The following is a 62,170-nucleotide window of genomic DNA, read 5'->3' on the forward strand; positions in this document are numbered from 1 at the left end:
TATAAATGAAATTATAAGAAATAAACAGAGCCACACTGAAATGCAGAACTAGCCTCAGTAATTCTGGAAAATACTATTTTCACTAGAAACTCTTAAGTCTAAGGACAAAAAAGAGCTGTATGCAAATACTGAGTCTAGTAACGAATCTGGTTCTCCAAGATTAGCAATTTTGAAACTATGTTATTGGTAAACTAGGACTGAATAAATAAGTACACACACTGTGAATAGAGAGAGCCAGGTGTCTCTCTGTTGAAGAGACAAGTTACAAGTCAGGGAGGGAGGAGGCTGGTGGCGGGGCACCCGGTGGCTCAGTTGGCTGGGCATCAAAGTCCTGATTTTGGCTCAGGTCAGGATCTCAGGGTCATGAGATCGAGCCCCACATCGGACTCTGTGTTGGGTGTGGAGTGTGCTTGAGATTCTGTCTCCCTCTGCTCCTCCTCCTCCTAAATAAATCCTTAAAAAAAGAAAGAAAGGAAAGGAAAGGAAAGAACAAGAACCCAGCGATGCTGGATCTGGACTGAAGTTGGCATGAATGCAGTTCTCAGTACGTATCCAGACAGCGGCAGAGGAACACAGCTGTGTGGATGTGCATGTGATATGAAGCACAGGTACGAGTACTTACACACCAGCACACGCACCCACACCAATACGTACATTTTCTAGCTGTGTCCGCTGTGACTGGTGGCATCCGACTGGTAGCAAGACTATACCTAGCACGTAGACACTGCTTTCTAACTAGCATCTCCTGTTAAAGGAATCTAGGCTCCATGGAGAGGGGTTGAATCGGGTCTCAAACAGGCAAAGCATGAGATGAGCCTGAGACCCTTTGGGTCACCCCAAATAAGTTTTTTGAAAAAGCATGAGACCACATCAAAAAGATGAAGGCACAGCACCCTGAAGGAGTTCCCAACAGCCAAAGCCGGAACCACTTAGGTAGTGAAATAAGTAACGAGAGCACTGGACCATAATCTAGAGAATAAAACAAATACCCGTGAGTCTAACCATGACATCAACAAACGGATACATCACTGGGGGAAGAGATCCTGTTCTCCTTTCCAGCGGAATTCTAATTAACAAGTGGAAAGGAATGAGGAAAACACAAAACCACCATTAAGTAAATGCCACAGTGAATGTTATTTCAAATGAGATTTACCAGGAGATGCTAAAATTCACTGGGCAAAAGTTGAAGGAGAGACAGGATATTGGCACACCTCAAAGCATCTCCTCCAAGGTTTTCATTAATTACAAAGAGAAAGATGGGGACTTCACAGTGGTTGAAATCACCTTCGTGGAGGGACAAGGTCATCGTCAGCAGTAAGGACAGGCACCGCGAATCCCTGATGTGACGTACCGAGAAGGCGGAGCGTCACCGCTGCGGTCCTCATGCCAAACGTGTGGCCTTCATTGATCACAGAAAACGTGAGACAACCCAGACCGCGTGACGCTCTACAAAAGAACTGACCGCCGTCCATTAAAGTGTCAAGGTCATGAGCACTGGTTAGTGCCACAGATTGGAGGAGACTGAGCAGCACAAGAACCACAGAACCACATGCAGCACGGAACCTGGATTCCATCTGGTCAGAGAAGGGCTGTGACGGGAAAACAGGGGAGACAGGAGAGGGTCTAGCATCGTTGCAGCCCCTCACCGGGGCTGGTCTCACAGCGCGCTCACTGCACTAGCATTAAGTAGGTCGTTTCGCTGACAGTATACCTGAATTGTCTCCATCATATTCGGGGGGACCCTTTCTGTAAATCTGTAAATACTCCGAAATAAAGTTTTTTTAAATGAAGGGAGAAAAAAATCTCTCATAGCCCTGGTGGTATGTATACCACACTTGCAGAAATACTGATTTAAGCCAAACTGCTTTCCCATGATCTCAACCCACTGATTCCAATTCTTCCCTCTTGAGCAACATAAAATAAATAGTCGCTCAAGCAGGAGATAAACATCCTTCCAGATGTTTGCAGATCCCGCTCAGGTACGGTGAGGTTTCCTCTCTCCAACCAACCATTCCGCGGCCTTCGCCATCCCACACCTGAGACGTTTTCCAGACGTGTCCTATCCGAGACAGCCCGCTCTAGAGTTTCTAAACTGTCAATACTTCTCTTAAAATAAACCATAAAAGACACTTGCAAAGCCAAGTGGCCCCCACCGCGGAGAGCAGAATGACCACCCTCCATGGCTCCACCAGTGTGTGTGCGAGGAAGAAACCCACCTACTGGGACAAGCACAGTGGCCACGTGGCGTGGCTTGTCCCAGAGAGGTGGGCATCCTCCACTGCCCCCGCGTCTTCTCCGCGTGAAGCAGCTGCCCTAGCCCTGGCAGCCCTGAGCGTTCTTTACATGGAAGGCCTCCCTAATTTGACATCTGTGTGGTCTTCTGGTCTATCGGAGTACGTCCAGTCCTTCTAGCAGTCCCAGTAATCCTACTAACCACCCCCAAGATGTCTGCAAAGAACGCAGCCCCCCGCACCCTGCCCGAGGCAGACGAGAACCCCCGGGAGACCGAGGACGGGGGGTCTCCGGTTACTCAGGACATAACCCTGACACCGTCGGCACAAGTACAGTGGGTGAAACTGGTCTACTCCCGCAAGCTGGGCTGACAGGGAAAGTGGAAATATAAAATACGCCCACATCACTGTATACACAGGCTTCACGCTCTCCGTCCGCAACACCGCAGCGGGCTGACAGCAGTGTCAGCTTCTCCGAGTGTTACTTCTCCGAGTAACACCACACTGGCCAGAAAGGAAAGCAAAGAGGCACGGGTGGGCGACTCGGAGCTAGAACCCATACTTTCTGGATGACCCCTCAAACGCTGGAAGTGCATTCGGAACCCTTCTGGGCTGCGTCAGGTGACACCGGGCACGTTAAGTCAGCAGACCTGTGCTCATCCGTGGCGACAAGCTGACCTTCTTTAAGTGGGTCAGGCGGTTGGGGAATTGGGTCCCCATACCCAGCGGCGGGTGAAAGGTGGAGTCACGCTGGTACGTAGGTGGTGGGTGAGAGCTGGGATCCTCTGGGGGATGTGGGGGTTACCTGCTTGGGGGCCCTGACCAGCTGAGTGCATTAAATTATTCATGTTTTCTGCTATTTACAGCAGATTACTGAGAGCTGACCGCATGCGCTATTGACCTGGACACTTATTGGCAAATTGTCCAGTTACTACGGATCGGCCTGGACCAAAGGAAAAGGAGGTTTGTGGAGACATTTAACTCTAGGATTGTGTTGCATGGTTCATTTTACTCCCTCCTGGAGAGGCTATGTCAGCCTTCATAAAGGCAAACAAAGATTTACCACCCAACTATGAAGACACTTGCACTGTATAAACAAAATTAAAATCCCGAGTATACACAAAGACCCCATTACTTAACAATAATGGACTATCCATCGAGTGGCAACCTCACCAGAGAACGCTGGAAACAGAAACACGGTTGGCTATGAGAAGACACTTGATAAGACACATAAATTAAAATATAAAATATGTCTCGTGCTGCCTCACTGACAGAACAAAAACCCTGGCAGGTGTCGGCAAAAACGAGGTGCCCCCCAGTGAGGAGGCATGAGCCCACCTTGGTTGCCACGGACTCTCTCCTTTGTCAGAAGTGCCGAGGCCCAGCTGGACGAGCAGGGCACAGGGAAGGGAGGAGGGTCACGGCTCCACGATTCGACAGAAGGGGAGAAACCAGACTGGGGACGTCTTCACAACGCACCTGGCACACACTGCTGAGCCAGAAGAGGGGGCACAAGCCCATGGAGCGCAGCCCTGGGCCACCTCTGGAAACCTGTTCCTCCGCCCTATGCTCCAGAGGGATGTGGAGGAAAAAAAGATGCCAACTTCTTGAAACGTCAACAAAAAAGCACCCTGTATTCTCCCCAATCTGCACAGCCAGAAAATGGATTAATTCTTAAAAAATTAAACACCTTGAATTAAGCATCTTTAATGCATGCGCTAGTACACAAGCTAAGCATACAAAGAATACAGACGTAAATCACTAGAACTCAGAATGCAGCTAAGGGTGAGTCTCTGCGCACACACACATCTGAACTTTCATTCTGTACAAACTGTGGGCATCTTTATGACTAATGGCCTTTTTTTTTCTTTTCAGCATAGCAGAATTCATGGTTTATGCACCACACCCAGTGCTCCATGCAATCCGTGCCCTCCATAATACCCACCACTTGGCTCCCCCAACACCCCAGCTCCCGCCGCTTCAAAACCCTCAGATTGTTTTTCAGAGTCCATAGTCTGTTTTTTCTTTCTAAAGACCATTTGCACTAGCAATGTAACGCTGGTTAATTAAGTCCTAGTTACCAGAAACAGTGGCAGCGTGAGGCTGCGGAGTTCAGTAGAGAAATTCGCTTTTGCTGGAGGAGCAGGTGTGAGCGTCCACCAGCCCCGAATACAAAACCATTAATGCCGGAACAGCAAGATTAATAAGGCCTGCAGACCATCAGAGAGGAAACAGCTCCACCAGGCCCAGAGTCTCCTTCAGTAACACTGTGGTGTGGTGTGGTATGGTGTGGTGTGCCCTCTTGGGAGGCCCGCTTTCTTGGGAGGTTGAGGACGGTGACACCTGACACAGAGTCCACTACAGAGACCAGAAGTTAGGGTTCCTCCTCTCCACTCCACACTCTCAGGGCACGCTGAAACTTTAACCACATGGATCTTACATCTTTTTTTTTTTTAAAGATTTTATTTATTTATTTGACAAAGAGAAATCACAAGTAGATGGAGAGGCAGGCAGAGAGAGAGAGAGGGAGGGAAGCAGGCTCCCTGCTGAGCAGAGAGCCCGATGCGGGACTCGATCCCAGGACCCTGAGATCATGACCTGAGCCGAAGGCAGCGGCTCAACCCAATGAGCCACCCAGGCGCCCCTGGATCTTACATCTTGGTGCTGTGCTTTATTTGGCTGTGACCACTTTTGGAAGACGTGTCAGCCTACCGTACGTGGGCTTCCCAGCCCATACCCCTACCCCGTCTGGCTGGGACATGGGGAGGTTTAGGGAAGAGAAGCAGTCTAAGACCATAGTCAAAAGCAAGAGGGACAACTTAATTCCCAGTGGGCTAGGGACCTGGAGGAAGACAACAGAGGCGGGGGGCAGGGAGCCATGCTCATACTTCCAATTAAAGTAAAAAACGTGAATGAACTTACTAGACCTACGGAGGATCAAGTGCAGGCTCGCGAGATTTACGAAGTCCACCATAAACCGCAGTCACCCTCCTGATTAAAGTGAAGGATCTTACGAAACCGGGTATACGAATTTACCCACCACAGCTGGGACTCATAAAGGTCGCGCACAGTTATAAGAACTGCAGCTTAGGGACGTTTCCACGTTGGGTACTTCATTGGATTCTCTTAACAACCTCATGACATAGGAAGGGTAAGAAACTTTATTTCTGTTTTGTAGATGAGAAAAATGAAATCCAAAAACCTGAACTAACTTGTGTGGAGTCTGGTGACCTGAAAGGGCGGAGCTTCAGCCTAACCGGGGAGATAAGACTGAAAAATAAAACCAAAGAACAGTAAAAACCAAACCATGGATGAAAAAGATTTGAAAAGTTAATATAGACTTAAACAGATCTACAATAATCAAGACAGTGTGTTACTGGCATAGGAATAAACATACAGATCAACAGGGCAGCACAGAGAACCCAGAAGAAAACAGTACATTTACGGTGCTCTGACCTTTGACAAAAGTGCCAAGACAACAGTCTTCATCAGAAACGGTATGGGCACCATTCGAGCTCCGTGTGCAGAAGGAGAAACTTAGGGCCCTACGTACACACCCACACAAACACTCACACAAAGGGATCAGAGAGCTAAACGTAACTGCGAAAAGCATAAACATTTTAGAGGGGACCACAGGACGAGATCTCGGTGAGCTTAGGTAAGGAATCCTAAGATCTGACGAGAAAAACATGACCTAGAAAGAGCCAAGTTAACAGACAGGACTTCATCAACATCCAAGACTTTGTGGGCGCTGAAAGGCGGCATTACGAAAGTAAAAAGACAAGCCACATTCTTGGAGAAAACGTTCAGACATCACCTGTACGTTAAGACATGCATCCGGAATATAAAGAGAAGTCTTCCAATTCAACAAGATGACATGATTTTTAACTGAGTAAAGGACTTGACGGTGATTTCCCCAACAAAGATATACAAAAGGCCCGAAAGTATGTGAAAACACATTTGACATCATTTGTCACTAGAAAAGTGCCGACCAAAAACGCAACGGGAGAGCAGAGCCCCAGCACGGCTACCGTCAGGCCAGGGTGTGGAGGGACCAGAAGCCTCGTCCATGCTGCTGGGAACTCAACGGTGCAGACGCTCTGGGAAACCCTTGGGACATTCCTCAAATGTGAAGCCCCTGGTGACCGTACGACCCAGCAATTCCACAGCTCAGTCACAGCCCACGAGCAACGCACACACGCGTGCACGCAAACACTCGCGTGTGGATGCCCACAGCAGCGTTCCGTCAGGTCTCAAAGCGCCAGCGACTCGCACGTCCCCTATGTGAGGCACCGAGAAACGGGGAAGAGCCGCACTGGGCAGTATGATTCACCAAGGGAAAGGGAGGAGACACGGGTACATGTGTCCACGGGGTGCACCTCAAACACGCGGTCCCACCAAGTGAAGGGAGCCAGTCGGGACAGAGCGACACTGTGATTCAGGGTCCCACCGGCCTGGCCCAGACAGACGGACAGAGACGGAAGGTCCGTCGTAGCTGCTGAGGGCTAGGGAGGGTGGAAGAGGGGCCGGCCCTGGCACCCAGTTTCTCTCTGGTCATGAGGTGTCCTTTACTTGGGTCGTGCAGATGTTCCCAGAGCTCTGCAAGCACATCAATGCCACCGACCCGCGCACGTTAAAACAGTGAACTTTGTGGTAGGTGAATTACAAACAAGGCTGCTTTTACACATGCGCACAAGCTCTGAATGATTCACGGAGAAAGTGACCACGGTGAGAAGCCCATGAAACACTGTCCACGGGCAGGTCACCGGGAAGCGCAGCTCACACTGAGACGCCGGCCGCACCGCCCGGAGGGACCACAGGCCGCCGGGGACGCGGACTCACCGGCGCCCTCTGCAGGCCGCCGTGAGGGCGCTGGCGGGACGCGGCGAATGCGGACTCACCGGCGCCCTCTGCAGGCCGCCGTGAGGGCGCTGGCGGGACGCGGCGAACGCGGACTCACCGGCGCCCTCTGCAGGCTGCCGGCGGGACGCGGCGGCTCGGGCAGCGCAGGCCAGCGACCCCGGCTCCGCGGCTGGGGACCGCCCGCGCCTGCTCCGAACGCGGCAGTGCGCCCGGCAGCCCCAACGCAACTGCCGGGAGGTCCGGGGAGGGACACGCGGGGAGAGGACGGGGCGGGTTGGCGCAGGGGAGGGGCCGCGTTCAGCAGGGACCCCACGCGGGCCGGACGGGTCGCGGCCTCCCCGTGGCTCCGGTGACCGCCGCGGGAGAAACGCGGGCTGAGCCGCAGCCGGGCCGGCGACGGCGACCACGGGGCGCGCTGTGGGCACCCGCCCGCCGGGACCCTCCCCCGCCCCTCCCGAGCGCGGCCCGGTCGCTGAGAGCAGCCGGGGCGCCGCGGCGGACAGTCCCTTCGCTCCCCGGGACACGCGCCCGCGGGACGCCCCCGCCCCCCGACGGGGCCGCCGCCTCCGACCGACGCTCCGGGCGGCAGCAGGACCCCGGCCGCGGCCACGGCAGGCGCAGCGCGAGCGCGGGCGGCGGCGCTGGACACGCTCCGGGCAGAGCAGAGAGCACGCGGGACACCCTCCGCCCTCGACGGGAGACGCAACTATTCGCCATGCCGAGAACGGCTCTAAACGGTAGACTGGAACTTTATGATTCATTCATATCCAGATCTGCCCAGTTCATCAATCATGTTCCGTAAAGCCTCGGGATGCAAAATACACAGAAATCTGCTGCGCTTCTGTCCGGCCATGAGGAAGGAGCCGGAAGAGAGATTAGCCCATTTATAACTGCACCAAAAGTAAGAAAACACCTAGGAATGAACGGAACCAAAGAGGTCAAAGCCCTGTACTCTGAAACCTGAAAAACTGATGAAAGAAATTAAAGACACAAACAAGGGGCGCCTGGGCGGCTCAGTGGGTTAAGCTGCTGCCTTTGGCTCGAGCCAACATCTCAGGGTCCTGGGATCGAGTCCCCGCTGAGCAAGCCTGCTTTCCCTCTGCCTCCTGCTTCCCCGTCCGTGCTCTCTCTCTCTCTGACAAATAGGTAAGTAAAATCTTGTATTAAAAGTACATTTAAAAAAAGAAGGAGGGGCACCTGGGTGGCTCAGTGGACTAAAGTCTCTGCCTTTGGCTTAGGTCATGATCCCAAGGTCCTGAGCTCAAGCCCTGCACTGGGCTCTCAGCTCAGTGGGGAGCCTGCTTCCTCCTCTCTCTCTGCCTACTTGTGATCTATCTGTCAAATAAATAAATATTTTTTTTTTTTTAAAGAAGGAAAGAAAGAAAGAAATTAAAGACACAAACCAATGGAAAGATATTCTATGCTCATGAACTGGAAGAACCAATACTGTTAAAATGTCCATACTACCCAAAAAGATCTACAAATTTAATGCAATCCTTACCAAAATACTAAGAACATTTTTTTACAGAACTAAAACAATTAATATTAAAATTCGTAGGAAACCAAAAAAGACCCAAATAGCCAAAGCAATCTCAAGAAAGAAAAACAAAGCTGAAGCTACCACAACCCCAGATTTTAAGATATCCTACAAAGCTGTAGGAATCAAAACAGCATGAAAACTGGCACAAAAACAGACACAGACATCAATGGAACAGCCTAGAGAACCCAAAAATACAACCACAATTACATGGTCCATTAATCTACGACAAAAGAGGCAAGCATATGCAATGGGACAAAGAGAGCCTCTTCAACAAACCGTGCTGGGGAAACTGGACAGCTACATGCAAAACCATGAAACTGGACCACTTTCTGACATCATATACAAAAAATAAATTCAGAATGGATTATAGACCTGAGCATGAAACCTGAAACCATAAAAAACCTAGAAGAAAACACAGGCAGCAATCTTCTGGACATCTAGTAAGAAGCTGCTGTCTCCTGAGGCAAGGGTCGCAAAAGCAAAAATAACCTTTTGGGTCTACATCAAAATAAAAAGCTTTTGCACAGTAAAGGAAATAACCAATAAAACAAAAGGTAACCTAGTGAATGTGAGAAAATATTTGCAAATGATATATATGATAAAGGGTTAATTTCCAAAATATATAAAGAACTCATACAACGCAACATCAAAAAACCCAAATAATCCAATTAAATGGGCAGGACATGAATAGACATTTTTTGAAAGAAGACATACAAATGGCCAACAGACACATGGAAAGATGCTCAACATCACTAATCACCACAGAAATGCAAATCACAACTACAAAGAGCTACCACCTTACACCTGTCAGGATGGTTAAAATAAAAAACACAAGAATAACAAGTGCTGGTGAGGATATGGGAAAAAAGGGACCGTCGTCCACCACGGGTGGGAATGCAAACTGATGCAGCCACTGTGGACAGCCGTGTGGAGGGTCCTCAAAAAATTAAAAACAGAATCAGCATATGATCCAGTAATCCCATGACTGGGTATTTACCCCAAGAAAATGAAAACGCTAATGCAAAAAGATACATGCACCCCTATGTTTACAGCAGCAGCATCAACAAAAACCCAGGTATGAAAGCAGCCCAAGTGTCCATCCATAGATGAATGGATAAAGAAGATGGAGTATATACACACAACGGAACATCACCTGGCCGCAAAAAAGAACAAAGTCTTGCCATCTGCAACACGGACTGACCTAGAAGATACAATGCTAAGTGAAATAAGCCAGCCAGCAAAAGACAAATACCATATGCTTTTGCATATATGGAATTCAAGAAACAGAACAAAGAACAAAGAAAAAGAGACCAAAAAACCCTTCTTAAATAAAGAGAACAAACGTGGTTGTCACAGAGGCGGCAGGTGGGAGGTCCGGTAAAGGGGATTAAGCGTGCGCCCACTGTGATGAGCGCGGAGTAGTGTACAGAACCGCTGAATAATTATACTGTGTATCTGAAACTAATACATCACTGTACGCACATTACACATTACATACCAAAAAAAAATACTAAGGTAAAAATGTTTTTCAAAAGAAAAAACAAGTGATAAAAAAACCTGTCAATAGCCAATTAATTAACGCACCCTATACGTTATTTCCACAGGATACTGACAAAGAATCAAAGGAAATTACAAGAGAGAAGTGCCCACTTCTCCCTAGGAATCAAAAGCTGGAAAATGGATCTTCGATCAACCCAAAGGAAACCGGAAAAGATACCAATTCAATTGTGAGCTGAGACATTCTGGGTGCTTCTCTGCCAGAGAACTGGCTTTTTATAGAGGTCATGTGGAAGGAGTGTCTTCACGGATGGTACGGGCTGAGCATTCACAGCTCGAGATGTTCTGGGCATGTGCTTTCCTTCTGGAACAGGTAGTGTGGTGACTGTGCCGTGGGCAGGGGCCTGAACGAGCCACGCACCTGATGTCCCCAGGTCTCAGGGTCAATCTAACCAAGGATTTCCCTTTTCTTTCTGCAGAGCCTAGAATACTGCTTGCTACACACCAGGTGCTCAAAATGTGTCTACCTAACAGAAACGATAAGCCCTACTGATACCTAACTGCTCCACATGTGACCTCATAAGGCACCCTTCCCGCAGTCAGGACGCTGGAGGGATGAGCGGAGGGGGCTCCCTCTGGCTCCGACAACTGCTTGTGAAGCTACTACAGAGATGGGTCTGGCAGCTGCGGTTCCTAAAACTCCACTGGTGGTCATAATGCACAGGGTGTAGAGCCACTAATCTGCGAACAGAAGTAGGAAATGCACTTTGCACAGAACCAAATTCTGGAAGGGGGCGTGTGTGTTGTGTGTGAGAGAGACAGAACAGAAAACGCAGAGCAAGGACTTGGGTTACTTTATTGAACTCCATCTGGATTTTTAGATCAAAGACCAAGGCACAGGACAATATAAACAAGCACTTCATCGCATTAAGAGGCCATACACACCCTGGCAGTTAGACATGAGCTCACTACTCCTGGGCAATGGCCGGGGCCTACTGCAGCCTCAGGCTGGGCACTTTGTTTCAGCACCGCAATCTGAAAGGCCATTCAAGGTTTTGCCTCTAAGCCTTTCTTCCTTTCCAATCAATAAGGACTTTGTTGCGAAGCCCCACACGGGAGGCTACAGAGCCCCGTAGCTGAGAGGACAGGCTCTGGAGGCAGACAGTGGGGTCTAAGCCCTACTTCCCTTCAAGCTGTGCATCCCCGGGCTGATTAACCTCCCTGCACCTCAGCTTCCTCCCTTGTAATCTGGGACCAGCAACAGGGTACTGCGAACTTCAGAGAACCCCCTGGTACCCACTCAATGAGCAGAAGTACCTGTAACCTCTGTTAAATGTCCCAAAGACGGAAAATGCAGCCTGTCCCAAGCGCAGCTCCTTTTGTGCTGCAGATCCACACCAATCCTCTCTCAGTAACAGCACCACTGCCCACCCAGGTGCTGTCACAGCCCCGGGAGCCCGCCCATTCACTGTCTCACTGTCATCTCCGTCCAAGCCTGTCACCTCTCCGCGTCCAGACAGTCCCTGCCTCCACTCTGACCACCAGCCCCTTCATTCTCCCCAGAGCTCCCACAATAAGCTCTTAAAATGTCAGTATGATCATATCACTTTCCTATTTACTTCCAGCGTATGGAACGTGAGCAGGGTCGTGATGACCCAGCACTGACCTCACCTAAGAGGACAACACTGGGGAGTGCAGGAACCAGGAGGAACCTGGTCCCTGGGTGTCTCCGATCTGGGCAGCACCAGTCCCGGCCCTGCATTTACGGTCCCCAACCCACCCAACCCTCCGCCTTGTTGGAGCGAACGTGGTTTGAAGCCTCCCTTGCAGAAGCTGAACCCGTGCCCCGGTAACATGGACCCTGGAAGTGCGGGGCTTCTGTGACAGGGCGTAGGTGACACTGGCCTGGTGTCAGGCAGTGGGGGTGGGGAGCCTGCGCAGGAAGGAGACTCGCCAGTCCTGCACGCCGAGCAGAACATCGGAGCAAACAGCGCTGCCTTACTCGGGCGCCCGACCCCAGGCTGATGGAGCCCGCAGGCGCAGAGGGCACAGAATTCAGGTGCGGGGCGGCCGGCGGCTCCCGGGGGCTCTCCGCCAGGACCCCCGAGTCGAGGCGGTGCGGGGAGCGCCAACCCGCAAGCGGCCGTGGAAGTCAGAGCCCGGCTGCGGCCCCACCGGCCCTCCTCCAGCTCCCGAAAAGGCTGAGGCATTCCTGGGTCCCAGCCCGCTCCCCTTCCAGCCTCCCGCCGGCCGGTCACGCGGGTCCAGCTCCCGCCGGACCCTGATCGGGGCGCCCGCCGCCAGCCACCTCGCCTCACCCCGTTCCCTCCGCCCGAAGCTCTCCACCCGGGCGCGCCCTCCACCCCGCAGCCCTACCCGCCCCGCCCGGCGCCTGCACGCGGGGGCGCGACTCAGGAGCAGCAGCGCGCACACCCGGACCCGGCGCGGGTCAGGACACTGCGAAGGACACTGGGACACTGGAACTAGCCGCCCGCGGGCCCGCATCTCCGCGCAGGCGCGGCCGGGGGGCCCGGAGGCGGGACAGCGCCGCGGCCCCGCCCCTAACCCCGCCCCTGACCCCGCCCCTGGTCCCTGGCCTCACCCAGCCCGCCGGAGGGCGCGGCCAGGCCGCCTCCGGGAAGGCCCCGGGGGAGCCGCAGGGCCCAGAGGAGCAGGCCCAGGGACTCCGCCCTCCTGGCCCTCACGCCCAGGCCCGGGGCTCACCGCGTCCCCCGGAACCTGAAGCTCCTCCGCCCTCCGCCGTCGCCACCGGCCCAGCACCAGCGTGTCCATGCGGCCCCACGCCCGGGTCCGCGGGCCCCTCCTGCCCCGGCGGCCGCCGGCCCACGCCGCTGTGTCCACGCCTCCCCCACCCACGTGTCCCGGGGGAGCCAATGAGCGATGGGGGCGAGGCGAAACCCGGCGGGGCCGGCCCCGCGGAGACCAGCGTCTTCTGGGCAAAAGGGCGCTTCTGTCCCAGGTCCCCATTTCTCGAGGGCCGGCCTGTCACCTCTCGACCACCCCGAAGAACCCAGTCCTTCAGCGTCCCGCCACGCCTGGTCTACAGGCGGCCGATCGGCCGGGGGAGCGCCCGCCTCCTCGCTCTCGTGATTGGTCGCTGAGCGCCGTCGCAGCCGTCTTCCCGCGGCGGGTGGCTGATGGACGGCGCAGCGAGCCAATCCGCTTGCGCGAGGGAGCGGGTCTCTGGGAGCTGTAGTCCCGGGGATCTGGGCTCACTTCCGGGCGGCAGCGGCCGTGGGGCGGTCCCGGGCCTCCGGCGGGTGCGGAGCGCGGGGCTTTCCCGGCCGGCTGCGGGGCTGGCGGAGGGGCCGGGGAGGCCTCGCCGCCCGCCGCTGCGCTCGCGTCCTCCGGGAGCCGGGCCGGGAGCAGGCAGCGCCGCCGGACCCTCCGGTTAACCGACGCCCGCGCCGGCGGCGGGAAAGGGGCGGCCCCGGCGGCCGGTCGCTCGCCGCTTCGAACCCTCCCGCGGCCAGGCGCCTCCCAGGCCGCGGACCTCGGCGGTGCTTCTGCCGCTGGAGGCCCCGAGCGAACCGCCCTGCCGCCGGCCAAGGCTCGGCCCGGCCCCGGGACCCGAGCGAGCCCCGCCCGGGCTCCCCGCGGCCGGTCCCGGGCGAGCGCGCGGGCTCGGCTGCCTCCGTTCGCTCCCTGCGGGCGGGAGGTGAAGCGGGGCGTCCTGAGGGCGAGGGGCGCTCCGCCGCCGCGGTCCGGAGTCGAAACGCGGGCTCTCCCCGCGCGAGGCCGGCCCCGGAGACCGGACGGAGCGCGGCGACCGCGGCCCGCACACGCGTCCGTTAGCCGTGAGGAGTCGGTGTGCGGCGTTCTGGCCCGAGAAGAGATGGAGCGCGCGAGGCGCCCCGGCATGACCGACCCCATGACGTCATCTTGCAGCCCCATGACGTCATCTTGCAGCAGGAATGCGCGGGTCATCGCGGCTCTGCAGTGCTCCGTGCCGGCGCGGCGCGGTCAGCGTGGGAGGAGGGACTGCGGGCAGATGTGTTCTTGGAATCCCGGATCTCCGGGGTTTAAGGGCAGTAACACGCATGGTGCGAAACCCCTGCAGCAGGGCCTGGGGTGACGCCCTACAATCGAGCACGGCATCTCTGGGGCAAAACGCGTGAATGTTCACAAATATTCACCCTAACGGGGACCTAAAGCAGCTTTAGTCTCGTATCAGCTTACCTGAGTTTGCTCAAAATGTAGGAAGAACTCACTTGTAGGACTTGTTCGCATTGCAGAATGGAAAATAAGGCGCTATCGTGATCCTGTAGGACTCCCCCTACCTTAAAAGCTTTTTTTTCTTGGGGTTGCAGTTTAGGTGAAGTGATCTGCTGTGCCGACTGGTTTCAGTATCTCTGGTACTTGGGGCTGCTCTTCCGGATGCCGAGTCAACCGTTGGGTCCTGAGGGTCATGTAGCTTAGCCTACAACTTAGTGACAGACCCTCTCCTTGACCAGACTGCCCTCCTGCTCCCCTGAACTCTCTTCTCAACAAGTCCCCAACTTTTGGGCTACCACATCAGTCTCTGCATCGTCCAATTTAAGCAAGAATCTTGCTAAGTCAGTTTGCCAGAATCCCCGATCCTTGATACCTGATGAGCCTCAGCATCTGATGGGGCTCCTCATTCCCCACATGCCCCCAGGTGATGTCTGACTGCCCCGCCTGCCTTCAGCAAGAATCCCATTAGGTTGATTTAGAAAGAATTGCCCCTCATCCCAGATGCTTCCTCCTAGTAACTTTTCACCCACCAACTTTCCCCTGCCCGGATCACACCCCTTGGCTATAAAGTCTCCCTCTTCTTTGTATTGGGAATTGACCGTACTCTTCTCCCCTGCTGCAAAACTCCGGTGTAGTAATTCCTACAACTGTCATAATACATTAACTGTTAGAAAAAAATTGCCACAATGATCCCCTTGAATAAAGTCTGCCTTACCTTCATGTCAAGTGTCATGAATAATTTTTTCTTTAACACTGTGTACAGAAATAGATACATATTTAATAGATCACAATTTAGTGTAATACACTATTTACCAAACACCAATCATTTGGACGTCAATTACAATATGTATACAAAACTCTGCTATTACTTAGTATATTGGTTTAAATTAATATCGTAAATTTTTTAAGCAAAAAGTATTATAAAACATTTGTTATGTTTATAGTACTCACTACTTTAATATTTTAAATCAAATACATTAACTATTAGAAAAAATCTGGAAAATCCTCATGACATCGGATTCTTGCATATGACTCCAAAACCAGAGTCAACAACAAAAATACATAAACTGGATGATATCAAAATTAGACACTTCTGTGCATCAAAGGACACTATTAACAGTGATAAGGCAGCCCACGAAATAGATTAAATATTGGCCAATCATGTCTCTGATAAGGAGTTAATATCTAGAATACATAAAGAACACCTACAATTCCACAACAGAGAAACAACCTGACTAAAGAGCAGGCAAAGGGCTTGCATAGACATCTCTTCAAAAATGATACACGATGGCCAATACCCGCTTGCAGAGATGCACAACATCAACTGGTCATCGGGAATGGAAATCCAAAGCACAATGAGGTACCACCTCATACCCATTGGGAGGCCCATCATAAAAACACAAGTGTTGGCTAGGATGTGGAGAAATTAAAGCCTTGGGTGTTGCTGGTGAGAATGTCAAACACTATTAAAAGAATGGTGAAGTCCGTCAGAGAAAGACAAATAGCACATGATTTCGCTGATACGCGGAATATGAGATACAAGAGATGTGTTCATCTCTTCTGAGGGAGGGGAAAAACCCAGAGGGAAACAAACGTAAGAGACTCTTAGCCCTAGAGAACAGACTGACCTTGACAGAGGGAGGTGAGGGGGGATGGGCTAGATGGGGGATGGGCATTAAGGAGGGCGCTTGTTATGATGAGCAGTGGGTGTTGTGTGTAAGTGATGAATCACACAATTCTAGTCCTGAAACCAATATTCCACTGTATGTTAACTAGCTAGAATTTAAATAAAAACTTAAAACATAAAAAAAAAAAAAATCCTGTATAACATTTCCTCAAAAAATGAAAAATAAAATTACTATCCTGCTCCACTTCTGGGTTTATAACACAAGATAACTGAAAGCCAGGGCTCTAGCTCCCATGTTCATAGCAGCACTAGACACAGTAGCAAAAGGTGGAAAGAACCCAAGTGTCCAGAGACAGATGAATGGATAAATAAAATGTGGTCCACCCATGCAATGGAATACTGTTTAGCCTTAAAGAAGGACATTCTCTTTTTTTTTTCTTTTTTAATTTTATTTATTTACTTGACAGACAGAGATCACAAGTAGGCAGAGAGAGAGAAGAGGAAACAGGCTCCCTGCTGAGCAGAGAGCCCCATGCGGGGCTTGATCCCAGGACCCCAAGATCATGACCTGAACCGAAGGTTGAGGCTTTAACCCTCTGAGCCTCCCAGGCACCCGAGGAAGGACATTCTGACACCAGCTATGACATGGAATCCCAAGGGCGTTATGCTCAATGAAATGAGCCCATCACAAAAGACAAAGGATAACCCTACTTCCACGAAGTGCTGGGATAATCAGTCTCGCAGAGACAGGCAGATGGTGGTTTCCAGGGGCTGGGGGGGGGGGGGACTGGGGTGTTAGTAGTTCATGGGTGCAGACCTTCCCTTTAGAAAGATGGGAACGGTTCCAGACACGGATGGATGGTGTTGATGGTCGCTTAACGCCACTGAACTGTATAGTTAAAAATATTTAAAATGGTGAATTTTATGTTATGTACATTTCACCACAATATAAAAGTAAATATACTAAATAATAAAAGAAAAGTGTCTTTCTGTGCACTGCTTGCCATCACTTGCACACCGCCTTCCAGGGAAATGGCTCTCAGGAGGAAGGTGACCTGAGTTCCGCTTCTACCCTGCTCATCTCCAGCTCCCAGGCAGAGTGCTCTAACCTCCCACTCCCCGTCCCTCTCAGGGTATAAAATTGGGATGCTAAGAGAGGTGCCTACCTCATTGGGGTGCTGTGAATTTTCGGTGAGATACTGTCTGTCGAGTGGCGGGCATGACGCCCGCCAATGTGGCGTACATGGTCAGCTCACAGCTCACTGTAGCTGCCCGGCCACTTCGGGTCTGTCCCCATCTGAGCACTGGACGTTGCTGGCGGTTTGGTTTGCTGAAGGCTGCAGAACCTAACGAGTGGTGTGCATCGGGGCAACTGTTCATTTCTGAGCCCCAGTTTCTCCATCTGCACAGTAGGAATAAAATAGCTTCCTCCTGTCACCTGCCTTCTTGGAAAGAGGGAGCTTCAAGGAATGGCTGCAGATTGTTCGGAAAACATGCTCGCGGGGGAGCCTGGGTGGCTCAGCTGGTTCCGTGTCTGACTCTGATTTCAGCTCAGGTCATGATCTCAGGGTCATGAGATCGAGCCCCACGTCTGGCTTCGCAATGGACATGTCTGCTCGGGATTCTCTCTCCCTCTGTCCTTCCCCCGACTCACACGCTGTCCCTCTAGAAGTAAATAAATAAAATACATGAAAAAAAAAATAAAAGAAAGAAAGAAAAACATGCTCAGGTTAGCATGGCCACGGGAGGTGTGTGTGTGTGTGTGTGTGTGTGTACGCGCGCGCTAGTGTGTTGTAGGGAAGGGGGTTGAGTAACTGTTTTGCTGCAAAGCTATGTCTGATTTTCCAATGACTTAAACATCCCCCCTTTCAAGGTCCCTCCAATGACCTCCTAAAAATTGTTACCTCTGCTCATCCTGCTGGGATGTGAAGAGGCACTGCATGTTAAAGCTCTAGCACAGAGACCGGCACATAGTAGCTACTTAATAAACAACAAAGGTCCCTTCTTGTCCTTCTCGCCCTCTTATTAAAAGAAATTCCCAGCACTTCCTTGGGCACTTGTATAGGCTTATAATTTTTCTTTGAAAACCACAGCTTTAGATATTATTATAGCAATAACGATCACCCTCTTTGCCTGGAAACATTTCCCCCTAAGCTGCAAGGGCTTGTTTCTTGTTGCTCAGATGTGGACTGATCTGTCCCTCCTCCAAGGGGCCGGGCCGATGCCCTGCCCTGAAGCAGCCGCAGGGCTCGCTGCTCACCCACAGCCTGGCTCCCCACCTCCACGGCACTCGGCCCGAGGCGTTCTTTTTCTCTTCTTCCGTTGGGGTCCCGTACCCACCCCCTGCCACCAGCGTGCTCGTGCTCCACCGGCCAGGGACAGTCCCGCAGCTGGACGCAGGCGCTGGAGGCTAGAGCAGTCTGTTTGGGACCCCGGACGTCAGGGAGCCCCACAGCAGTGCTGCAGGGCCGTCTTCGTGCTCAGATAAAGAACCAGGCTCAGATGCTTCGCCCGCGGTGCCCAGGGCTGCAGAAGGCCCGGGGGGCAGCCCTGACTTCTGACACAACCCTGCCTGGATCGCCGACTGTTTCCGCCTTTCATTCCTGTGGAGAGCCTCCTTACTGAGTGGCGGGTCGCAAGCCACACACCCCACTCCTACCCAAGAGCTCTAGTCTGCCATTCGCCGCACGGGCCTTGGTTCCTCAGCCCCGTTTCTAGGCCCCTGCGGTCAAGTGCAGCCCTCCAGGGACGGCCTTTGCAAGGGGCAACTCTGTTGTACACCTTTACTCTGCGCTCCGCCTCTGTGCCAAAGTGGCTCGTGCACGGGAGTGGGTGTTCAGGGGCCTTCTCGTCCCTGAGAACCTGGCAGGTCTCTGCCTCGCTGTGTGCCGCCTCCCCAAGCAGCCTGGGGCCGCCAGGTCCCTTCCCTGACCCGGGGCCCTGTGCACGCCTGGCCTCTCTCCTCCTCATTGCTCGCAGTGCAGCTGCCATCCGTCTCTCCCCCGGGAACCCCCTCCACGTGTGGGGACTGGCCTGGTCCTCCACGGAAGCCGCCCCCTTTCTGTCATGCTGTCCTTACGTTCGCGACTGCATCCCTCTGGACTTGGACGCTTTCTGCATAGAGCGGGCATATAACAAACCTTCTTTCTTGGGGACTTAACAGGGAGTACGTGCTGCCTAGGGAAGTCCTCTCACTCATGACGAGAAGCCACCTTACCAGAGAGACCATCTGCGGACACATCACAAAGTCAGAACTGCAAGGGCAAAGGCTCAGTACTGATGGGCGACTGAGGCTCGCACGCACCTGTTCACTCACTTGGAAACATTCTATTGCCTGCAAAGTGGAAGGTTCTCTGAGTAGGTGCAGGTCTGTTATCTGTGAACTCAGAGGCTGACCCTCTGTTCGCCGGAAGCTCTAAGAGTGTCTTTATCTCCGTGTCTCGAGCGCCCAGCACAGGCAGGGCCCAGGGTGGGGATTCAGGGCCAAGACAGTGAATGAGTGAGTGCACAAGGTTATCAGAGTTGTGTCTGCTCCAGCTGAGGCCAGAGGTCTTAAGAGAAGTGCCCTGGCCTCTCACCTCTCTGGGCCTGCTATCAGCAAATGGCATTTATTTGTCGCTGGACCGTTAAGTGGAATAACAAACTTTCCTGTCTCTTGGCCCTCATTGTTAGGCTTGGTCTTCAGCTCTACGGTGAGCCAGCAACTTGTAAGGGCCGCTCACTGGGGACAGCTTTATTCCTGGCGGATCCACGTCAAATGAGATGCACTTCTGTCCAGAAGATCAGCACACATTTGTTTTTCTGGGGGTCATGGTTTAGTGTCAATGCCATTTTAGCTCGGGCTCTATTTTCCTTTATGGCAAGACTTGGTGTAAGATTTCACTAAATGCCATCTCTATAATGATCCAGGAATACTTCACTGAAGCAAAAAAGAAAGAAAGAAAGAAAGAAAGAAAGAAAGAAAGAAAGAAAGAAAGAAAGAACCCACCACATTTCAACTTCCAAAATAATATCTCTGTGTGGAGACTTCTGAGATCTAAGCCAGTTCCCCAAATCATTTCCTGCTTCTGTAAATGTGCTCTTCAGGGATGAGCAGCAGTGGATACTTATTTAATATCGAAAGACTTTATGACCAGTTCAAATGAGACCTGTATATGCTGCTGTGCAAGGTACGTGCCCCAGCCCCTCCCGGAATGTGAGTGTAAACACTTGGCACGTACAGGAGGCAAGCATTTCACGGTCTGCCGTTTTGCATTTTCTTGCCAGGTGCTGTAAATAAATAAGAATATTAATAACCCACAATTGTGCCTTCTAAAATCAATAATAGCTTTCTGTTTGAACGGAAGTATTAATTGTATCTCATCTTAACTTATCTCTGCTCCTAATCACTTGGTAATATTTGTCAAGCGCCAGACGTCAGCATCCTTTCTGTGCTATGCTATGTCTCAACAACAGATTGAAATTTTAGCACGATGTTTTATATTTCACCCTAAATTTCTTTTATATGCAAGTGTACGAAGTCACACTGGTTATGTTCGATAATCCATTTTTGGCATGTATTTTCATATAAATTATAGGGTGTTTTGGCCTCTTGGCTCTCACGACATAGCAAGGAGATCCCTGGCAGCGTGTGGAAATACGACTGTGTGTGGGTTGGAAGTAATAAGGGTTATAAATGACTCACTAGGTACAGAAAATCAAGGAGAAGACTTATCAGGGAGAAGTAAAGAAGCTTGCTCTCTTTATGTGCCACGAAAGAAGGCACCAGAAAGATATATTGCCGCCCCCTTCTTGTTATTTCTAAGGGGGGTTTTATTAACCCTTTATATCAGTCAAAATAAATTGATTGCCAGTGAATGCAATATTTCCTGACTATATACAATTTGAAATTATAAGACAAAAGCAAAGGCATGGAAGCTCATATGCTACATCTCCCAGTATATAAGAGACAGAGCCCCTCCGAAGAGATTGCTAAATAGTGTTGAAGGTTTGTACGACCGTCCCTTAGAACATTCTCTTTAAGGACATGGCTAGGCCTTGGGATCCTTTGGAGTTTGGCTTCATCCTGCCATGTTAGTGACCAGGTGTTCTAGAACACTGTTGATTCATATTTACGTCCCAACGTAAAAGGACATATTTCTGTGGCGTAAATATGGTTATGGCCAATAATAACTCAGTCCTCTGTAGGAATGATGATTCAAGGGGAGAGAACACTGGGTGGCCGGAAACTCACTGTGCCTCCTGAAGAGGGGTCCGTCTCTGCTTGATGTGATTCAGGGACAAAAAGTGTATGCAAAACTAGAAAACTGGGATTTCATCCAAATGGCAGATAGCATCCTTCCTGGTCTGGACTAGTCCTGAGAGAAGACTGGAGAGTCAGGGACAACAGGAATAAAACATCGCAGGATAGAAGGTGGGACTGGTAGCCACCCCCTCAACGGAGGGACCAAGGATGCCAGATAGCATTGTCCTCTTCCACCTCAGCCCCTAGGGCGGCTGCAGCTGGACCTCTGCCAGGCTCGGGACCTGGCCGAGCTGCCCTTAGGGTCTGCAGAACCTGCCAGATGGGGCTTAGCGCCTCTGTCTCCCTCAGACGGGGGGCATCAAGGGCTTTTCTTTCCGGGGCCCTACACCCCTTCCTCTTTTTTTTTTAATTTTAAAAGATTTTATTTATTTATCTGACAGACAGAGATCACAAGTAGGCAGAGAGGCAGGCAGAGAGAGAGAGAGAGGAGGAAGCAGGCTCCCTGTTGAGCAGAGAGCCCCATGTGGGGCTTGATCCCAGGACCCTGGGATCACGACCTGAGCGGAAGGCAGAGGCTTTAACCCACTGAGCCATCCGGGCGCCCCACACCCCTTCCTTTTATCAAAGGAAGGACACTCTCCCCTCTACCTCCTGTTATTCATTTTGTGGGTCAACACAATCAGACTGAGAAAAGAATGTGTGTCTTGCTTTGAAAGTCTAAAGTGGGTGCTGGCACTGAAATGATTAAGTGAGCTATTTATTCTGAGTAAATGATGAATTAAATATTATATAAGTAGTAAATAACATTAAATAAATATTATATAAATAATAAAGCATATTTCAAAAAAGGAGTGAGTGATTGCTGCTCACTGAAGGTAGGCTACCGACGGAGTGACTACCAAGGTTTGCTGTCCTCGGATGGAAGGACACATGCTTGGAGGTGTAAACTCAGCTACTTCATCACGAGAACGTGAAGTGCTGCCTCATTTATGTTACATACACATCAGGGCAATGGGGCCCGTGCATCGTATAAAGATCAGTGGTTTGCTTTTTCTCCTTTCTTTTTTGCTTGTTTGGTTCTGAGGAAGGAATTCAAAGCCAGCAGTGATCTGGCAGGAAAACTGTCACAGCCATCAAAATCCAACCCGGGCAGGCCAGCTTGGAGACCATTGAACTGGGAATCCTTTCTGGATTCGAAGCGAATCCAGGTTGGTCCCCAGCACCCAGAGTTACATCATTCTTTTGCCGCCCCCGAAAGCGCCCCTGAACTTCCTGGACAAGAGCTGCTGACAGGAGCCGGGCTCCCGAGCCCCTAAGGGCAGGTGCACTGAACTCCGAACATTTCGCCCCGAACGGCCCACTGGACTCCAGCGAGGGCCGTCGTGCTGGGCCACGTTCACACAGCAGCCCGGGAAGAGCCCAAGAGTACACGCTTCCGATGACCGAGAGCGGAAGCCTCTCACCCCGTCGTCCTGTGCCCGGGAAACGTCACTGCTCTCTTTCACAGAATAGAAAGTGCAGGAAGCGTGTGTGGCCGGATTTCGAGGCATTGAGGCAAGGGTGAGACTGCGGTGCTCATGGATTTAACTGAAGTTCTGGTCAGCTTCTCGGGCTGGGATGGCATCTGCCGTGTGTTGAGAACCAGCGAAGGACGGTGAGCTGTGCACTGCGGAGATCTGTCTTCAAGGGACGTGCGTGTGTGTCCCTGGTGTGCCCCAGACCTCTGTACCCTGAATTCCTTCCACGGGTAGGAAGGGCCGCTTCCACGCATGGGGCCCACTGGACGCTCCAGACGGCCATTCCACACGCACATCTCCGTGCCAGAGCAGACCGTGAGAGAAGCCAAGGTCGGCGTGCCCGAGGCCACGCGTTCACATGAGATGACACGGGTGCCGGGCCGGTGTCTGGAAGGGCCCTTGTGGGACCTCAGTGCGGAAGCCGTACAGCCCGAAGGAGCTCGCCTGGTTACAACTCAGCTCCCTTAAGAATTACTTCTGATTGATAAGCGATGCTATTTGTGACACCAAATCGAGTTCATCTGTGTCCTTAGTTTCTCAAAACTGAAGCAAGAATTATAAATGGGAGCAGGGAATTAACACCAGAGGGACTTAGAGAACACCTACACAGACACACATGGGCACACGCAGTACTGTTCCATGTGGAAAGTTGACCCAAGACAACAGGCAGCTGCCTATAGACATGCGCAGAGATTACGAACACTCATGGTCAACAGAGTGTCTCGGTATCCCCACCTGCCCCGTCACACCCGCAAACAAACACGCATGTGCGCGTGCAAGTGACGCCCTGGTCCCCGCCAGCACCCTCCCTCTCCCCCAGCCCTGCACGGGCACGCCTTCCCAGCGCGGCATGGACTCAGGAGCTGTCACAGGATGTCCGGTATGTCAGCCACTGAACTGAGAAGGGCCCGGGAAGGTGCTCGAAGTTGGCAGGTCAGGGAAAAGCACGTGCTTAGTGGATCAGCAGAGTGCCGACAGATACAATATCAGTTTGTGTAAATCCTGAACGGTGGCCTCTCCATGTTGCATAAAGAAGCCACCCAACAAAGGATGCTCCTTGCCCAGCCTGAGGAGGCAGCTGATGCCACCTACAGCCTGCAGACAGTCCGCAGCCGATCCCGCTGCCCGTTCTGGCCCTGCGTGGAAGAGTTAGAATTTACACTGGGGATGGAAAAACGGGCTGTCAATTCTCAGGATGACTTTTTTTCCTGATAAATTATAAATAATTAAATGTGAATCTAAAAATTATCGACTAAAGTGTTTTTGGAGATCAGAGTAATTGGATTAAGATTTGTGAATACATTTCTTATAAATATATTTCCTCTAGAGAGCACCTTAGGAGATATGCGTGTGTGTGTGTATATGTGTGTGTGCACGTGTGTGTGTGTGTGTGTGTGTGTGTAGCAAGCCCAGAACATTCATCCCAATTCCAGTTCAGGTGAGCAGGTGGGTACATGCTTACCCATGTAGTCACATCTTAGGAGAACCTGGAGGGCTGTGGAACCATCAGATAACACACACATCTGAAAAGAAATGGAATGTATTTTTATTGGCACAACCAAGATGAAGTATGTCTTGAAATCTGTTTTACAAATAAACTTGCACATAAATTGTCCATTCACTGCTTCGAAATCTTTTTTCACATTTGAGGAGCTGTCAGGGGTCCCTAATAAACATGAGTCTTATTTAGTTTACTGGATATATAATTCTTCTTTTCTTTGAAAATAATTATTTTTCAAGCAAGTGCAGCAAAAATACAACCAATAAAAATCTAGCTATGACAGCATAAACAACGTTTATAGCCAGCATATACATAGAGTTCTTCCAATAAAAGCAGTTTCTAGTAGGCAAAGGAACACAGAAAATTGGCCGACTGGTGCCGAGATCCAAGACTGGGCTCCTAAGGGTTGACAGACAAAGCCTCACCGCCTGTTGCCACTTCCCCGTCAGGATAGTCCCTGACTGTCGGGACCTGCTGGAACATCCCGCCTGCCGGCACGTTTCAACATGGTTTGTGAGACGCCCTCCCCGCGACCCAATCTTGAAGGGGCCGCCAAAGCTGATGGATAGTGGGGTGAGAAGGTCCTGGGAGGGCTCTGGAGGTCAGGACACAGACCTTCTACCTTTTGGTTCTCCCTGTTCTGTGTCCAGAGCTGTGGTCTCTTGAGAGGGCGGTGCCAGGGTGAGTGCAGGGCTGGGGCACGGGGTTTAGGGTGGATTTCACAGAATCTGGCCCAGGGATTCTGCTCTGGATTTTGGTCACTTCCAGTCCCCTGGAAGGCCCCTGCGCCGTTTGGGCGCTTCCCAGCCCTGTACCCAGCGGTGGTCACCGTGCCCCTGGTTAGGAGCCCTGGCCACCAGTGTGTGTGGACAGAGTGTGAGCCTGCGGGGAGTGGGGGGAAGGGGGAGACTCCTGGTGTCCCCAGCCAGGTGCAGACCCCTCCTGGGGAGCTCCATGTTCGAGGGTTCTCAGCAGACGTGCGGGTGCTCATTTATGCTTTTTATAGTAGCTGGAGAAGATGTTATCCCAGCTTGAGAACAGAAATTAAAATATGTATCCTTCAGGTGCAAATCTACTGTACTTACAGTTTTACTGTTTCTCTGCAGGGGGGCTCCATTAATCTTGTAACAGGGAAATTCCTAAGGAAATTAATTCCCTCCAGTTGGGGTTATTCTCAACTGGTCTTCGGGGGCGGAGTAATTGGAATTTAAGAGTCTCTTTTAAAAGAAAGGAAACATTGGCCATTTTACTTGAATAACAACACTTTTTAATGCCATGCTTTGCCCATTAAAAACGGCTGGCTCATTCTCTCCCTCTCCGAACTCCTGTGTCTCTCAGCACCTTGGGGTGAAATTTACAACCTGACCCCCCTGCGAAGCAGCCCCCCACCCGCCCCCTGCCAGGCTGGGGTTTTATTCCCGTCCTCTTCTGTCTTGTCCAGGCACTCCTCCTCACCATGGCTCATTGGTGTCTGCATTGCCCTTGGCCCTGTGCCCTGCCAGGGAGACACTTGGCCCCGGGAAGGAAGGATGTGTCATTAAAAATGCACGGCTAAAATAGTTCCTCGCCTGTTGAGGAGCAGTAAATGTCAGCTGTCGTTACCGGAAAAAATGATCACTCCTCCATCTCTCTCGCGCACACTCTTCTTTAAAATGGGGTCAATTCACCAGCGTCGGTGGACCTGCTTTGCTCCCAGGAAGGCCCCCTGCAGCTCTGTCTAGAGCTCTGGCTCTCCTAGGCCAGGATTTCCGTCTTCAGGACCCATCACCCAAGCTTCCTCACGTTCCTGGTCCCTGAGGTGCCACACAGCACCCTTGGGGAGACCTAACACCCATTTCAGGACTGTGCTGCTGTCCTGGGACAGCTGTTCCTGCCTGAGGAGAGTATGGAAGCCCAGGAGAGGCCCCTGCCCCAGGGACACGTCAGGTAAAATATCACTGGGTTCCCAAAAGGGATGCCGTGAGGGAATAGGACATGGCTACATGGTGCTTAAATATGGGGTCGGCAGAAGGTCAGTGTCTGGTATGAACACACACTGGGGACAGAGGCCAAAATCAGCCACAGTATCTTGCTTTCCTGTGTTTTTAAGGTTCTGAGCCCTAACAGGGTGTTGGGAAAGCCAAGTCCAGAATACTCTGTAACAGGCCAAACCAGTTTAAAATGATGATGAGGAGTTTTCCCTTTTAGGTGCGACGTGGTTAGAGAGAGGACAGGGTATTAACAGCCTGTGGGTGGGATGGGGGCTGTGGTGGGCCGTCAGGTGGGCTTGAGGTGGTAACAGCAAGCCTGGGGGGGGGTCTTGATGCGGCCCCTTCCCTGCTATGGATCTGGGCGTTTCCTTAGCTACGGTGTGTAGGTAGGTGGTGATGTCTTTACGTCAGCAGCTGGACAGAGCACTGAGTGATAAATGCAGACGCAGGGTGAAGACTTTGGCAGGGGCAGGTATATCTGCCTGCAGATCCGCCGCTCACCAGCAAGAGCCGCACACTGGTTGGGCTCAGGGCCTGGCAGAGCGGTCTGGTCTCTCTCGCCAAAGTTAGAGCGTTTTTTTTTTTAAATTTTATTTATTTATTTGACAGACAGAGATCACAGGCAGGCAGAAAGGCAGGCACAGAGAGTGGAAGGGAAGCCGGTTCCCTGCAGAGCAGAGAGCCCAATGTGGGGCTCAATCCCAGGACCCTGGTATCATGACCTGAGCCGAAGGCAGAGGCTTTAACCCACTGAGCCACCCAGGTGCCCCAAGTTAGAGCGTTTTAAAGCTCAGAGGTCAGCTTCTAACCCTGAGGCCTGTTGATGTCAACAGTGAGAGCTGCAGAGAGAGCCTGAGGCAGAAGTGGAAAGGTAACCTGGGAGTTTCCCTAAAGTTCTTTCCTGAAAGCAGAGAGGTGCTCTGTAGCTGGTGTGTGCTGCTCTTAGCAAATTCCATTTAAAGGGAAAATCAGGCTTTTTAAAACAGCCCCATTAGAGGGAGTGATTACTGCTGCTTTTTGAAAAAGAATGACTATAGCACATTTCCCTAGTGCATTACAGTTTCATTATTTTTTAAATGACAAAGTCAGTTCATGTCCTTTGAAAAAATGCAAATGACACTAAAAAGTACCGGTGTAAAAAGGGAAGGTCCTCCCTTTGATTCCCCTCTTTTCTGGGGGCAAGCTCTGCTAACACTTTGGGACATATCCTTCTGAAGACCTTTTTTCTGTGTACTGTTCAGCTTATATACAGTCATGCTATTTTACTTACCTATAGTTCTGTTTAAAACGGCCATCAGAGTACATACATCCTATTTTGCAACGGGCTATTTCCCCCCACCTTCTATTGCATTTTTGCATAGTAATTGCTAGGTTTCATTTATTTTTTAAAAAAGCCTTTTTTTGGGTACATTTTAAAATAATTTCGTGCCACGTGCAGTTGTTAGGAATAATAGAGAGAGATCCTGCGCATATTCTCCCCCAAAGATGACCTCCCGCAAAGCTGTAGCACGAAATCACAACCGGGATGTCCACATTCCCGCCATCCGCCCCTCTTCTTCGGGTTCCCCAGTGTTACTGGAAAGCGTGTGTGTGTGTGTGCGCGTGTGTTTTGTCCCATGCAATCCCATGTTTAGGTTTGCATATGCACCACCGCAGTTGGGATACAAAACAGTTCCTCGGGGGCGCCTGGGTGGCTCAATGGGTTGGGGCCTCTGCCTTCGGCTCAGGTCACGATCCCGGACCCTGGGATCGAGCCCCGTGTCGGGCTCTGCGCTCAGCGGGGAGCCTGCTTCCCCCCGCCCCCGCCTGTTTCTCTGCCTACTTGTCATCTCTGTGTCCAAAAAACCACAAAAACCAAAAACCAGTTCCTCGTGGCTCTTACTGTATCTTAAACGTGATTTCCCACTTTCGGTAATATCCCCGTCTTCTGCTTAATTTCATGTTAGGTTACAATGTCATCCTGTCGAATGCCCAGACCTCGTGACTTCACCTGCACTCAGTGACCCGCGCGCACCCCTTACCCCGCGGCCGTCGGAGCGGCGCCGAGCGCGCGGGGCCCGGGGGCCGTGCGGAGCCGGCTGGGGGCGGGGCCGGCAGCGCGCGGGTCCCGCACGCGGACGCTCCCCCGGAAGCCCCGCCCCTGCTCCGCGCTCGCTGCCGGCGCCGGCCCGGCCCGGGGGCGGGGCAAGGGGCGGGGCTTCCGCGCGCAGCCCCGAGGCCCCGCCCCCGCCGCCCGCCGCGCTCGATTGCTCGTGTCTGGCGGCTGCAGCATGGCGGCGGGGGCGGCCGAGGCGGCGGCGGCCGTGGTGGAGGTCGGCTCAGCCCAGCACTTTGAGGAGCTGCTGCGCCTCAGAGCCCAGTGAGCGGGCGGCGGGCGGCGGGGACGCGCGCGGGGGCGGCCTCTCGGGCGGCGCGGGCGGCCCGGCTCCTTCGCGCCCGGCCCTGGGGCCTGGTGGGGCGGCGGACCGGCGGCGCCCCCGGCCCCCGAGCCCGGCCCCCGCGGGAGGAGGAACGGGGAGACAGGGCCGAGCTCGGCCTCCGGGGCCTCGGGGACGCGGTGACTCAGCCCCGGGGCCGGGGGGAGCGGGTGCGCGGACCCCGCCGGCGCGACCGAGGCGCGGGCCCGGCTCGCTTTGTCCGCGGGCGGCGGCTCCGGGAGGCCCGGCTGCGGGGGCGGCCGTGCCCGGCGGGCGCGCAGCGTTCGGGGCGCCGCGGAGCGGGCGGGGCTCGGGCCGTGCAGCTCACCGGCCGGCGCGCGAGGCTTTCCGGGGCCGGCGGCCGCGGTCCGCTCGGGTCTGGGGCGCGTGCCTGCCGCCGTCGGGCCGCCCCGGCGCGGAGACGGTGCGGGGAGCGCGTGCAGGCCGGGGTTCCGGGCGGCCCCGCACCTGGAGGCCGGCGGGCCCGGGTGGGAGCCCGGCCCCGCGGCCCGCGAGGCTGCCCCAGCCCCGCCTCCAGCTAGCCCTGGAGCCCCCGGGCAGGTTGCAGACTGGGCCTCCGTTTCCCCGGAGGCGACGTGGCCTGCAGGCGTGCGGCTCGGCCGGCGCAGGAGAGGATGCGGGCCGTGCGACCGGGCCTCGCGTGCGGGGCCGAGGGGCTGCGTGGTTCCGGGCAGGGCAGGCCCGTGCGCCCCAGCCCTGTGCGGCCCGCCGGACCCGAAGCGGAGGCCGGGAGCGCTGTGCTCGGAGCGCGGGTGGGATGGGGAGTCGGTCGCGGGTGCGGGAAGCCGAGCGCGGCGGCAGGTCCCGCCTCGGCAGGTCCCGCCTCGGCCCTGGTTGGCCGCGCGCCCTGGAGGGGTCGGGGTTTCCTTGGAAAAGTGTGAGGGACGAAAAGGGAAGTGACCGTCCTCGCTGACGAAGGGTGGGGGCGACTCAGGCCGCGCCGGTGGCGGGCTCGGGCGCCTGCCCCTCCTCAGCGTCCGAAGGACTGTTTTGCCTCGTGCTGCACATTTTCTTTCTTATATTTCATTTTTTATCACAAAGATCCGTGCGATCGCACAGGCGCACGATTCGGTTGTGCTCCCCGGCGGTGTGTACCGAGGTGAGGCAGGAACCGCGCACCTGCTCCTTGGGGACCAGGCGCAGCAGGCCCTGGAAGCGACCGCAGGGCGCACCTCTCGGCCGGTGCTGGTGAAAACGTAGTAAACGGCCTTGTCGCCCCGAGCATTAAATCATCCTTCCTGAGTGCCGCTTCTCAGTTTTCAAGTGTTGAGTGAATTGAAATTTTGGCCGGGCATCTGGGTGGCTCCGCGGGTGAGATGTCTGCATTCTGCTCAGGTCCTGGTCCCGGGGTGCAGGGACCGGGGTGCAGGGACCGAGCCCCGCGTCGGCTCCCTGCTCAGGGGGGAGCCTGCCCCTCCCTCTGCCTCTCCCCACTTGTGCTGGTGCTCTCCTCGCTCTCAAGTAAATGGATAAAATCTTAAAAAAACCCTGCATTTTTAGCTTTCCTAAAGTCGTCTCAGCTGTTTGTTATCACTGAAACCTCACTCGTCTGTACAGTGAGGATTGTGACTCCCACCTGCAGAAGAATTGGAAGAGGGTTGACCCATTTGTAGAATACTCAAGAGTCTAGTATAGGATGGTGTTTGGTAGATGGTCGCTGGTGTTCTCAGGATAAGTCGCTGCGGTGCAGAGCACCTAGTAGGAGCAGGGAAACAGCTGCTCACGGAGCACTAATTGTTCTGCTGATGTACAACTGGTGTTTGGTGCATTGTCCTAAATTGTATTAGTTGGGATTTGAACCTGATGTTTAAAGTTTTTCCTCAAACAGTGCACTGTGCCAGTTGGGTGATTTCATGCAGGCAGCGAGCACTCTTCCTGGAACCTGAGAGAGGGCGGCAGCGTTTGTGCTCCTTTCAGGTTTATAACCTTGTGCTCCTTGAGGTGCTGCTTCATTTGGAAGCTGAGCGTCTCAGTGGGAGGTTACTGTGGCTAATGTAAAGTTACTATTAATATTAATACCATGCTTTTATCTTTCAAATGTTTTTATATTTTTGTTTGATCTTTCCAGTATCCCAGGGTATCAGGTATTTCTATTGTATTTTGTTTAATTTTTAAATATTTTAAAAAAATATTTATTTGACAGAGTACAAGCAGGGGGAACAGCAGAGGGAGAGGGAGGAACAGGGTCCCCCACGAGCGGGGAGCCCAGTGTGGGACTCTATCCCAGGACCCGGGATCAGGACCTGAGTGGAAGGGAGATGCTTAACTGACTGAGCCACCTAGGTGCTCTATATTTAAAAAAAAAAAAAAAATATATATATATATATATATATACATATACACACACACACACACACACACACATTTATTTATTTTTGAAGATTTTATTTATTTATTTGACAGACAGAGATCACAAGCAGGCAGAGAGGCAGACAGAGAGAGTGGAAGGGAAGCAGGTTCCCTGCTGAGCAGAGAGCCCGATGCGGGGCTCCATCCCAGGACCCTGAGATCATGACCTGAGCCGAAGGCAGACGCTTAACCCACTGAGCCACCCAGGCACCCCCCGCTTATTTTAAAAATATTTAATTTATTTATTTGACAGAGCACAAGCAGGGGGAGCAGCAGGCAGAGTGAGAGGGAGAAGCAGGCTTCTGCTGGGCGGGGAGCCCAATGTGGGGCTCCATCCCATGGCTCTAGGATCATGACCTGAGCCAAAGGCAGACACTTAGGCGACTGAGCCACCCAGGGGTCCCTAGTTATTGCTGTTTTACAATATGGAAGTTAAGATCGCACATTTAAATTAAGATTTAAATTACTCTTCAAAACCATGTCAGTGGTAATGAAATTTAAGTTGTGTGGGTATGCCATTTTTTCCTTTTTATTAAACTATTATAGTATAATTGATATGCAATAGTATATTAGTTTAAAGGGTATCTTTTTTTGCATGTTAGTTCATATTATTAAAAATGGTAATATCTTAAAATTTTAAAAAATACAGTCATTGTGAAAATTTTTCCATGTCATTAAAGTTTTTTGAAATGATTTTTAATGGCTTGATAATATTTTGTTATAGGACCATTAAAAAAGCTATAGTGTTGTTAAGAATTGGTTCTTCCTGTTAAATGTTGTGTAAGATCATGGGAAAGTACTCATATATATACATCTTTGTGTCTTTAATTACTTCTTAGGATACTTGACAGTGTATAAGAAATTTCTGAAAGGTTCCAATTTAATCTTTACCAGTAGGATATGGAAATGATTGGTTTCTTCCATCTTTTTTTTTTTAATCATAGAATATTATTATTTAAAAAATCCTTTTTCAATTTAGTTAGAAGTGGTATCCTGGCTTTTTTAAAAAGATGAGGCATTACTTAACATACCATAAGGAAATGCACAGATCTTAATAGCTAGCTGCGATGAATTTTGACAGTCATATATACAAAAGTAACCACCATTCCAAACAACATAGAGTCCCAGAATGTTCTTTCCCATAGTTTCTGCCACTGACCTGCTCTTTGTTACTATAGGTTAGTTTTGCCGGTTCTTGGTACTTGATGTAAATGGAGTTACACAGCTCATGGTCTTGTACCTCTAGGATGTTCTCTGCATCGTGTTTTTAAGGTGCATGTTGTGTGCCCCTGTAGGTGGTTCCTTTTTACTGCCGACTAGTATTCTGTTGTTTAAAACGTATAAAACATATAAAACCGTATAAAACGGTTTCTCCAGCTTGTGGTCATTTGGGGTTATTTCCAGTTTTTGGCTGTTGTGTCCGATGACGCTGTGAGCATTTTTATTGACTTATGTATTAATTTTTTAAAAAATGTATTTGAGAGAGAGCGAGCGCGAGTTGGGGAGGCAGGGTCCTAGGGAGAAGCAGACCCCCTCTGAGCCGGGAGCTTGATGTGGAACTGGGTCCTGGCACTCCAGGATAGCCACCTGAGCCCGAGGCAATCACTTAACCAGTTGAACCACCCAGGCGCCCCTGCTTTCAGCATTCTTGTGCAGTTCTTGTCCTTTTGTGGGAGCCCTGGGCCTTGGGGCCTCCCCAGCATCCTCTGCAGAGGCTCGCTGGCCAGAGCTCAGCCCCAGGGCCCCAGACAGCGGCAGGGATGACTGAGCAGTGTCGTCAGGCTCAGTGCCAGGAGGAAAGGGACACAGCACAGTCTCTGCCATAGACCCCGAGGCCCGCCCAACCACAGATGGAAGTTTCTGAGTTCTGCTGGACACCCACGGGTCAGGGACCCACAATACATCCTTTCCAGCCTTGGCTGGGTCTTTCGCGCTTTCCTCTTGCGTGCCCCTGGGCAGCTCTCCCTTCTTGCTCACTGCTGTCTATGACTGCAGGCCTCAGCAAATGACTGCTTCCTTGCCTGGGAAAATCGGACTTCAGGAGCCTCCCCCACCCCCCCACCCCAACATCTAACATTTATTTGTAGCTTCACCCATTCTTGATTCCTTCACTCCTGACCCAGAGGAGGCTGTCCCTTCCCTCTCGGTGAATTCTCTGCTCTTGTATCCCCTCTCCTGCCACCCCCGAGAGCTGGTATCCTCAGCCTCTCTTGCATCTTCATCCTTCCCTCCCCCCTGGACTACACCCTATGAAACCAACACGAAGATTTTCTTGCATTAAAGAAAAAAAGCAAATCCCTTGATCCTTTCTTCCCCTCTGCCTAGCACTCTCTCTGTTTACAGGCAGCTCTCTTCGAGTGCAGATTTCTAGCCCCCGACAGCCTCTTCTTCGTTCAGTCCCTGCATGCTGCCGTCTGGCCTGGCTGGATTGGACGGTTGTCACTCCTTGGTTCTCGACATCCTTTTCTTGACTTTTGGGAGGTATTTATTTATTTATTTATTTATTTGACAGAGAGAGATCACAAGTAGGCAGAGAGGCAGGCAGAGAGAAGAGAGGGAAGCAGGCTCCCCGCTGAGCAGAGAGCCCGATGCGGGACTCGATCCCAGGACCCTGAGATCATGACCTGAGCCGAAGGCAGCAGCTTAACCCACTGAGCCACCCAGGCGCCCCTTGGGAGGCCTTTTAACCTTGCTGTGCTTTTTGGGCTTCATTCTCTGGTCTACTGCCTGGGTTCCTTTTCCTCCATCTGTCCTAACTTACTGTCGATTAAGTCCAGAGGCTCTGACCTCTGTCTTTTATCCTCTAGTGTAGGAGAGCTCGGTGCCAGCTCTATTCTTGATTTCCAAATCAAGTTCTTTTCTGTGCTCTGGACCATCGCTAACAGCTCCCCGTGCAGGTGTCCTTTCCTCTCAGGCCGGCAGCTTCTATACGTGATGAGTGGCTTCTGCCACCCGGCGTCATCAGTCAGTGAGCCAGAAGCTCACTGCTTCCAAGGTCACCAGATCCTGCCCCTCCTACCTCTCCCCCAGGACCTCCCTTGGCTTCTGCTCCCAGGCCCTGGGTGGGAGGCTCCTGCTTCTCGCAGCTGTATTGTTCCCCTGGTTTGACGGTTTGCCACTCCTTTTCTTGCCCACAGGTTAGTAGTCCTTCGTTCCTTTCTCTAGATAACGTATTTTTCAATGTGTTTTCTTGCTGATTTTTCAGATTCTTTTGGTTGGGGATGGTTATAACTTGTACTTAGAATCCTATAGAAGGGGTTTCCAGTTCAATATGAAGACAGACTTGAAGGATAGCTTAGCCAAGACTGTTTTATATGAAAATAGTTGATAAGTACACTCTGAGATGCCCAAGAACTTAGTCAATAATTTATTAATCCACTGTTCTGTCTGTTCATACCATCAATTTTTAGAAAATCTTTTGTGGTAGAATATAAAAAAAGCCCGTCTTTGTGAAAATGAGTTCCATTTTTTCCCTTGTTTTGTGCCTGTGTGCCTTGCATTTTCAACATTTTATTCCTGTTCCTATGGTCACAGTTAGACACTGGCATCACAGTGCTGTGCGTAAGTGGTGAAGGCTGCAGAGTGACTGTGCATGTGTGGTCATTTGTCACCGACGGGCGTCTTGGCCGCCACAGTCTAGTTTCCACCTATCCTAAGGGTCTGAAAACACAATTGATTTATTTGACTATTAGTTGAGATGGATGAATATTTAGAACCACTTCATATGAGCTAAGTCTTCACTCAAGAAATATCATTAACTTGAAAATTCATCCAAAAGATTGCTAAGACGTTGCAAGCCTTATATTCCAGTCTGTGTTTAATACAGTAGAATTCTAGCAGTAGAAAAACAATTCAGGCACTTCTTGTGAAGGTTGTTTTGGTAATAGAATTTAACCTCTGTCAGTGTTTCCTTATTTCTAAAGATACTGTAACTTAAAAACGTTGTATTTTGTTGATTTCCAGGTCCCTCCTTGTGGTCCATTTCTGGGCACCATGGGCCCCACAGTGTGCTCAGATGAACGACGTGATGGCAGAATTGGCCAAAGAACAGCCTCGCGTTTCATTTGTGAAGGTATGTTTGTGGCACCACGTTTTTTAGGAGGCCGACTGCATTGTATCAGTACCAGGGAGGAGGGATGTGGAGTTCCCTGTGTTTGTAATTGCCGCTAGTGTTCTTTTTGCAGTAGATTATTATTATTATTATTATTGTGAAGGTTTATTAAGTGAAGATCTAGAAGAAGCTCTTAAAAGCAAGGGGATCTTGACAGGGTTGCCTGCAGTAGATTATTCTTAAAAATCTTAAAATTGTTTTGCATTTCTCAAGTACCAAGTACCGTGATCATCAGCACACGTTCCCTAACACACGTGTGGCGGGAGGACACAACCAGGAAATTGCAGCGTGAGCAGCGGGGATGTTTTCCGGCAGAAGCAGCCGGGTCATTCACTGCGGACCGTCGTGGTTGGAGTATAGTAACAATATTAACGAAGCTTGCTTCCTTGAAGCGCAGGGCGTGATGTGGAAAGCCAGTGAAGGAAGGGTGTGTGGAGGCCGCCAGGGAGCAGGGGAACAGGAAGCAGCTGCCTGCGATCGGGTCCATGCAGACCCCCAGGAGAAACGGAAAGCTTTTCTCATCTGTTCAGGAAGCGGAGGAGGAGAGCCCCGCATCTCCCCGCCTTGCCTTGTTTTGCCCAGCGTCGCACACTCTGCGTCCCTGGTTTGTCTCTTGTGGGGGCACGTGCCGGGAAGGTGATGGTCGAGGCTGTAGATCAGCTCACCTGGTTGAGCACATTTAATGCCGTCATTCAGGACTTAGTCCTGGTTGAGGCAACAAAGCCCAGATAGGAGTCAGGAATCTTAGAAATGAAGTTTTGAGAAGGCAGGCACACCCTGTATTCAAGAGCTTGAATCCTTAGGATTTAAAGAAACAAAAAGTTCCAAATCCTTATTTTTTAAAACCAGAATTAGTGAGTTGAGAGCACATGTTGACAGATATACCCATAGATGGGGCTAAAAGTGTTATCTTCTGTATTTTCCGCTTTTTATATAAACTGAAAACAGAATTCTGACAGACTAATTCATCTGTGTAATAGGCGATGTAATTTTCAGGCAATTTCTATACAGGTAAGTGTGCTTCGAATAGGTTTTGCATTAGATGTCTCAGAATCAGAACAGCGTAAAAGGTAGACAGTGAGAACGCTCCCCTGTACCTTCCCTGTCAGCCCTGGTATCCCACCCTGTAAAGAAGGGACTGCTTATATTAATTTTGCATGAATCTTTTCAGTGTTTTTTTGTGAAGGTAGAGCAAATATAGATGTAATAGTTAGCTTTTTAAAATTTAAGGACTTATTTAAAATTCCAATGAAATGTATAATGTAACCTTAGAATGTAACCCTAAAATGTCCAATATAAATAATAGAAGGAGACATTAAAACTGCATGTTTGGTCAGCGATAAAAGATAATGATTACCAGTGAAATGAATGATTAAACATTTCAATCATAAGATTAATCAAGATGATGGTAATTGTTGCATGTCTGGCTTTATGTGTATAATGTTACTGGTTAGGTAGCACATTGTTCTTAGTTGCCATCTGAATGATTTATTTAAGGCGACTATAGAATTACTTCTCACATTGGTACCACCCTTGGCAGTGAGATTGTAAGTTGTTGAAGTGCTTAAGTGTCTGAGTATGCCAGGGGTTGGGACGTCCTTATCTGTCGGGGACTCCGGAACCTGAGTGCACCTGCTCTTCGTGGAGAGGCTGACCGCATGAGGTGGGTAGCCCTCCCAGGAGGCGTTGCTTTCTGGAAATTCACTCTGTGGAGTAGTTTTGCTTCTCTTTCTTTCTTTTTTTTTTTTTTATATATATATATTTTTTAGGATTTTATTGATTTTAGAAAGAGAGCACGTGAGTGGAGGGGAGCTGCATGGGGGGGGGGCACGGGTGCGGGAAGAATCTCAAAATCTCAAGAGACGTTGCACTGACCATGGAGCCTGACATAGGGCTCCATCTCACAACCCTGAGATCGTGACCTGAACTGAAACCAAGAGTTGGATGCTCAAGCAGCTGAGTCACCAGGCATCCCAGTAGTGTTTCTTGTAAGTGGTAAAAATAATTTTCATGGAGTTTATAAGGTAGGTAATTTAAATGTTGAGCAAATAAGTGAAATATTTGAGCGATCTGTTGGTATGCCTCAGTAAGAGAGGATGCAGTTCCTTTAAAAAGAGCTCGCTTTTGTCAGGGAGAGCTCTTGAGCCATCTCGGGTAGAGAACCCATGTTCAGCCTCCTCTGTCCCTTTTAATTTGATTTCTTAGTTTTTTGTTTTTGTTTTTTTCTTTTTAAAGATACTGTTAGAGAGTGAGAGAGAGTGCACGAGCTCTGTGGTGGGGGGCGTGGCATAGGGAGAAGGAGAAGCAGACTCCCCACTGAGCAGAGAGCCTGACGTGGGACTTGATCCCAGGACCCTGAGATCATGATCTGAGCTAAAGGCAGGCGCCTAACGGACTGAGCCACCCAGGTTCCCCCAGTCTGGCATTTTTGACTTGTGAATTATAGAGATCAGTTGATTGCTTAACTTACATTTACAAAATCATTGTATGAGGTGTTCTTAAACATGATGTTTCGAAGAGTTTTGAAGGTCATAAAGTTTTGTGACCATAAGTAGTTTCTTACTTTGTGGATGATGGAAAAGCAATACCTGAGAAAAGCAAGCGTGCCTTTTGGCCTGGGTATCCTGCTCACTGGAACAGGTTGCTGAAAGGCAGGACCCGTAGGTTTACTGGAGCTGAATGAGCTCGCTTTTGCTTGTGCTGAGGGTGCGGTGACGGAGGGCGCCCGTGCTCCTCGGCACTGTGCGGTGCGTCCTCTCCCGCGCTGGCCACCCTGTCTAGACCTCCCTGAGGCTCTGGGCCCCAGGTGGAGGGTTGCCCGCATCCAAGGGCTTAGAGGAGTTACACGAGTTACTTGTACAGCTGAAAGTCTTATTGAAAACTTAACATTTGTTCAAAATAAAGTTAAATGACGAATTAAAATGTTACATGCCCTTGCTTTTCAAATTATGTAAAGTCAGCTTGTTGGCATTTTATCTTTAACTAAAATGGAAAAACACATTTATCATTTAATCGCTTGTTTGGGAGATAGAATCTTTCAAGATCTCGTGTCTGGTGGAGAGGGAGGAAGGAGGAAGAGCAGCTCAAGGCTCCTTGTGCTGGGGACGCTGGGTGCCACCTGCTCTGTTTGAGCTCCAGATCAAGTTCATCTTTTTATAGGCGTGGCCATTCATTTTTAACTTTACATTTGATTTTATTATGATTTAGTTATTGAAATTTTATTCAATTTTTTAATTATTAAATTTATCATTACTTTTTCTCCATATTAAAGTTGTATGTTGTTAAAGTACTCAACGTGATGATTTAGTTCAAATCCATTTTCTATGAAATCTCCTGTGTACTCCTGTGGCTTTTATTCCTTTCATCTCTGAACTTAGTCTGTGCCATTGGTTCCACTATTAGTTAGAGACTCTTGTGTTTTTTCTGTTCTGTCATTTGATTTCTTGTTTTAATTGGCCTTTTTTTTTTTTTTTTTAAGAGAGAGCACTTGTGGGGGTGGGGTGAGGGAAAGAAGGGAGAGAGAGAATCCCAAGCAGACTTCATCCCCAGCCCAGAGCGCAACGTGGGGCTCAATCTCACAACCCCGAGATCAGGATCTGAGCGAAAATCAAGTGGGACACCCAACCGCCTGACCTACCCAGATGTCCCTTGTTTGTTCTTGACTAGATGCTGGGATACTTGAAACAGAGACCTTTATCTTACCTTGTTTTCATTGCTTTCTCTGTGAGGTGGCCCCCACCTTCTGTGCCACCCTCCCGCACCCCTCTTCCAACTTGGTATTCTGCTCTAGTTAGGCTGTGGTATTCATTTCCTTGACAGTGCACTTTAGTCCGTCAGTTCTCAAAGTCAGGCTTATTTTCTGCCTGGTTGGTGAGGTTTGTACTACTGTTTCATTTAGTAATGGTCTTGTTACACTGTACGGTACCTGCCATACTTGAATTTTATTATGTCCGTGGTCACTTTAGGTATGATGGCGGAGGTATAGAGGGGGTTATATACTTAAATTAGCATTTTTTTATTTTCAGAAACTAAGACGTGTTTTAGTTTGATTTATCATTGAATGTGCAAGTATCTTAAAATACAGTTCATAGTATTTAATTTCTAAGGGTTTATATAATCAGTGTAGATAAATTCTATATGGTTATAGAAATGTTTTATTCTAAATGTCTGTACAATTAGCTTGTGTAAACAGACAATGTTGGGCAATCTCCAGAAGGGTACTAACCAGCTGTCTAGCTAGGTACCAGGTAGCTGAATTCCTGTTTCTCAGCACCAGAGAATACTGGTATAATAATAATAATAGTAATATTGATAATAACGATGATGATGGCATTTTAGAGAACATATGTAGGATTCCATTTTGGGGGAACTCTTAAAAATGCCTCTCAGATAATTCAAGTAGAATTGCTAAATCTTAAAAATACCCCAATTTTTATTTACCCTATCTGGGTAATAAAAAAAAATACAAATAATTGACAAAGTTTATTAGTTATTCCTGGGCTAAGTTCGGTAAAGGGCTTTTAAAAGCTACCAAAAAATTTGATTTAAAAAAAATTTTCCTTTTAGATCACATGTCACAAGAGTTAGAAAGAAGCCTCTTTAAGAAACTTAACAAAATGTCTCTGAAGGTCAGGTTTAATTGTTCGCAGCCTTGGGGATCAGGACCACCCTGGCCAGTGGGCAGTGCCATTGTAGGCTTAGCAGTAGTGACCAACATTTGTTCAGTATTGTGTTAGAATTTATTTATCTAATACTTACATAGACCACCATATGCTAGTCACTGGGGGTACAGAACAGTAGGGAATTGGAGTCACATATAACCAAGGTAATTTCAGATAGTAGTAAGTTCCGAAAAGAAGGAAATAGGCCATTGAAGAGGAGGACTTGGGGGTGGGTGGGCACTTTATTTGGGTTGGGCTAGAGAGGTGTATCTTGTAAGGGAAAGCAGGAACGTGAAAAGGAGTTCTTGGAGGAGCTGGGGATGAACGTTTCGACCATACATCAGCACGTGAACACTGTCGGAGGGCCGACAGGAGGCCGGTGGAGATAATGAAGAAGGAGAGGTTATGGCTAGAGGTTGGAGAGGTAGGGAACAGCCAGATGACCTTGTGGGTGCTGGAACAGTTTGGGTATTATTCTGAGTGCAGTGGAAGTGACACATAATTGGATTTCTGTTAAGTTGATTCCTCCAGCTGTCCTGTGGGGAGTGGTTTGAAGTGGGGGAAGGAAGGAGGCAGACTAGAAGTACACTCATTAGGAAGCTGTTTTCACTGGCCAGTGACCCTGTGACTCTAGTGGAGAGGGAGCATTGAAATGATGTGATGGTCTGATTTGGCTTATATTTTGGAGGGGAAACCCGGAGGACCTGTTGATAGAGTGGATGTCCAGTGAGGGAAATGGATTCATCAAAATTGTCTCCTTTTTGATTTGGTCATCTGGATGGATTAAAGAGATCAGGTTGCCGTGGGGAGGAACAGGTGTAGTGGGAGACACCTAGTAGAGATCTGAGTGCACATGTTGAGCGTCTAGCTTGGAGGTGATGGGCAAGGTCTGGCCTGGATACAGCTTGGGCGTTGTTGCCATATTGGCGGTACTTAGAGCCACAGGGTTGGAGGAGACCACTGAAGGAGAATGAGGATAACTAGGAGAAGTGCACTCAGAACCACGTCCTGGGATGTGCCAGCCATGTAGAGGTTGGCCAGATGTGAAGGAAGATGCCAGAGAGACTGTCTCAGAGTTTGGGAAAAAGAAACAATGGGAAGCCAAGTGAAGGCTTGGTGAGAAGGTGGGTGTGGTCACATGGATGATGCTGAAATGGCAGCATGGCCGTGGAGAGCAGAACTTGGCTCTGGAGCATACTTGCCCTGCTCCACCACTCAAGGGTGTTGGAATCTTGGCTGACTTACCTAACCTTGTTAAGTGCCAGTTTCTTCTGGAAGTTAGGTGTGATAACTTCCTAATAGTACAGCATCTGTTATTGTGCCTTGAGTACACAGAATGCACTTAGAACAGTGTCTGGCCTAGATGAGTCATAGATACTAACCGTTACTGTCTTAGTGGTCTTCGGTGACCCTGGAGGCAGTGAATTCCCTGCCTCTGGATTTCCCTTGCTGTGGTAACACCTCCCTGCCTCTCTTCACCCCGCTCCACAGACATAAAGCAGACTTCAGGGGAAGTGTTTGACTTCGAGAGTCATGGTTGGCAAGCAGGTGGTTCCCACCAAAAGCATGCTGTCTGGAAATGTTCATGTTTGGTGGATGCTCAAGTCATGTATAAATTCTGTCTTTGAAATTTCATCTTTATTTTTGATTGATCCAGTAGAAAAAGTGTACCACAATATAGTGAAAAAAGCATAGGTTTTATAGTCAAGCAAACTTGTGTTTGTTTCTTAGCTCTACTACTCATTAACCGTGTGTCTGTGGACAAGTTACATCTTTACCTAGCCACCATTACATATTAATTAAAACCTTTCCAGGTTTTAATTTAGTAATTTAGGCCATTGTCTGCAAAGGGCTTGTCATGGTTTGTGGTGTTGGGCAGGCTTTCCAGGGAAGATTGCTGTTAACTCGTGACCTTTGGTCTTTTCTGAATACAGGTCAGTGTTCAGTACTCTTTATTTTTATTGATAGAACTGTCATGTTGTTTTACATCCTGTAAAAATATTCCCAACGAATTTCAGTGTGCAAAGGTTTTAGAACTTCAGGTACCCTTGATGTTCTGGGGAATGGGTTTGCCTTCAGTGGCACTGCTGGCCGGTGCTCGGGGGAACTTGTCTGTCACCACCGCCTTACTAAGATGTCACCACTGTCTTACTAAGATCACATCTTCCTAGGAGCTGCTTTGCGAGAGGTGCATGTGGTGATCTTCCTGGCTTTAGGAATTTCAAAATTTTTTGAAATTTTCTGGAAAATTGTCATTAAGGAAGACTGTTGGAAACCAGCAGGAACATGAGACCAGGCCAATTTTTAGCCACAGAGAGGCTTGTGTTTTTGAGTCCTGATGCTTCCTGTCTGGTTTGGTTAAGACTATTATGTTGTGGGTTTCTTTTTTTTTTTTTTCCTTCTCTTCTTAGTATTGCCCCTTTTTAAAATTTGTCTTATTTTGTGGTTAGAGTCCAGTAGTACCACAGGTGGGTACAGTAACTGAGCCTAACCCACTGCCAAAGTGTGGTGGGCCCTCGAGAGATTATTTGAAAGAAAGAAAATAATGAACCACCTTAATTATTGCCTTTTCTGTTCGTCTTTGGTCTGAGTGTGCAATTGTATGAAAAAAAACAACACAGAAGTTTTAAAAACTTTGAGAAAGTATGTTCTAAATAGCTGTCTTCAAATGCTTTGTCTTCTCCTTGCTCATTTTTCCAGGTTTATTGGACAGTGGATATTGATTTAAAATGTATATAATTTTCACCTTAGTACATTTTGAAAAATGAAAGTAATTAAAAATATTGTTTCAAAAAGGTGTTTTAAAGAAAAAAAAATAAAGTAGGAAAAGAGCACCCAAGAAATATTTGAAATGGAAGGTAGGAAGCAGAGACAAATGACTCTGCCTCCCATTTACCGTCAGGCTTCACTGGGATGGATAGATACTGGATCGGGGGAGTGCTAGGTAAAAATAGTGTTTCAAGCCCAGTGGAAATCTTTCATTCCTGGAAAAATACAGGATATATATTTTTAAATCTTTTAACAATATAATTTATCAATAAATTTTATTTCCTACAGGTATAATGTGAATACAGATTTTTATTGGTTTTAAAGAGTTTATATTAAATTGACAGTCCTATGAGGGAAGGATATAATATTATGTCTTGGTTTTTCTCAAAGTGTGTGGTTGAGAAAGTCCTACATAAATAGCTTACAGGAATTGTGTTCTAATTACTTAGAGTTGAGTTACTAAACATGTTTAAAATTCATATGTCAGATAGCACATCATATCGTGTTGAGGGGCCTCAAGGAGATTACCAAGCAGAATGCAGTCATCTTATTTAAAATGCATTTAAATGTGTGAATAGACCCAGAAGCAAATAGCCTAGCAAGGTATCTGCTTAGCATCTGGCAGCCTTGCAGGAGTTAACGGTAAAATTTATCAGACATCAATAGTTTATTGAAGAAATACTCCTTTTTGCTCCATAATTTGCAGAAGGCTACAGCTGTCAGTCGTGATGTACTGCCTCTTGAAATCAGTCAATAGAGCAAACAGCAAGAATTGCTGTGGGCAGAAAATAAGCGCTGTAATCATGACATAACTGGGGTCAGTGATTTATGGATTCCAATATAGTAGTAGCTGCATATGATTGAGAATTTACTAGGTCACTAGTGCACCAAAAATTTTATTCACAGCCTCCAGGCATCTTTTGAAATGTGCAACAAAATAAAAACCTCTGAACCTGTTCTGACACTGCAGACTCAGTGATGACACGCAGGCCCAGTGAGTCTCATTTAAATGTAAATGTGTCATAAACTTTCCTCCCCTCCTCTTTAAAAACATCAACAACTTGAAGGGATGATGCATGTGAAGCTGATTTACATATTGAAGTCGTAAAAAAAGGACCTTTTTATAATCAAGCTTTAAATTCTTTTATTTTAAAGTTGGAAGCTGAAGCTGTTCCTGAAGTATCTGAAAAATATGAAATTAGTTCTGTTCCCACCTTTCTGTTTTTCAAGGTAAGGATAAAGATGGCACAAGAGATCCTGCATCTGTCGTGGGCCACGGGGCTCTGTCTTGGCCCCTTTTCCCTCTCCCCGATCCCTGAACACTCAGCACTTAGTTGTTCCTCGCTGTGCCCTGTCTTCTCATAGTCTCTGTGTGTTTGCACTGACGCCGAAGCTTGGCCTGGGGATCCTGAAGAAGTGACACGGGCAGTCAGAGTTGGGGGTTCTGGACAACAATCCAGATACTTGACTGTAGACTCCGAATGTTCCCTGAATTGCGTAAAAGTTGGTTGATTAGGGCGTGTGCCTGGGCGTAATGGAACATCTGGCTGGTCCTGGTTTGATTAATGACTCTCTTAGGAAGCAGGTGCACAGCTGTGCTTTAGGGCACCCCGGAGTGTTACCACGTCCCCCCCCAGTACCGCATTTATACCCAGTGATAGACTTGTCCCAGTGAGGGAGGGGAACTCTTCTGTTTTAGGTCACACTCTGATCCGGTTTGAGTTTGAGGCGTAGTGATGTTCTCCTAGTTATGTTTACAAAAAGAGAAAACAGAAGACAATTATGTATCTCTAAAATTGAGATGCATCTGACAGTTGGTAATCAGGTTTTAAAAGACATATCTAATAATAGCTTTGACGCCTTTACAAATTGGCTAGAGCTGTGAGTTCATACTTGTTAAAATTTTGGATCGTAAAAGGGATGATGAAAGATTGCCACACATATTCTAAACGACTTTTTTAACTTCAGAATTCTCAGAAAATTGACCGGTTAGATGGTGCGCATGCCCCTGAGTTGACCAAAAAAGTTCAGCGACATGCATCTAGCGGCTCCTTCCCACCCAGTGGTAACGAGCACCCTAGAGAAGATCTCAGCCTTCGCCTGAAGAAGTTAACTCACGCCGCCCCTTGCATGTTGTTTATGAAAGGAACTCCACAGGAGCCGCGCTGTGGTAAGAAGCTGCTTTTCCAAGGACACACACTGAACGGGTGCTTTACGAGTGGGGGCGCGGCCAGGTGCCCATCTCTGTTCTGTCCGTCGCTCTTACACCTGTGCTGAGGTGCCTCCGGAGAGTTGTAATTCCCACTGGCGTTCTGTCGTGTGGTGGTGAGAGTTCGTGTGCAGCAGACACAGAGAATGCTGGAACCCAGAGGCATCTTAGAAATCATCTGATTGAAGATTTTTGTTTTATTTACATAAATACCTGAAGAGGGGGAGGCCGTTCAGGTCACCTTGGAGCGGAGTTGGGATTAGGTTCCAGCCACCACGTTGCTGTCACCTGAATGGGCCTTTTGTCTGCTCAGTTCATTTTGCTATTAACAGTTTCCTAGCTTTCTTAGCAGTCTCTCTCGACTCGTGTCATCCAGATTCAGCAGTTTGAAAATATGTAGAAGTTTGGTGGCGTTCCTGTCTCCCCTGTGCTTTTACCTTCCTTCTTGTCCCAGAGTCGAATTATGTGACTGCAGCGTTCACCTGTTGCTTATAGGTGCTAATAATGGAAAGATTCTGAATTCTGTGGCTTATAGTCACTCTTATTTTCTGTACATATATACTTGTAATTTTGTCCTTAAGTGAGTTTTAGAGTTTATTCGACCCCTCTGGTATTGGGTTTATGTTATTTTCTTTTTACTATGCCTAGTGCAGCGTTATTATGCTTCATAATTGAGCATTTAATGCCCTTTGATGGTGCTGTTGAGAATCTGAGAGTGTTTGTTTCAACTGTACAGGAGGGAGTTTATTAAGATACTCAGCAGTAAAATAGAATGTGCTACGGATCCAATTACTGCGTGTCCAGTGTGACTTTATAAAAACAACCCAGCTTACAGTGTAAATTTAATTGTAAGTTCTTCCCTATATGGTTAGCAAATTACATATTAGATTATGAAAGTCTAGTTTTAAAAATAAAGTTTCATCTTGAGGCCTGTCTTAAAAAGGTAAAGAAGTGGTTCCTTTTTCTTTCAGTTCTACTTGAAAAATGTCCTTGCTACTATTTACATATCAGGTAATGCCTGCTATTTATATGTTGAAAAACCTCGTTTCTAGGGGCACCTGGGTGGCTCAGGGGGTTAAGCCTCTGCCTCCAGCTCAGGTCATGATCCCAGGGTCCTGGGATCGAGCCCCACATCGGGCTCTCTGCTCAGCGGGGAGCCTGCTTCCCTTCCTTTCTCTCTGCCTGCCTCTCTGCCTACTTGTGATCTCTCTCTGTCGAATAAATAAATAAAATCTTAAAAAAAAAAAAAAGAAAAAGAAAAACTTCATTTCTACTAGAATTAAGCCCAGATAGCAACAGCCGGCCTTTGTTGTGCTGGTTTGTTTTTAATAGTGGTTGCAACTGGTTTACTTTCTCTCAGGCAGGAAGAACATTTCTGATACTTTCTGTAGTGACCTGAGAACAGGAACTGACAACACGAGTGTGATGGGTTTTATTCAGTGCCTTCCTTGCGTCCTGAACCGCGGTGACTGCTGTCAGATGCCGATGAGCCCGTGGGACGGGTTCTTCCCCGTAAGCCTGCAGTAAAACCCATCAAGTCCTCTCTTCTTGGGATTGGCACAGGAGCCTTCTCTCTCACCTTTCTGAGTGAGAGCCTGAGAGGACAGGCAGGTGGTTCAAGTGCAGCTTGGGAAGGGTTGCTAAGCAGCAGGGAGGCGCTGCGGTGGGAAGCGAGGTGGCCCGTGTCTCTGCAGGTGAGCTGCATCCCAACACCACCTTATGCTCCTGCCCTGGTGATGTGGGTACCGGTCAGTAACCCTCCCTGTGCCCTCAGTCCTTCCTTCGCTGGTGTTGGGGTTGGAGCCGGTCTTGGAGATCCTTTTCAGATCAGGTTTTGTGTGATTATTCAAGTAAGTTAGAATGACGCTTAGAGATAGTCATTTTCCTGCTTACCTTTTTATTAGACTTAATGTATAATGTTTTTCTAGCCATTTGTATATTAACTGCCTGACATTTAGAAGACTATAAATAAGGTAGAATAAAAAAGAAGCTTTATAACATGTCAGAACACTCTGAAAAAACACAGTATTATAGACATTTAGATAATAAAAGATGTAATTAGGGAATTTGAAAGAATTTTTTAGATATATATGATTTACCAGTTACAGTTCCATTCCAAACAAGTACTTGTTTTATTCTTTATAATTTCTTAAAAACATTTTCTCTATTTTGGAGAGAGAGAGAGAGAGAGATTGATTGATTGGCAGAGGGAGGGGCTCAGAGCCCGACAGCAGACTGGATGCCACGACCCCAAGGTCATAACCAGAGCCCAAATCACGAGTTGGATACTAACTTGACTAAGCCCCCCTGGCACTCCTATTCTTAATCATTTTTAGAATTACATTTTTAACAGGATTCTGTTTCCTAATGTCCTGATTTCTGTAACAGCATCATTCTGTACCTTCTATCAGAGGTAGTAAATATGTGACATAGGGTAAACAGATCTTTTTAGAATGTAGGTATTCTTTAAAAAAATATCTACTTAAGGATCAGCTAGAAGGGATTTTTGCTGTGACTGCCCTGCCACTTCCCTCACTGACGCGTCTCTGGCCCCGTTTTCCCTTCTCTGTGCCCGCGACACAGCTGTCTGCATCTCAAGCTGCTTTTCTTACATAGGGGCACACTTGACTTTCACCGTCTTCCTTTCTGAGCTGCTTAGGGGAGAAGGGGTTTGCTCTTGTGTTGGCACATCGGAGACGGAGGGTAGCCAGAGTCTCCTTTATAGAATCAGCAGCCGTTCGTGCTCATAGACGCACCTGGCTGGTTATTTCCATGTTTCGTACAAGATTCCTGAGGAAGGCCCTGCTGTCGGTAGCACCCAGGACTCCCTTGGGTCCCGTTGTGGAGTAGGGCTGTGGTGAGTTTTGATGAGCTGGCCCTCACCTTGCTTTCAATTAATCAAAAACCATTAGTGAGTAACATTAAATTTTTTCTCAAGGAAGCCCTGAAAGCCATTTCAGGGTCTGCTGTGGAGCCCGCTGGCTCTCAGCTCGACCCTGTCTCCATCGCTTTTCCTTTTGGGCTCTACCGGCAGAAAAGTGTGTTCGTGTGTTATGAGCCTGGTGCGTTGATAGGGTGTCTGTTGTTGAAGAATTAGATCATCCTTATTCTGTGTTCCTCAGGAGGACAGGAGAGAGAGGGCGCTCATGTTTTAGGCAGATTTTCCAGAAGCACCGAGATTTCCGTGTTTTTGAACAGAATGTCAAGTCTTCGAGCGCACCGGTTAATGATGCTATTTGGGAGTTCTTGTGTTCGTTTCCGTCAACAAGACTTTGAGCGAAGCAAAGGACATTGGAACCACGGGACAGACATTTCTTCTGCAGGAGAAGTCCCCCTTAGTGGGGTTTTCTTTTTCAATCAGACACAGCAGTGTAGGTTCAGAAGTGGGTTTTAGGGTTTTACTGGGACTGCACGGTGCTGGCCTGGCCGAGGTCAGTGCACTGTTCATGCCTCCTGTTGTGAGTACAGACAACCGTGGACTGAAGCACTGGTTGTGCGGCAGCTAAACGTGGTTCTCCCTTTTGCAAATATTTCTATGGCATGTGTGCATTTTTCTTAAAAAAAAAAAGTGTGTAAATATTGTGTTATTGGTAGGAAGACTTCTCACTATTTTATCCTTAAGCATAACATTTCCAGTCTGCTACTTTAACCCTTAAAAATGAAACATTACCCATCAATCTTTCTAGTCTGCATGTAATTGCCTGAAGCTAAAATGAAGCTTTTCTGCAGCCAGTTACAGTAGAAATGAGTTAATATATTGGCAACAGAATAACCATCAGCAATCAGCCGTTAGCTGTTTACTAATGAACTCCCAGATGAATGAAAAAAATCTCAGAATCAGTGTTTTACTTCAGGCTGTACATGAACTTAACACTTGAGTTGGAGGAACAGCAACTTATATGCTGTACAAATAAATACCAGTGCTTCATCTCAATAAACTGTAGATCTGAAAAATGTCTGGAGCTCAGTAAAACATCCAGGTTTTAAGAGTAGAAGTGTTTTTGCATGACAGCAGGTGATGCCCATTTTTGCAATTAATCTTACACCGAATTTTATGATTTGATTTTATTTCAAAAGGCTGATGAAATCCTGCAGAAATTTTGCCCCTGAAGAACAGGTGATTTTCTCGTGAATTATGACTGTGTTTGAAAAGAAGCATGGAAAGTGAGAGGCGTGATACAAAGTATTGAAAAACAATTGGGAAGAATTAGCTTATGGAAAGAAAAATACCCTCTTTTCAGATAAGACTAATAGATTTACAAAGACTGATATTCACACTCTCGCTCTCCGGTGCTAATGTCATAATCAGAAAATGATGTCAAAAAAGAACAGGACAAAAATGTGTCACAAAAGTATAATGAAATCATGGAACATAAGATTGTCACTACAGTGCAGTAAAAAAAAAATCACATTACATACTTTAGGGAATGTAAATAGTTTTAAAAAAGAGACTGTCAGGTTACGGTACCAGATGAGAAAGAACAGTGTCAGTCTGTTGACAGTGCCTATATAACAACAGAGAAGACAGGTTTGAAATTCAATGCACCAGTTTCAACTGAAAGAACACATTCCTCCTTGACTTTTAATATATTCTATTAGAGATGGCAAAAGACAGAGAAGAGCTGGACCGGGCACCCAGACCTAGTACAAGGCACTAGAAACCAAACAGTTGGGTTTCCATTCTGTGTGCACAATGAGTGGCTAACGATGGCTGCTGTGGGGCCTTTCCTCCATCCAGTGGTGATTCCTAGAGATTCACAGACAGCAGAGCTGGGAGGGGTGGTCTGGGGCATCCGGCTCCGTCCTCTGATTGGTGGGGAAGTGCAGGGAGCGAGGGAGCTGGTGCAGGCCCCAGCTGCTCGTCTCCCTGCTGGACGGAGCGGGTGCCCGGGCCTTCTGGCTAGACTTGTTTCTCCTCCAACAAAAAATGTGCCTAAGAGTAAGAGGAACATTGATAAATATGTACAGACTTTTAGACTCACAAGTGTGCTTTACACTAAGCCATACTGGAGCACGTGATACAGTTCAAGGTCAGATAAGGGGTTTTTGGAACTCATTTTTCTCCTTACGTGCCGCATAGGCGTGCTGATGAAGTCATGGGTGAGACACGCAGACTCTGGTCAGTAGCTCGTGTGTGCTGTGAAGCAGTATGAAATCACGGGTATGAGAAAGAAGCTAAGTTCTTGATTTTCTTTTTCCTATGCAGGTTTCAGCAAGCAGATGGTGGAAATCCTTAACAAACATAATATTCAGTTTAGCAGTTTTGATATCTTCTCAGATGAAGAAGTTCGTCAGGGCCTCAAAACCTATTCCAACTGGCCTACCTATCCGCAGCTCTATGTTTCTGGAGAGCTCATAGGAGGACTCGATGTCATTAAGGTTAGAGCTGAGAAGTCTGTACTTTGTGACGGATTTTCATTTAGAGATCACTTTTCTAAGTGCAGTAATCAATCTAGAATATAAATTAATTTCTGCATTTACAAAAATGAATCTGGGATGTATATGAAGTATTTCTGATGAGTTGATTGATATCTGTGTTAACAAAGAGATTTTTGTTGTGGTGAACGTTTTCTTAAATTTAGACCTGGGTTTATTTCAGGAGCTGGAAGCATCTGACGAACTAGATACAATTTGCCCTAAAGCTCCGAAATTAGAGGAAAGGTAAGTATTTTAAAAGTTTCAAATAGTCTACTATTTAGTACTTTAAAAATATTTCTTAATTCTTGGTTTTTGCATTGCTCTTTCCATATAGATCAGGGATTTGTTTTTGTGTGCCAAGCATAATTGTGTTGTTTGCAGTCAGATTGGTCATGCAAACTTGGGACGGTCTCATTTGCACTGGAGAAATTTTTACACGAAATTAATGATTAGGTGGAGGGTATTCTTTGTTTTTATGGAAATATCACTGTTTCAGTGGAACAACTCAGTTTTTCTCTGTGTTTTGGAGCTGGGATCCAGCAGCCCTGGTCCTCAGGTAGCAGTCCCTGCCGGTGGCATCGTCAGAGCGCTGAGCGCGAAGGGTGCCGATGTGAGGAGCGCAGGCTTTGCGTGTGGTGCGTGTGTCAACACTTGAGTTTCACACTGCGTTTCTAACCACGAGCACTGAGAATTCAAGGAGATTTTGGAGCTGTAAAATTGGTCTTTGTTTTATGAAGGATCTCAATCAGCTTTTAAAGATTTTGTCTTATGGAAATTTTGGACTTTGGCCTGTAGGGAGGCTTAAAGGGATCTTTATTGTGATAAGTTTGAATTAATGTAGGGATTCAAAGAAGAATTTTATTTCGAGATACATCAGTGTATCAGCCATTCGTAGTCTGGGCCTGAGTCTGTAAGGCGAGACTTCCTCTTGGAATTTCCTTGCTATTGAGCATTTTGAGAATTTCTAAATTGTTTATAGTAGCACCTCGCTTACCTGTCCTTGGTTAATAAGTAGTACCCCATATATGTCAAACTGACCTGTAAGTGCCACATTCTCTCAAATGATTTGTACCCTTTCTCGCCTTTTGGACAGGACGGTGATGCTCCTAGTCCCTTTGTGGCCTGCGCCCCGAGTTGTGTTCTTCGGGGGGAGGGGCAAAGGGAGAGAGAATCTCAAGCAGGCTCCACACTCAATGCAGAGCCTGATGCGGGGCTCGATCTCACAACCCTGAGATCATGAGCTGAGCGAAATCAAGAGTCAGATGCTCAACCGACTGGGTCACCCAGGCGCGCACCTTAGTTGCGTTCTTTTTCGTACCCCTGGGCGGCTCGTGGAGGCGTTGCAGCCTCCCACATCCTCTGTGCTTGCGGTGTGCTTGCGTCTGCTTCCCGCCTGTCCTTCTCTGTTGGGTACACTGTTGCTGTCATTGTGTCCCTGTCTTCATCACACCTGCTCTCTCTTCCTGACGTGCCGTGTCTGTCCTGTGGCTCAGACACCGAAATTAAACCAGCCAGAGTCACAGAGAGGTTGTACAGGGATGTGTCTTCGGTGTACTCGGAGTGATCCCTTGAAGGACCACCAGAGCGCAGAGAGCCGGAGCCTGAGCTCTCCGGTCTGGTGACGTCTCTGCGTGTGGGACGGAGGGACACGTTGGGTTTCCTGGATCCCGATGGTTGTGTCACTGTCGGTGACAGGCGGTGATCAGCGCCATATTTCTTACTTCTTTTCGGAGAGTCAGCCCAGAGTACTCTCTCCGAAGTGATCGTGACCTAGCTGTGAGCTAGCGAGTTGTGTGCTTCGTTTGTGGTCACTTTGTTCTCTGAGGGGGTGAGCTACGAGTGACCCAGAGCACCAGTGGGAGGAGGCGCCGGTGGCCTGACCACCACGGGGCTCGGAGGGTCCTCAGCAGCCCCTTCTCATGCCGCAGACTGTCCTGAGCTGGCGGACGGGACCTCAGGCTAGACACAGACAGCGGGCGCTCCTGGCAGCAAGCGAGGGCGCGGGGTGTGAGAGCCGGCAGACTGAGGGTGGGGGCGCTGGACTTGAGCCGCTGCTGCTGCTGGGTGTCGCAGCCCTTGGCACTTCCCCTGCTGCTGTGACCTCGTGGGCGCTGGGGAGTGTGGAGCTGTGTGCGGCCTCGCAGTGGAGCAGGGAGCACACAAGATCCTGGTTTTGGAAGTGGTGGGTGGGCTCCGTGTATGGCCCCTTCTTGAACAATTCCTTATTGAGTTGGTTATTATTATTTTTTTAGTGCTGTGAGTTGATGGGCTTGAATTGCAACTTGAAGGAACATTCATTGCCTTAAAAGCCATATTGTGTTTTATGGTGGCTCAGGGAGAGAATGAAATAAAGGAAAATGTCAGTGCATTTGCTTGTTTAATGCCACTCAGAGCTGTGAACTATCATCCTGCTCTCCTTCAGATATGCATGTTACTCCTGAAGCGGAGCAAAAGTGGTGTTTAATAATTGAGCTGAGCCATTTTATATCAATTTTCTCTCTTTAGGCTCAAAGTACTGACAAATAAAGCTTCTGTGATGCTCTTTATGAAAGGAAACAAACAGGTAAGGAACTCAAAACTGGTCTTATTTGTAATTTCTTTCGATGTTAACATTTGCAACAAGGGGACACTTAAATCTTTTTTCCTAGCTGTGGCTAATGAAGCTGTAGTGGCATCAGGAAGTTACCAGGCCTTAATTGGTGCTTATGGAGATCAAATAAAGTAATCTACATTTTGCCTGACTTCATCGTCAGCATCTCAGTGGGGCGCATTTCTTTCTGCTGCCAAACTTGGTCAACACTGTTCACTCTGTCCTGGTGCCGTTAGCTGCTGTCCCAGCACCCGTGTAGGCCGTGGGCTCCTGTATTGGGCTCTTTGGTCCCAATACTTCCGGAGTACAGGGAGCCTTGTAGCTCTTGGGGTGCACAGCCCTAGATCACCCTGGAAGAAGTGAGCACTGGAGATATAAGCCCCATGGCATCGTGCGTGGTCAGCACCATTTGGTGAATGAGTGAAGCAGTTTGGCAGTTCTTGTTTACAGTGGGTTGGTTCCCGTAGCTTTTTGGATGAAGATACATGTTGGCTGGGCGTCATTTTGAATATCAAGTTTGATAGATCACTCCCACCAACAGCTTGAGCAAAACTGATGATCGTTTGTACCTGGACTGGAACAGAGATCTCCAGACCCCGGGCTCTGCTCCCTTCCTTTATTCGCAACCAGTTGCGGAGGTGGGCAGAGGGGGACAGTGTGGTCTGTTTCGGAACTGGGGAGGCTAAAGCCCTGAGAGGCGAGGCTGACGGAACCGAGAAACGCGTATTTATGTTCCCTGCGGCGCTGGCACTGCCCAGGTGTGTCGGCGGCCCGCTTAACTTCCCCGGGTGTCACTGCCCCGGTGTACCTGGACGGGTGCCTCAGGGGTCATTGAGAATGAGGTTGTGGTAGCCAGGGTGAGAGTTAACGTAACAACTAGTTAACGTAACTAGTCAGTGTAACTGTTACAGTGAAGGTAGCGACTGGGAAGCTGGTGGTAAAGGTTTCCGCATCCTGGGGTCACTAGGGTAGGACCTAGATTCTTTGAGTGGTTTACTGATTTTATTAAAACAAAATAGAGGAAGTTAATACTTCCCAGGATAAAGTTACCGTTTTATATTTTCTTGGTGATTTTTTAAAGCAAATTTTTATTCTCAAAATTCTCCAGTGTTTTCTGGAAGTCTGGCTGGTGTTGATATCTTTGGAAGCAGAATCATTTGTTGAGAAGTTTATGTGGGGCCTCGCCGCTCCATGCGATTGCAGGGACTGGGGGCCGACAGGAGCCATGTCGCAGAGCCATAATCTCAAAAAAAAAAGTCAGTACTCTATACAGATACATTTTACAAAACGGGACTGACTGTCTAGTTCAGGGCGGGGAGATACGATCGTCATCCTTGCAGAAAGGCTAGGTGAGTTGAGCTCGTCTGTTGAGAGTGAAATGGAGAAGGAGTCGAACTGGAGAGCGTCAGGGCTCCACTCAGGAAGGTTAGACCACAGAGCTTGTCAGGTTCCAGGACACGTGTCCTCCCCGATGGTCAGAGCCTGTATGCGCTGGGGTGTGTCCACGCCACCCTGGTGACCGACGTACCATGGGACCATGCCAGTGGGCTGCATAGAAAATGTAATACATCTTTACTCATTTTTTTTTCTTTTTCTGCATTTAGGAAGCAAAGTGTGGATTCAGCAAACAGATTCTGGAAATACTAAATAGTACTGGGTACGTAAATCTTAGTTTCAAATGGTGTGTTTAAGAAGTTCCAACTTTTCGGGGCACCTGGGTGGCTCAGCGGGTTAAGCCTCTGCCTTTGGCTCAGGTCATGATCCCAGGGTCCTGGGATCGAGTCCCGCATTGGGCTCTCTGCTCAGCGGGGAGCCTGCTCCCCCTTTCTCTCTGCCTGTCTCTCTGCTTGTGATCTCTCTGTCAAATAAATAAGATCTTAAAAAAAAAAAAAGAAATTCCCACCTTCCAGTCCTGCCTCTGATGCCTCTTAGTTATTACGTCTGTAGCTATTTCCTTTATTTTTGTGACAGTGTTTTGTGAATGATGTAACAGACCACAGTAGGGTTTCCTGGCCAGTGTCAACCAGTTGGTCAATAAAGGAGCTTCTTAGAAGGCGGTCATTAAAGTTACTGTTTGTCTGCTTTCCCAGAAGGAAGTCCTTAACATGTGTAAAGATATTTTAGGGAAAGTGTATCAGGTTTTTAATTTTCCTTAAAATTACTCTCATTTCTAAACAGTTTAAGAAAGGGCTGGGGCATCTGTGGAGGTCGTTAGGTGCATCTGAGAAGTGGGGGAAGTTAAATGGCTGTGTTCATGCTTTTCAATCTGCTCAGTGGCCATGCTGACAGTTAAGAAAACTGCATTGATTTTTCTGCTTAAAAACAAAACCACTTGTTTGGAGATGTTTCACTCATGTTCTATAGAGTTTATCAAATGTTTTGGCTTTTTTAAAAATTTCTTTTCTCACTATAGCTTCTATTTAATATTGTAAGTATTCTAGCCATAGCTTTAATCAGATTAACGAAACCTAGTAAGCTATGGGGGGAGGTAATCTCTGAAATACGTCGATCTTCATGGGCAGGGTTGGAAGTAGTCAGTTGCGTAGCATGTGTCAAATATGACTCTAGGGGCATAAAAAGCAAGATGACCGATTTCTTCACAAGAAGATTGTGACCGTCTGCAGAGCAGAGTCTGCTGTCTTGTCTTGCTCCGGCCTGCCCCTTCCGCACCGCCCGTGGACGTTGGAGAGGCGGGCCGGGTTCTGGTCATCAGTGTCTGTGGCCTGCTTTCTTTGTCTTCCCTCTGTCATAGCTCCCTGGCATGGTACGCTCAGTCCACCTGTCCCTCGTGACGGTGTGTCCCCTCGGGGTGTCCCTCCACAAGGCTGTGAGGCCAGAGTGCCGCAGTGCCGGGCCGCGGCGACCCATGTGTCTGGTGGAGGGCCTCCAGAACGTTGCTTTCTGCACCACCCTCCCCCCCGGTCTGTTTGATGTTTGGGTTTGCAAGCCCGGCTGCCCCAGAGCAGAGGGGCTTCTTCGGAGATGGAGTCCTCCCACTGCGGACCGGTGATGTGCGGGGCGGGAGCCTCTCTGGCTTTTTAGTGTGACCAGACTGATCTCGCTGAGAGCCGTGGGGCCGGAGAACGAGCTCCTGGTTTTGTGTTCCGGCGCCTCCACTCTGATGCTTTCCCTCCACTGGCCCAGTGACACATGTCTTGAGGGGCTGTGTGCCAAGTGTCCACCACATCTCTGTACAAGAACTTTCAGGAGATGCATTGGCTATTATGACCACACACACGCACACACGCACGCGGGCCCGGTACCTCCTAGGACCCTCGGAGATGGTTCTGTAATTCATCACTTTTATGACATTGTCCAGATTAGCACCTGCCTCCTTCAGCTCACCTTGAAGGGCAGCCTCCACTGGGTCTTTTTTTCTTTTAATTATTTTGCTCTTTCAGACATTCCTATTTTGTTACTTGGTGCTGATTTATTGTGTCATCTTATTTATTTGTTTTTGACTGTTTTCTGCACCACGGACCATTTTCTTGGAAACTTGTTTACAAGTGAGCAGGATCTCCCTGGAAAGGTGGTTTGGGTTTTAAGGAAACCGAAGTTTTTACATGTGGCATTTGCTTTGTCTGGTTTTGGGGACTGCACATATTCTCAGTCTCCCTGTGGGAATCGGTGCGACACTCCCGCTGATTCCATGACCACCTGATGGTGACATCCCGCCGAGTACGTGTGCTTGGGTTTCCACGCAGTGACTGGCACTCATTCTACAAGTGGTGTTCATTATACGGCGTGAAGCCAGACCGTTCTCGCTGGTGTCTGCGTATCGAGAGCAGCACCTGTGTGCTGAAGTCTGATTATTTTCACGTAGGAAAGCACAGCTCCGTAGGGTGGCGTCTGTTGGCGGTGTCGTTGTCCCGGCTAGTGAGCCTCTGGTCCAGCTGTGGGTGTCCATGGGTGTCCGTGGGCCTCAGTGCTGCTCCCTCCTGCTCCCTGAGCACCTGCTAGTAGGTCAGAAGCAGCAGCCCCGGGGTGGGCGGTAGAAATGCGGTGTTAAGGACAGACTGACTTTGGGTACAAGTCTGACCTGCGGGTTGGCACACTGCAGCTGGTCGCCGACCCGTGCATATACAGTTTTGCTGGTACACAGCCGTGCCCACTCCCCTCGGCCCTGGCCAGCTGCTCCCGTGCGGTGCAGCCCAGTGAGCGGCTGCAGTGGACTGACCGACAGAGCCTGTGTGTTGACCGTCTTGCCTTTTGAGACAAGGTTAGCTGACCCCTGTCTAACCCAGTACTGTCTAGAGAAAAATCCAAATAAATTTGTATCTTGGGCTGACTTGTTCTGCGGGGTACCCGACGGATTGAAGAGTAAAGTCATTTCCAGTGTCCCCTGTGAATGTCAGGAGCAACAAAACTCTTTCCTTTTCTTGACTGTTTCTAAAACATGAAATAGGTTTTATAATTTTTGTTTAATGAAACTGTTTCCTTTTAAAATGTTTTCTCCTTTTTATAGTGTTGAATATGAGACATTTGATATATTGGAGGATGAAGAAGTAAGTTCTATGTTTTATGTTTCTTGACCTTTGCCTTAGTTTTACTCATTAGGGTCTTACAGTAAGGTTTCAGAGTTCCTGTTGTTTCCATAGGTTCGGCAGGGGTTAAAAACTTACTCGAATTGGCCCACGTACCCTCAGCTGTATGTGAAAGGGGAGCTTGTTGGAGGTCTGGATATTGTTAAGGTAAGTTCGGAGTTCATCTGGTATCCTGAAGACAGAAATGTTGGCGCGTTTGAAAATTATCCTTTTACACTGAAAGGTAGCTGTGGGGCTTCCTTGAGTGCTTTCCTTCCTGGCCTCCTATCGGTCACCTCTGACCTGGTGTTACCATTTCTGTGTCTGTAGTACCGTGTTCTTTCCCTGCCCCTGCGGGATCAGACCATCCTCACCCTCCCCTGGGCCAGTCAGGTCATCCCCTTGCCGCGGGGCCTTCTGTACAGCCGCCGCCGTCTCCTGACGGACTGCCCGCTCAGGGCCAGACTAACTTGGCATTCTGACATGTTCTAATTATGGCCAAGTTCAAAATCTGATTTTTACTCCCACTCTGCTAAGTCGTCCATGTTTTTAGCTTTTCTTTCCTCATCTCCTCTGCTTTGGATTGCTGGCACGTTCCATACTTGCGTGTTTTCTGTGTCGCTCAGGGCCCCTCTTGTCTACAGGGATGTTGTGCTCCTCCTCCTTAAGTTCTGTCCTTTTATATTTATATCGTACTATTTTCTCGTGGTCTTTCATTTCGCCTTGTGTGCACTTGGGGGACGGAGAGGAGCACACCAGGCCGTGGGCAGAGGCCGGACTCCCAGTGCTGCCTGGCCTGCCGGCTGTGTGACAGATCTGAGAGCCAGGGCCCCGGTTTCCCAGAGCACAGGGCGAAACCACGGCGGCCCATCTCCTGTCCACCTCTGGTCTCAGATGCTTTAAACCTGGTTAGGTCTGTCAGGTTGTAAGCATGTTTGGAGAATACATCTTTGATGATTAACTCACTCCTTTGGTTTGCTTTCCGTAAACTCTCAGTGAACTTCAGTGGGCCCGGCTGGCCTCCGGGCACGCCCGCCCCATGGCAGCTGCGTGCTCCCCGGCGCAGTTTCTCCGCTGGCACAGGGGAGCTGCGGCTCTGCGTCCTCTAACCCCCCACCCCAGCTGGGCATCGTGGTGGTGGGGGAAGGTAGCGGTGGGCGGGAGTCGGGGGGCCTGAGGAGGAAGCCTGGCTCTGCTCCGGGAGCACAGACCTCCTCGGCCGTGCTCCGGCCGGCCTTCTGCTTGCCTTGCCGGTTAGAAGAGTCTCTCTGAGGGCAGAGGTCTGACTTTGTAAGTGGAAAGCACGTGATCAGTAGCACTGTTTTCAAGTAAGTTTTACCTTCTATTTTCATCACGTGAGAGGACCCAGCCCAGCGCTCAGTGACGTCAGCTCCGTGGGCCGGGTCGCCTGGTCCGCCCTGGCACAGGAGCCGTTCGCCGCCGAGGCCCCTCATCCTGCCGGGTTCCCCACGCAGCCCCTCTGCCGCAGCGGTCCTCGTTTGACTTCACACTTCTTAAGGCACTGAGTGAGGTGGTTTTCCTAGTAAAGGGTCTCATTCCTGGAGGAGAAGAAAAAGTTGAACAGAGTAGCTCTTGAGTAGCCCAGAAGCACCAAAAATGCATGTGCATCTGTTGTGTTATATGTACTTGTATTTGTTTAAGACACAAACAGTCTTCAAACCCCAAATACTCTGGAGCCTGTATCATCTGAGTGTTTTGTAGCCTCTGCCTGAGCCACTGTTAACGCTTGGGAAGATAATGCTTGATAAATCTCATTTAATTCTAAAGCTGAGCTTTATGGGCGACTTCTCTGTAGGTGTGTATCCGGACGTTAGAGGACTCTTGTTCACCTGCTAAAAACTCACATTTGGCAGTGTGGGACACTGGGAACGTGTGCCCCGCGAAGACAGCTGGGGACGGTCAGGTTGCCACGTGGTGGTTTCCTGGAGAGCCCAGTCCTTCACCTCTAGTTCCAGGACGTCGGTGGGTTCCGCTTGTGTGTGTTCTGGCTGGCCTTCAGGGCACCGGGAGCCTTTGTTGTGGAAGGGCTGGATAAAGGAGCTACCCCGTGATTCCGTGAGTCGGTCAGTCTGGTGTCCTGCGAAAAATGGCCACTGATTAACAGGTCAGTGCTCGGTGCCCTGCTGCAGAATATGTGCCCAGACGGTGAGACTGTTCAGACCAGCTCGGCTCCCGGTAGCAGCGGTGCTGGTGAAGAGGGTCCCACCGCGTGCTAGCCACGCTGCCTCTGTGCTAGGCCGTCCTCACAGTGCCCTGAGATGAGGGGACACAGACCCACAGAAGTTCGGGCAGCCAGGAAAGCTGTGGCTGCCGGGCCTTGCCACGAGCTGTGTGCTCCCCATTCCCCACCGCCCCCCCTGCCCTGCCCTGGCCCAGGTCTGGCGCTCAGAAAAGTGCCGCCTCCTCCTTCAGTGCCGTAGGACGCCTGCTTGTTAGCGGCCTGGTGGTGGGAGATCTCAGGATATTGCCGAGTACGGTCTGCATTTGTAGGACCGGATCATACCTGTTACGGTTTAACCAGCGAGGCGGTCAAATGGATTTTAGTGGTTTTACTGATTGATGTTCATGTTGCTTAGTAAGAACCTGAATACTGACATCAAGTTAAGTGCTTATCTCAAACTAGAAAGTCTCAATTACCATTTATTGTCACATTTTCAATTTCATAGCTGTGTTCCAAATTTTAAATCTGAAAGCAGAAACTATTTCTGGATGTTGATGTGTTTTTAGTGGTTTTTGGCCTTTATGTGTACACTTTGTCCGAGTACTGTGGTCTTTCCGGGCTGGCCTGAAACCATGATCCCGTGCGGCTGCAGGTGTCACGTGGCCTTGACCAGCACGTTGCTGCTTTCTCCCACATTCGTGCTTGCGCGTCACTCACGGTTGTCCCCCGTATTTATTGCTGTTGTTCAAATAGGAGGCGTCATTGTGTTGCTCTGATCGTCATCGGCGTTCATGCTGAAGGAGCTCTTGGGTTTTGAGTGCCTTTTGTAGCGCGATGGTACGCTCTGGTGTACAGCATGGCGCCTGCTTCCGGCGTGCCCGTGCGCGGGAGTTTCATTCCCGCCCAGTGTTTCTTCTTGTTCGCGGATCGGGGTACAGGCTGGGATGGTTCAGAGGTTTCTGTTTTCATCTCTGTGCGTACATACTATCTTTTCTGTTTTTGTTGTTAGGAGCTGAGAGACAATGGTGAGCTGCTGCCGGTGCTGAAAGGAGAGAACTAGGGAGCGTCTGCTCGGCGCCGGCCGCTGCGGGAGACCGTCGCCACAGCCCGGCCGCGCGCCACTCCGTTCTCAGACCGCTGCTCACCCGTTAGGCTCGGTGTATCCCACCAGCTTGTGCTAAATACATGTATGTTTTGTTTGTTTTTCACCAAACAGGATGCAATAAACATCTTCAAATCCGATTAAAAATACTTGTGTGAAAATGCGGTCTTTTTTTATAGATGTTAGATATATAGTAATCAGCAACTCTGTGGGCACCTGATAGGAGCTGAGAAGCAGGCAGGCTTCAGAAGATGCGGAGCAGTGATGGCGTCTGAAATCCACAGTCATATTTAGAATAGCTCATAGACCAAACCAGTGGCTCCCCTCAATGGCCAAAGATCTCTTTACAGCTTGGAGAAATTCAGCTGAAAATGCATTTCTGACAGCGCCCCTGCATGTGGCCCCTGCATGTGGCCCCAGGGAGACCGCAGAGGCGATGAAGGGCTCAGCTGATGCGGAGACTCGCGTCGGACGGCCCCAGGGCACGTGTTAGCAGAGGACGATCCGTGCTCCTGACTGTTCCTGGCCTCACACTCTTCACAACGGGGAGAAGAGCTGGACACGAGGGTGTGTTACACACCACAATTTATTTCAGTCATTCTAGCGAAAGCACTGATTTAGCCCTTGCATAGGCTGAGAACATCCTGACGTCCATGAAAATTTCAACAGGAGTTTTGATCCTGAATCTGTTTAAAAAATAGTTGTCTCGGGTGCCCGGGTGGCTCAGTGGGTTAGGCCTCTGCCTTCGGCTCAGGTCATGGTCTCAGGGTCCTGGGATCGAGCCCCGCGTCGGGCTCTCTGCTCAGTGGGGAGCCTGCTCTCCACCCACCACCCCGCCTGCCTCTCTGCCTACTTGTGATCTCTCTCTCTGTCAAATAAATAAAGTCTTTTAAAAAAAATAGTTGCCCCATTAGGCCTTTGTCGGGTTCACTTTAAGCCAGTGGCTGAGTTCGCCTCCACGGTTCTACGACTTCAGTGGCCACGACCGTGTCCCTTCATCAGATTTTCCCAGCTTGTCGGCCTGGGCGGCTGAGGCTCCACCGAAGCGTCTGCTGGTCGAGTAAGGAAAGGGGTGCCGAAGTCAGCAGCTTCCGTGAGAAACCAGAGGGAAGTGAGCGCTCACCGGGGCTCGAGCACCCGGCCAACCCCTTGCCCCATTCTCTTGTGTGCGGGAGAGTGCCGACTTCTGTGCTGTGTGTGTGACCAAGGGCGGTCTGCACAAGACCCTAAAGGCGGACATGGCCCCGGGCTTCCTGTCGGAAGACTGCATCTGTCGTGGTGGCTTTCCTCGCCAGTGTGTGTAATTAGATGGGTCTCCTTTGGGCACTGGTCCGTGAATTTCTTTTTTCCATTTAAAACAAATCATTGCATAAATGAAACCTTTAAAATGTAGATGGAAATGAATTGTAACAAACTCTATTAAGCGATTGGCTTCAGGGATGCCGTGAACCACGGGGGAGAAGTGCATAATTTTCTCTTATCCTGGGACCCTCACGGACAGTATTGAGCTGGGCTTTCGTGATTTTCGCTGGGTCTGCAAGTGCTGCCTGTCAACAAGCTCGCTTTTAGCTTCACCTTAACCTAAGCAAGA

The 62,170-nt window shown here is 49.3% G+C and overlaps 1 protein-coding gene across 1 annotated transcript; it reads left to right on the forward strand.

Moving 5' to 3' along the window:
- The first annotated feature begins 28,423 nt into the window (after positions 1-28,423).
- GLRX3 (glutaredoxin 3) lies at positions 28,424-60,726 on the forward strand. The gene is made up of 11 exons (XM_082719699.1): positions 28,424-28,586; positions 34,978-35,086; positions 43,711-43,785; positions 44,524-44,725; positions 49,971-50,143; positions 50,364-50,425; positions 52,688-52,745; positions 54,377-54,429; positions 57,238-57,277; positions 57,371-57,463; positions 60,487-60,726. The coding sequence occupies exons 1-11, from the start codon at positions 28,498-28,500 to the stop codon at positions 60,535-60,537; spliced, it is 1,005 nt and encodes a 334-aa protein (XP_082575825.1). The 5' UTR covers positions 28,424-28,497; the 3' UTR covers positions 60,538-60,726.
- The last annotated feature ends 1,444 nt before the right edge of the window (positions 60,727-62,170 follow it).

Source organism: Mustela nivalis (assembly GCF_964662115.1).
Source record: "Mustela nivalis genome assembly, chromosome: 2".
Lineage (NCBI taxonomy): Eukaryota > Metazoa > Chordata > Mammalia > Carnivora > Mustelidae > Mustela > Mustela nivalis.

Excerpts from the sequence above, each read along its gene's own strand:
- GLRX3 (XM_082719699.1), top strand. The coding sequence starts at position 28,498 with ATGGCGGCGGGGGCGGCCGAGGCGGCGGCGGCCGTGGTGGAGGTCGGC. Across the intron at positions 52,746-54,376 it reads TTATGAAAGGAAACAAACAG|GAAGCAAAGTGTGGATTCAG; the intron begins GTAAGGAACTCA and ends TTCTGCATTTAG. Across the intron at positions 54,430-57,237 it reads GAAATACTAAATAGTACTGG|TGTTGAATATGAGACATTTG; the intron begins GTACGTAAATCT and ends TCCTTTTTATAG.